The following is a 72,089-nucleotide window of genomic DNA, read 5'->3' as shown; positions in this document are numbered from 1 at the left end:
GGTGAATGTCAGATGCACATGAAGAGCAGCTAAAAACTCCTGAATGCTCAGATGGACAAAACAGTAAACTTTCTCTTGGTACAGCCCTCTCTCTTCTTTAAAGATCTGTGTGAACACTCCTGAGTACACTGAGGCTTCTCTGACATTAATGCCACACTCTGTCAGGTCTGATTCATAGAAGATCAGGTTTCCTTTCTGCAGCTCCTGAAATGCCAGTTTCCCCAGTGCTTCAATCATCTTCCTGCTCTCTGGACTCCAGAGAGGATCTGTCTCAGCTCCTCCATCATACTTGATGTTCTTCAGTTTGGTCTGAATCACCAGGAAGTGAATGTACATCTCAGTCAGTGTCTTGGGCAGCTTTCCTCCAGCCTGTTTGGTTTTTAACACACTCTCTAGAACTGTAGCAGTGATCCAGCAGAAGATTGGGATGTGACACATGATGTGGAGGCTTCGTGATGTCTTGATGTGAGAGATTATGGTGTTGGCCTCTTCCTTGTCTCTAAGTCTCTTCCTGAAGTACTCTTCCTTCTTTGGGTCAGTGAACCCTCTGATCTCTGTAACCATGTCTATATACTCAGCAGGAATCTGATTGGCTGCTGCAGGTCGTGTGGTTATCCAGATGTGAGCAGAAGGAAGCAACTGTCCCCTGATGAGGTTTGTCAGCAGCACATCCACTGATGTGGACTCTGTAACATCAGTGAGGATCTCAGTGATGTGGAAGTTCAGAGGAAGTCGACACTCATCCAGACCATCAAAGATGAACACAACTTTGAACTTTTTAAAGTTACAGATTCCTGCTTCTTTGATTTCAGTGAAGAAGTGATGAATAAGTCCCACTAAGCTGAACTTTTTATCCTTCAGTGAATTCAGCTCTCTGAATGGGAATGGAAACATGAACTGGATGTCCTGGTTGGTTTTGTCTTCAGCCCAGTCCAAAGTGAACTTTTGTGTCAGGAATGTTTTCCCGATGCCAGCCACTCCTTTGGTCAGAACTGTTCTGATTGGTTTGTCTCTTCCAGTCGAAGCTTTAAAGATGTCTTCACACCTGATTGTTGTTTCTGGTCTGTTTGGTTTCCAGGAGAACATTTCAATCTGTCTGACCTCATGTTCAGTGTTGACCACTCCGGTCCCTCCCTCTGTGATGCAGAGCTCTGTGTAGATCTCATTTAGAGTGGTTTGGTTTCCTGGTTTAGCAATCCCCTCAGAGACACACTGGAACTTCTTCTTTAGGTTACATTTAAAAGTATTCTCACCAAGTGGATCAGGATTTTCTACAGGAAAGCAACAGAAACATGAGTGTTATGATTATAGAAAATGTGACAATTTCATTCCTGTAAAGACTGAATTTATGAAGAGAAATCCTCTCACTGCTCTGCAGACAGTCAGCCAGCTCCTCCTGTTTCATTATTCTCAGGAAGTTAACTGCAAGTTTCAGAAATGCCTCTCTGCTGCTCCTTCTCTGCTTCTCTTCCTCACTGTCCAACACCTCCTCTTCATCCCTCTGACACTCTGAATAATCTGGATTCAGATCATTCTGCATCTTCATTAGCTCGTCCTTCACAAACATGATAATGTTTCCCTCCAGTATCTGGAAAATAAGCAACACAATCTGAATTCACAAAAATCAGATCTTCATAGTAAAAATAATTTTTCACAGATTTGTTTTGTGTGTGTTTTCAATTTAACAAAAATACCCTGTACTTATGTTCATTTTACAGGAAACAATAAAATAATAACATAAATTAAATTAAATAATTCTAAGTACATCTTACATCTTATGTTCCCTGTAGTTTCCTGCAAATTCCACGTAAGTAAAGGGTACTTGCACCTTATTTTCAGGTCGTGTTATAAAGTTATGCTGAAGCTTTGCTTTGAAAAGTGTTATATAAATAAAAATAAAGTAAAAAATTAATTCCCTGTTGAATTATTTCTGGAATTTTGCCATAATTTTATGACGAAGATTGTACTGTGCAACATGAAAACAATTACAAACAGAGGTTGGTGTACATGTACAAACCTTAAATATTGAGTCCAGATCAGTTTGATGCTGCAGTTTCTCCTGATCAGCTCTGTGGAGACATCATTATTTATTTTTATTTTTTTAGAAAGAGGGGCAATACATATTAATGAACATTTTAACAAATTTAAATATGCCAGATTATAGCCTTGGGCTAATTTTCATCTGCATGAAGAAATTAGAACCATTTACCACATAAATACAAGCCAACGATTTCTTCTTCTACTGTTAGATGATCATCCTGATTAAAACAAGCACAACTGTGCTGTAACAAACCTATTATGTTAATTTATAGACTTATTTATTTAACTCCACTAGTCCAAAACTAACAGGTCAGTGATGGTTCTGTACCAGTATTCTTGTAATGACCATATTATGGATATTTCCTGCACATTGCATCATCACATTAAAAAAGTCAGATTCGTGTTGATGTGTTGAAGTGTTTCATTTTAAATTTGACCGTTTTTAAAAATACAAACACCAGGGAAGAGCATCTTACAGCAGCTGAAGCTTTTTTCTGAGTAAAAAAACTTAAAATACACAAATTAAAAAATCGTAAGATGACACTTTGAATCAGCTACATCTGTGGTGTTCAGTGTCCAGATGCTGAACAACAAAATGATCATCTTACTACATGACTCATTTTGTCATGTTATTTCATGGAGGTCATATAAAAAGGAACCACTGGTGAAAAATGTAATGTAAATGGTATGGTAATGTAAAAGGCCTTCATTTGTATGGCGCTCAGTCCCTAAGGACCCCAAAGCGCTTCACACTACATTCAGTCATTCACACACTGGCAATAGCAAGCTACATTGTAGCCACAGCTGCCCTGGGGCGCACTGACAGAAGCGAGGCTGCTGGACACAGGCGCCACAGGGCCCTCTGACCAAAACCAGTAGTCAAACATGGGGTTAGTATCTTGCCCAAGGATATTTGGCATGCAGCCAGGAGGCAGCCAGGAGGCAGCCTGGGTTTGAACCACCGACCTTCTGATTAGTGGTTGCCCTGCTCTGCCACCTGAGCTACAGCCACCCCAATTGAATGTAATGTAAATATCAAGTTTAAAAAAAAAGATTTGCTGTTGTCCTTATTAGTTTTGTTGACGATTGTCATGGTGATGGTGTGTCACTATGAATTATGAGAATTATTTAATATTTAGAGAAATCCATCAGCTCATATGGTGGCATCCAGCACCACACATACAGCTGCAGATCATTTCACCTTCCTATGCAAAACTGGCAACTGCATCAGAGTCAAAAGAGTCAAACTAACTGCTGACACATTCCTGCTGATTACCACATAAATTATAATCAGTGTGATGCCCAGTGCAGGGGATGCAGGGCTGTTAAAATAGATTTATTTTTCTTTTAAGTTAGCAGCCTCACTTATGGAGCTCTTCAATCTCAGGACTGAGGCCAGGTGTACCACAGAGCTGTAAGGTAAATGTGAAATGTCTTACTCCTCAGCAGCAGCAGCAGACTTTCTTCCTTTAAAGTTGGTGATGAAATGTTTTGACCGATCACTCTTCAAAGACACACAGCTGGGTCCAGGTTCAGGTTCAAGCGCATCTGGTGTCTCAGTGATCCTGGTGAACAGAGAAATTACATTTTTAGCCTTCTGACACAAAAAGTAGGATAAACTTGGAGCTAGTCACAGTGATAATATTACAGTAAGGCTAAAAAGTTTGATGCTCTTCACAATGTTCTCTTTAGTCTGTTTGTTTATCCAACTGTCTTTTCTTCTTTTTGTGAACAAAGTTAAAAATAAATAAATAAATAAATAAATTACTAAACCAAACCTTCTCACTGTTTACTCATGGAGTTAAGATACGTTTAACATTTTGTTAAGTCTTACCTCTCATCAGGAGTCAGTTCCCTTCTTTTAAAGTCAGGGCGATCTTCCTGTGGAGATCTGGGTCTGATCTCAGGCTCAGGAGAGTCTGGTCTGAGGAGTGAGGAAAAGAATAAGGCAGGGTTATATATATACACTTTTTTAATCTCCAGGTGGAACATACGCTGGAAAAACCTTGCAGGGTTAAATTGAATTAACAAAACAGAGAGCAGTTTTTTTGTAGAGTTACTGCAGGTATGAAATCATTTCTGTATTTGTTCTTTTAGCAGTGACGATAATGTGAGGTTTTGTGTGTGATACCTTTCCATGTTGGTAAAAACCTGCAGTCACCTGATGGGAGAGAAAAGTGAGAATAAAACACAGATTTTATTTTTTTCTGTTTATTGAGATATTTGATAGCAATAAGGTATCGCTATCAAATACCTGTTTAATTATAATAATAGTTTTATATTACATTACATTACATTATATTATTTTATATTATATTATATTATATTATATTATATTATATTATATTATATTATATTATAATTAAGGTTTCATTGTTTGTCAACAAAAATCTGAAAGAGTCAACAAACAATCATTGTGATGATTAAACTTTTTAAAGAGGAGATTACATAGAAAACAAATAATAAAAAGCATAAAAAACTTACATGATATAAATCAGATCAAAGATTCACTTTTTAATCATCTTCCTGAACACTGTCTGTCTGCAGCTGTTTGCTGTCTGCACCGGGAGAAGATCTGATTCTGTTCTTTCTCTATTAAGGTTTTGTCTTACTTTCACCACTTTATGCTTCAGGAGTTTGAGTCTGTATTTAAGTAAACTATTCTGTAGCTCACTTCCTTGTTTTTCTCTTATACGTTCCTGATTTGAATACAGGTGCTCACTGTACTGATGACACGCCTACACTGTTATACTGGTTAAACTGGTTAAACTGGTTAAACACTGCCTTGTTCTGATGTTTTGCTGAATTTCCTGCCCCTGGCTACTGAATTTCATCCATCAAGTAAAGGGTTTGAACAACTAAACATAAATTATGCAGTTACTAAATGGCGTAAAACATTTTAATCGAATAATAATTATGTTAAGAACTGTAGGGCTCTGCGTCCTGACAAAGTCAGAAATGATCCAGCCACCTAAATCAGACACATGATAAACTACACAGAGAGCTCATCACCCAGAGGCATTAACAGTTTTGTCAAAGCACATAAAACCATCATCTGATTGTCTGAAAACACAAAACACCAAATTCATGGTTCATGTCTCACCTTTAGTCCTTCCAACAGAGTCTGTTCTGCCTGCAGTGGGAAACCTTCAGCCTCCTCAGTCCAGTAAAAAGGTTCTCAAAGGTTTTGTGGTCACGAGCCCCTTTCAGAGGACAACATTATCCCATATAATCAGCTGATTTGGTCTTAGCTTCACATGATGATGTGCACTGACTGAAATATTTAACCACGTTCACCAGATAGCTGACTGGCTAATAATTCATAGGTAGCAGGACAGAAGACACAGAATTACAGTAAAAATAAATGAAAGATAAAATACGTACATCTGCCGTGTGTCCTTCTGTCACTCTGTACTTTTTTCATCAGCCCTTACAGGACACTGAACAAAGTCTACTTTCATATGCAAACACAGCCGTCATGCCCTGCTGCCTGAGGTCAGGGTACATCAGCGAGTTTGTTCCTCTGTTTGTTTTCACTGCAGCTTCTGTTCAGTTTTCAGCAACTTTGAAGAAACACACAGATATTATTGGGTTTGGTTTTATGAGTAAAGTTTGAAGACAGCAGTAAAACAGGAGTAAAAAATAATAATAATTATGTGTGTGTGTTGACCTTGAAACAAAAAATATGATCCTCTGTAATAGGAACTAATATGAGCTCATGTTTATGTGTCTCTTTGGCACACTTAGAAATGTTAATGTAGGTAAACTGGAAAATTTATTAATATTAATAATAATTCAGTGTCCAATCTCAGGTCATTGGCTCAGACGCAGTTTTCTTTCACTCTACCTGAGCTCACCAGCTCGGTAACAGCCCCACTCTTTGGTGTAAATGAGTCTTTTTATTTGCTTTCTGTAACTTGATTTTTCTTAGTTATTGTGTGCTCACTGTCTGTGTGTTTGTGTGTGTTTGTTCCTGATTCTTCACTTTTGTTGTTGTTTCAGTTCCAGCCTGAACTTTGAACTACATGATCACACAGTGGATTCTCCATTTTGTGCCAAAATCTGTTTTGAGTTTTCAACAACAGGTGTTTAAATCCACTGTTTCCCCTGTTCTGTTGGGCCTGCCTGTGTTAGAGACTAAAACATGACACACATCACACTGGAGTGGGCGCTCACAACCAAACCTGGAAGATCCTGGAATTATATTTTTATCTTCTGGGGAGAGATAACTGATCAAACGGTCTCTGTCCTGTATTATGTCCATGACAATTTGTTTGGTTTCATTTAACACAACGTATTCACCTCAACACCTGTCATGTTCATGAAGGCGATGAGGTGTCAGAGTCTCAGGAAGGACGAATCAGACTTCAGCTGTTCAGACTCAGGACTGATGACTCGGGACTGGACCTGTGTCAGATGAACACTGATTATGGCTTCAGCTCTTTTGTCAAACTGAGTCTGAGAAAAAATTAACTTTTTTTTATTATTTCCTTTCTGTTTGAATCTAAAAGAGGCCTAAACACACAAGATATCAATGGAAATCCCAGGACGTCCTCTATTTAGTACATGAGGACTTAGCTAAAAAGGGGCAAAAGATATAGACTTAAAACAAATGTCCATTACAGAGGACATAAATGCTGCTTCTCAGGAGGATAAATGTGTCAGGTTTGGTGGTGAACGTCCACTCCAGTGTGATGTTGTGGTTCTCCTCTGCCTGATAGCAGGTCTGTGTCACATTGACTACAAATGATCCTGTTGAGGAGACAGAGAGGGAAAGAGAGGAGCAGACACACTGAGAACTGCAACAAATCTGTTGTTGAGCATTATTTGGAGTTCATAAAGTGAAGCTGTAAACTAACCAGAGACACATGAGGTGAGGATGATGAGTAGCAGGATCCTGCAGATCATCTTCTCCCTGTGACGATAAAATTTGATTTGAGGAAGAACCTTTTCACACACATTTATATGTTTTAATTAAAAGTATAAAAACATTAACAGACCTGAATCTTGTCTCACATGAACTTTCTCATCTTCTAAAACATTTTGGCGGCTACCCCTCAGCCTCTCAGCAGCTGCACTTCTGGTAAATGTGAAAATCACAGGTGATCACAGAAAAGTTGACTCTGAACTTGAGGTCAAGATCACAGGGATTCAAACTCATCTCAGAGCTGACAACCTGTCTCTGAATGTGGACAAAACAAAAGAGATGATTGTTGACTTCAGGAGAGCACGGAGAGATCACTGCCCACTTAACATCAATAGATCCTCTGAGGTTGTCAAGAGCACCAGATTCCTTGGTCTCTACCTGGTGGAGAACCTCTCCTGGTCCCTCAACACCAGCTCCATAACCAAAAAAGCCCAGCAGCGTGTCTACTTCCTGCAGAAGCTGAGGAAAGCCCATCTGCCATCATCCATTCTTACCACCTTCTACAGAGGGACTGTCGAGAGCATCCTGAGCAGCTGCATCACTGCCTGGTGTGGTAACTGCACCATATCGGATTGCAATACCCTACAATGGATAGTGAAAGCAGCTGAGAAGATCATTGGAGCCTCTCTTCCCTCCACCAAGGACACTTTCAGCACCCGCTCCATCTCAACGCCACCAGCACTATGGAGGACCTCACACACACTTTTCACCCTGCTGACTTCTGGAAAGAGGTACGGGAGCATTCGGGCCCTCACTGCCAGACTATGGAACAGTTTCTTCCCCCAAGCCGTCAGACCACTTAGTGACTGGACTGACACACACACACACACACACACACACACACACACACACACACACACATCCATTGCTCTGTCTTGTGTCTGTGTCGCCCTGTTCTGTCTAGTGTTGCACTGTCTTGTCTTGTTTTCTTAGCAGTTTTTTGCAGATTGCACTTTACGTAGTCCCGTGTTTTTCTATTATATGTCATATGTAGCACCAGGGCTTCGGGGAAAAGCTGTCATTTCACTCTGTACTGTACGACTGCACATGGTAATGACAATAACAGACACTTGACACTTGACAGAGTCTGCAGCCAGTTTCAGTGCAGCTCACCAGCACATGAAGACTTAATGGTCGTCTATGATCCAAATCATGATCATTGTTCTGTGCACACTTTCAGCTACAAGATGTAAAATTGTCTGTTGACATCAGAGTGAAGTGTGTTGTTTTGTTACTCCAGTAACATGTTTAGATGTTTTCAGGCTGAGTTTATCTGTACCCGTCCTTGTGTTTCTCCGTCTCTGGCAGCTGTCTCTACGAACCATGAGCTCCTCTCTACGAACGTGGAAGAACATGTGAAGTTTTTTCTGTTGATTTCACCCGGTGCATTTCACTCACTGACCTGCAAGATAAAAACAAAATATCACTGTAATGGATTTTCATTTCATCAGAGCTCACAGATAAGTTGAGCATTAGCCAACAGGGGGCGTTTCTCACCAGAAAATAAATGAGGCAAAATTAAACAGGTCATGTGATCGGTGTTCTTTAAAAGTTCCTTTCAGACTCACTGGTTTATTTGAAAGTTACAGGTTAGTGCAGGATAAACAGGTTAGTTTGCTGCACTGTGATGGATTTAACAGAATAGTGTCCCAGATAGCAAGGAAACATTGAAACTATGTTGAGTCAATATCAGGTGATGTCATTGAATCAACGTTGAAGTGTGATGTTGACCTAACGTCACTCTTGCACCTTTTTTTAATGTTGAAACAACGTCAGGTTTTGATGTTGAATCAATGTTGAAACCTGACATTGATTGAACGTTATATTTTCTAATACTGTTGACATTGAAACAATGTCAGATTTTGATATTGAAACACTGTTGAGCTATGGTGTTGATTTTCCACCTCTTTCGCACAGTTGCTTTTTATTAAAACAACAGTTAAATCATGACTGGAAATCTACCTTTCTTTATAGGTATTTTAACCAATACTAAACTACTGCATGTTTCCATCAATACTTAAACCACCTAAACACATAATTGTACTTATTCCTTAAATTGGACACCCTTTATTGTCATGGTCGGACGGTCCTTCCCGGGGCGACCTGCCTGTGTGTGTATGTGTGTGCTTCTCTCTCTCTCCTCCTCCACCCAGTGTCTGACACACCCGCACCTAATTTGCCACCCAGCTGTCACTGATCATCCTTCGTTGTGGGCTGAGGTATTTAACTGTGTGTCCGGATGGCAGTTGACGCTGGATTGTACTTGAAGCTCGGTAGTAAAGAGTGTTTTGTGACGTCCTGCTTAGCTTTAGCCGGCTAGCTTCCTCACCTGTTGTTTATAGGAGGAAGAGATATGGAGGTTGGAGAGAAGGAGCCTGTGGATTAAGCTATTGGAGGAGAACACACACTCTGAGAATCACTTTGGAAACTCACCTGCGCACTACTGGGAGTTTGGAGAAGATCACTGTTGGACTTTGCACTTCACTTTGTGTTTTGAAACTGTTTTTGGGCACTGTAAATAAACGCACTGTGTACTTTGCATCCAGAGCTCCGCGACTGAGTCCGTACTTTCCCATTACCCGTGACAGCTTCATGTCCTGAGCATTGTGTTTTCCTTTTTTCTATGTAGTGCTTAGCAACTACTCAGTAGAGTATTTAATTTAGATTGACTTGAGGCACGATTTGATGGCATAGTTCAGTTTTGAATTGTTTGGCGGTGAAAGTTTGGTTTTGTGTTCACAGTGTGGGGAAAAGGAGATCAGCTTTCCAGGAATGTGTCTTAGAATTAATCTCTCCTTTCAGGCACATCTATGATTACGGCTGTGAATTCAATCCCAGGATAACAGGAGCCTGAATTAACATAAGTCATGTTACACAGCACACATCACTTCCTGTAATTAAAGCAGCTCAGAGTCTTTTGTTGATGTGACTGATGATTCGCTCTGATCTAAAGTTGGTCCTGCACAGAGAATCCTGTCAGTCCCAGTTTGTTTTTCTGAGACACTCAACATCTCTACATCAGCATAGAGGTGTCGTTGGCTTAATTTCTTTCTCAACATGAAGCAGCAACACTGCAGTTCAAACACTGAATATAGTTTTGGTTTATGTGAGAGGTTTAAGGGCTGAACTGCTCTTGTATTTCCTCAATGTGCACTTTAAATTTCCTCAAACTCCACCGATCCAAACAAAACCGACGCAGAAGCAGAGTCAAAACACTGAAACTTTAATACGTTTAATAATAGTTGGATTAATTAATGTGCTTCCTCTCTGATCATCATTCTGTCATCTATAACCTGCTGGACCATTAAAGATCTGGATCATTAAGAAGTCCAAACAGGAAACATGAAATTTGTTAACGAATGCCTCGTCATAGGGGTCAAAGGTCATCAGCCATGCTGGTCAGACACAGATGGAGACCGTTCACATTTAACATTTGGGACCATCTTACAGCAGAGATCCAGGTCACCATCAAACTCCATAACATGTGACTCATGGATCAGAAATCACCATGACGACAAGTGGCTCATCTGAGGTGTCAAAGTCTCAGGATGAAACGTTTTCAGGATGAGTCCAGAGTGACAAAGACGCCCTCAGAGAAGGACGAATCAGACTTCAGTTGTCCAGACTCAGGACTGATGACTCGGGTCTGTACGTGTGTGAGGTGAACACGGATTATGGCTTCAGATCTGACAGATGTCGATTAAACGTCAGTGAGTTGAAGGTTTCAGTGAAAGTTATTTAATGAATGTGAGAGACTCAGATGTTTGTGTCTCTGCAGCAGTGAGGGATTGTCCTGAACCTGAGAGAAAACCTGAGACATCAAACACAGAGAGACGAGGAAGGATCGGCCTCTGCTGTGGACTGACAGCAGCTCTGCTGCTTCTCATTTATTTACTGTCTGAATAGAAAACAGAATTTCTACTCTTCTAATAATGGATGTCAGAAAACTCAGTCAGTAGAAACAGTTTGATCAACACTGTAAATGAGACGATTGGTGTTCACTTTAATAACATGGACAGAATAATGAGCTATAATCATAAACTCAATGGAGGAAACTTTCTTCAAGTTTACATTATTTTGAAGGGAAACTTTATCAACCTGTCCCTGATAACATGATGAAATAATCTCTATGATTATGGAAATGAAACAAAATTAGGTCATCAGCCTCACAGAGAACGTGAAGCTGATCTGAGATGTTTAGTTTCATTTGGTTTTCTGTCAGTGATTCAGTTTGCTTTTGAAGGACAGTTTGTAACGAAGTATTCATGCTGATTTGATGATGATGATGATGATGCATGAATTATAGATGGATTAAAATGCTGCACATCATTTATGTAACTGAATCATTAATATTTTGGAGTTCAAACTTTTCATCCATCCATCCATTCGCTTCCGCTTATCCTTTTCAGGGTCGCGGGGGGCGCTGGAGCCTATCCCAGCTGTCATCGGGCGAGAGGCGGGGTACACCCTGGACAGGTCGCCAGTCTGTCGCAGGGCCAACACACAGGGACAGACAACCATTCGCACTCACATTGATACCTAGTGACAATTTGGATTATCCAATTAACCTATCCCCACAAGCTGCATGTCTTTGGACGGTGGGAGGAAGCCGGAGTACCCGGAGAGAACCCACGCAAACACGGGGAGAACATGCAAACTCCACACAGAAAGACCCCGGCCTGATGGTGGAATTGAACTCAGGACCTTCTTGCAGTGCGGCAACAGTGCTAACCACCGTGCTGCCTTTCACTTGATAAGAAATTCAAGTGAAAGGCAGCACCTGTTAAATACAGTCGGACAGCGTAGGCGTGTCAGTGCAAGTAAAATCACAGTACAGTAAGTGCATTTAAGATAACAGAACCTTTATTAGTCCCACATGTGGGAAATTGTTGTTGTTTTTTTGCCATCAGAATTATTGTCTAAAGGCAAAGAAAGATGCCCAACGGACTAACTTTACCAAATGGACCATCCCAGCCTTGCCGTATTGGATTCACCTTTTATTGTTTATTTCATTTTATTTTCACTTTGCTAAATACGGGACAGACTTGACTGGGGGAAAGAAAGAGGGAAAGAAAAACAGCGGGGAAGAGGAACGGTGATAAAGGGCAATAAACAAAAACCAACAAAACAAACAGACAATAAATACATGTATCAATCACATGGATCACCTGTTGAGAAAGAAAGAAGAGAAAACAAGCAAAAAAAAGACAGAAATATAGCAAAACATCATCGCGACGATCTATGTGAATATAACAGTAAATACTAAATATTAAACATTATTGTGCAGCACGTAAGATCGACAGCGCACAGTGTGCTTCGAGGTAGGAGCCAAAAAGGGTGTAGTTTGTGTGTTTGAGCACCCGTGTGTACACCTGTGAGCATGAGCGCGCTTGTATTTAACAGGTTCCTTCATGTAATGATCTGCTAGAGGGTGTGGGGGGGCCACAGCCCCGTCCTCCAGGGCATGAAGCAGGTATGGAGGAGATCCAGGCTCCAGACATCCAGAGACCCTCAGAGCACAAGAGACCAAGGAAGACCAACAGAGGGGCAGCCGCGCCACTGTCCCAGAAAGAGCTGAGGAAATTGCTTTTGTTACAGCAGAAAGTGGACAGTGCAAAGTTACATAGCAAAACATTAGAAAAACTCTGGAACAGGATTAGAATAAGATACTGTACACAGTAGAATAGAATAAAATTAAATACTATAAACAATAGAATAAATAGAATGCAAACACTATATACAATAGAGTAATATACAACTTTGCCAGATATTATTCTTGATGTTAATAAATTACTAACATCAAATTATCAACATCAAGAGAAAAACCAGTAAGTGAGCTGCAGAATAAACCACACAGTGATGACAGCAGGTTTGTAAGGACTTCTCAGTCCTGGAGTCTCTACTGTCATGATGGTGTTGGTTACTATGGAGACCATGATTACATAGCACGAGCCATCCCTCTGCTCCCCTCAGCGGTGAGTGTGGCAGTGTAGCAGTGTATGTGGACTGTTCTGCAGGGATTGTGTCCTCCTACAGCGTCTCCTCTGACAAACTGATCCACCTGCACACCTTCAACACCACCTTCACTGAACCTGTATATGGCCTTCAGATCGTGTCCATTCAAGGTCTTGTTGATAACATAATGATAGAAATTGTCTTGTGTGAAGACGAGGAGAGTGCCAGGGTCACAGGTCATAGAACTAGTAAACACATTTGAAGGGAGTAAGTGAACATCCATATTCAGCCCGTTACACAATTCCTCCATAACCAGGAACACATAATTGTTTGTTTACTCTTGGTTAGCATAGTTAACTAAGAGTAAACTACGTATTAACAGCTGTTTTTGTTCCCGGTTAAACTGTTTCCTGCTGAATGAAAATATTTTTAATGTTAGGTTTAATCCAGAGTCAGCTAATCTCAGCCAAACCGATTTTCTCAGGAACAAATAAAACATTGTTAACATTAGTGGTGTGCAGATCGATACTGAAATATCGATTCTTTCGATACCAGTAATTTATGTTCTAGAATTGATTCTCATATTAAAATATCAACATTTTAGTACTTTGGGGTAAATTTGTAGTTTTTAATTAATCAGAACACAGTGGAAAGAAACTGTATCATTCGGATCGTCTAAATTGGAAGGAACTACTTCCTCTTACGCCTTTCATAATCAGATGTGAAATACAGCTGTATACATGTGTCGCAGCCCCCTGGCGTGCGCACTCACAACAATGGCTGAGTGTAAACGGAGTCACGTGTGGACGTATTTTACCTCCACAAACAGCCAAGAAACTGTTTGCGATACACGTGGCAAGACAGTGAGTTGTTGTGGCAACACCACTAACCTTGTCGTAGAAAATGATGAGCTTATGTTGAGGTGAACTGAAGAGGAGGAGAGGGACAGGTGCTGCTAGGGCGAGACAGACGTCTCTCGCGGAGTCGCTTGAGGTTTTTCTATTTCTACGTGATAATTCTGCATTATTAAGCAATAAGAACAAGTAGTCTGATGTCTTGTAATCATTATGAAGCTATATTATTATATTATTATTACAATTACATAATACAATTACATATTGGATTTTGAAATACAATGAAACATTACGTGTTTGTACAGAGTGTCAGTTATGGATCAGTATCGTCGATACCACCCTGAATTTTACTTGGTATCGTATTGGAAAGGAAATCAGTGTTTAAAACATTGTTCGAAATGTTAATGTTTGAAATAAGCCAAACATTAACACTTCAAAGTTATCTAAGAGACGTATATATCATGTTTAACTTGAGTAATGAAAGACCGCGGGGGGTTTGAATCCGCTCTTCTCGCCGGGCTCTAGTGATCCTTGACCTCTTGGTCTGCTATCAAGCTGGTGGGTAACAGACGTCTTCGACATCAGAGCACTTTTGGAAATATCCTGATAAATCGAGCAGATATTTAAAGTTTACAGAGATACATTCTTGCCTGAAAATAAAGTTCATTTTGTGACCCAGAAAGAGTAATATTTAATATTTAAAAGTGTTTAGCCGCGCTCCTCCACCATTGCCGCGTTTGAGTTTTGGACGAAATGTATTCTGGGATATTTAGCTGCACCAAAAACACAAAAAAATCCCCACCAATGCATCCTCCATAAAACAGGTGGAGCGAGAACACATCCGGGGATTCTTTTGTATTCTCAGCTTGATGCGTGCTTTGAATTGGAACAGTACTTGGTCTCCGATTGATGACGTATTACGAGTACACGAGAACACAAGTACGCATATTGAGATGGGGCCAATATTTCCAGGTTTTTCACTCACTTGATGTATCAGGATTACTCCACGTTCAAAATGACTGACAAGTGAATGTCACATGATAAGCAGTCACATGTCTACAAAACCTCAACAGAGACAGTTTAAGAATTAAATCCATCCTGCTGTGAAAGCACATTTCACTGCACCTTCACTCCTCCCAGTCCACTTGTGACAGCCTGATTGCTCTTCACCGAATATGGTACAAACACAAAACTCATCGTCATGCCCCCAAGTCCTCTGACACTGGAGCGGCCAAACACACTATTTCTGGTTTCCACTTTCAAGCAAAAATATCTTGTGTTAAGGAAGCAGATCTCAGGACTCTAATGTTAATATTCCTCTACATGCAGTGTTGATCAAAAGAACCAATAATCAGTTTTCTCAGTTTACAGGATTCTCTTTGTTCTCATTATGATGGTCAGGAAGTCCTAACAGGATATGATGTTGTTCACAGTGATGTCAGAAACAGTAAAGCTTTAAACTTGGATTCAATAGATTTATTTCACAGCCTTCATTACTAATGCAACTTAACTCATCTAATAATGGAGTCAGAAAACTTCCTCAGATCAGTCAGTGGAAACCGTTTGATCAACAATGTGAATGAGACTTTTGGAGTTCACTGTAACCCTTGTGTTGTCCTCGGGCCACAAATGGTCTCGAGGTGAATGTTAAACAAGTATATGGGAATCCCGAGGACAACACATGATGGACAAAATAATGAGACATGATCCAAGAAATCATGAACTTCATGCAAGTCTGTTCATTCATGAGCTATAATCATAAACTGGATGAAGGAAACAGTTTTTCAAGTTTACATTATTTTGAAGGTAAACAGACTGTCGCTGATAATGAAACACAATGAAACCATCGACCTCACAGCAACGTGAAGCTGATTTGAGATGTTTAGCTTTATTTCATTTCCTGTGATTCAGTTTTTTACTGAATGGCAGTTTGTAATGAAGTATTCACATTGATTTTATGATGATGATTATGTATGATAAGCTCTGATTAAGCTGTAGCGTAGAACAGGAGGTGATGCTTTTCTTTTCTTACAGAATCAGTGGTGTTTGTGTTCTTCGATCCACAGTGATCTGCTGCTTTATTGTCTGATCTCATACAAACTCTCAGAGTGTAGCTGTGAGTTCAGACCCTCAGGATTCATTTAGAGACTTAAACTTTGTACTTGAAGCTTTAATATTTTTATTGATAAGTTGAAATTGTGTTACAAACAAATGCTATTTTTCTATTTATCTATTTAAAAAAATAATTAATAATAGTACATGTAAACATATTTTATTGATTTATAAATGTACATTTTAAAAACAAAACGTGGCAATGTATGAGTCTGAAGAAGTGAAACACAACACTGACTCACACACTTGTAATCATAACTCAACGTGTCATAAATGTTTCCTGTGCGCTGCAGTTTCTTCTGTTTCATAGTTTCTACATTATTGCTGCTCCAGCTCAGCTCACACCTCTGAATGACAGGAGGCAACATGACGTTTAGAGGATACTGGTGACTTATGAAAGTAGACTGGTAATAATCACTTTCTGATATTTGATACTGACTCTGCTGACTGTTGGTCTGTGTAGATCAGCAGAAATGTTTCATATAAATGTGAATTTAGAGTAAAACAGACCAAAGAAAACAGTCGGACACTTTCTGTTTGAAAGTTTATTAGGACATTTTTAGTTTGATGTTTGAATTCAATTGGTTTTGTTCTAAAACTCAGAGACTCAGAGAGAAAATGTGAATTTAAAAGTAAAACTCTGAACATAACCTGCTCCTAACAGTTTTTTTCTCTTATTCTGATGTGTTGTTAGTGTAATTGATTTTAATGAATGTGAGAAACCCAGATGTGTTTGTGTCTCTGCAGTAGAGAGACGAGGAAGGATCGGCCTCTACTGTGGACTGACAGCAGTTCTGCTTGTAAAATTGTTTGCTGCAAACAGGAAAATCAAATCAAATAATAATAAAAATATTATTACACATGTATTATGAGTATTCATTATTAATACACTGTGATAGTTTGATATTTATTGTTATCTCAGACCTTGAAAGTTACAGGTGTTTTAGGCTGAGCCTGTGGAGCAGGATTAGAGCTGTCGCTGGTTTTGGGTTAGTGACAGTTCAACAGGTGCCTGTGAAATCGTTAAAATTAGATCTACTTTAATAATCTGCTTAAACTGGAACCCAAAGTGGGAACTCTTCCTGGGTTTAATGTTAAACTTAAATGTTTTCACTCAAAACCACAAAAACTAAAACACTGTGCTTAAAACTGTGCTTTTCCGAGATCATTTGGAGAAATAAAAAAAAAGCCAAAAAACAAAAACGAATATTTTCTGTGCTCTGTCTCGTTCCCCATGACCAGGCCATATATATAAAATAAGAAGAAGCTGAGGTGTAAACAGGAACCAACAAAGTCTGTGCTACGTTCAAGCATTTTAGCCAGTTTAACTGTGGCAGGTTGCGCTCTGTTACCATTTACGTTTACCAGCTGAGGCGCAGAAAAGATCACAGACTGGGAAACTGTCGGACCAACACAGGAAGTCTCAGATGCAGAAGTTTTACTGTGTCCAGGGCTGGCTGGGCAACACCGCAAATGTGAAAAGACAAAACAGGTTGGAACACAAACCAGTCACTAGAAGGATCATCGGCTACAGGACAAAGTCTTCGACTGTTTGTGCTCCTCAGCACGCACTGTTTTATTTACAGCTGTTGATGGTGTGTGGCTGGGCTCAGGCTGGGAAACCTCAGAATCAACAGGCTGAGGAGTAAAACAGTCCAGCGGGGATACAGTGCCAGTAACAGCGTGTAGGTGAGTCTGGGGTGCAATAACAGTCCTTTGTTCAGCTCAACAGCTGGAAAATCCTTATTGGCGAACTCAGAGAAAACACTGCGAGCATTACCAGAGTCTGACGGCTCAGGAACACAAAGATCACTAACGAGGACAACCGGTGAATAACTTGACACCAAGGGGTCACTCTGAATAATGTCTGTAGAGTTCAAACACACAGTAACAGAGTTTTCTGATTTAGGAGATACAGAGTCCACGGAAGACAAAACAGTGTTACTCACAGTGGTAGATCTGTCATGAAGTGCAGGATCAGAAAGCTCGAGCTCAGCGTGTGAAACACAGTCACTCTCTCCCACGGTTGCAGTCTGCTCAGCTGTACTGGAGCGACGGCGGCGTGAACGCCGTTTTCAGCCAATCTGACAATGTCTGACGTTTTGACAAACACCGGTTCAGGAAGCGCTCCTCTCCTGTTCAGGTGGAGTAGTTTAGTGGACCCGGTTTGTATAAACTGCAGTTTCCTGTTCTTTGAATTTAAATTGTTGTTCTGCTAAATGCAGTTTGTCAGTCTGAAGATATTGTAGCTGCTGCTGAGAGATATCCTGCTGTTTTGTTCTCAGATTGTTTTCCTGTTTTGTGCTTCTCGTTTGTTCTCGGTTGTGTTGCTGTAGTTCTTTTTGCTGCTGTGTGCATTGGTTTGTGTCCTCTACATTCAGTGTGGTTTTGTGCAGTTCTGTCACTTGAGCAGTGACCATGTTCGATGTCTTAAATGGAGCCTTAATAATTTAAAGTGAGTGTGTGTGTACCTGTTTGAGGTGGGGTTAATTGTGTATTGCTTTTCTTTGATGAAGCATTGTTTAAATTTGTGTGTCTTGAAAAGTTGTGAGGTTAATGCGTTGTTGTTGCACGATTTTGTTCATGTAAAGTTCGAGGTATTTGTGGTGGGGTGTGGTTTGTGGCTGCAGGGGAGGAGCAGCGGGTTCAGGGTTGTGGTGTCAGTGAATGCTGCTTTTGTCAGCCGGCAAACATCATCTAATAATTCTTCCCTGTTTCAGTAGCACCCCGGACTGATCCAGGACCGGATTCCCTTCACGATTGAGTGCACGTTCAAAAGCGCCTGAGTTGATCTATTTTTTTTTGTTTGTTTATTTGATGGATCCGCCTTCCCCTTGTGTTGACCATTCTCACCTGCTGGTAAGCCTCAGTCCTGAACTCCTCTTCCCTGTATGGTTGAATGTGTAGGTTTTTTTTTAAAGTTGCTTTCTCTGTCTGAATAATAAATCTTGGAAGCACATCTCCTGCCTCACTTTAGTGTAAAGAACCTTTGTTCAAAGAATTAAACTGTTGGTAGATCCACTTTTTACAACGAATCATTCATCAGCAAAAATCTAACTCAAATCAAATACAACAAATTCAACATTCATAGAAAAAAATCCAACCCTGCAGGGATCAAACATCTGATCAAACACCAGGGTTGGACACAGACTTTCTAATCTGACATCACAAAGTTATTCTGAAGCTGTAAATCTAATTAAAAACTCCCCAAAACTACTAAGAGAAAACCCTTAAAAGGTTCAATGATAGAAGAAAAATCCTTTACATATAAAATCAACAGAGGTTCCTGATAAACAGACTAATAAACAGAGAATAGCTGAACAGTTTCTGTGACACAGACGTAAAAATGCATAAATGCTCCATGATTCTCATTTCTATCCATCATCTTGAACACTGACTATAAATGTGTTCACTTCATTATTGTGTGATTTGGTTTCTTCACGTGTCTCCTTCAGTGCAAATAAAGGACTGTTAGAGTGTGTGCTGTGTGTTTTTCTGAAGCATGACAATCCTTTCCAACAAGTATTTCCAGCTGTTTGTCTCCACTCTGCACTTTAGTCTTTCTTCCTGTCATGTCTGTGTTTGTCCACCAGGTGTCTCCCTCAGCTCATTTTCTCCAAATCAGAAGCTTCAGATTTGTGGAGACGCTCTGCCTGCCAGACACAGCTCAGGGCAAAGAAACATGTCTATCCTCCACAATATACAGGCCTGTGTTATTTAGTGTCTGTATTTAAATGTATAAATAATCGAGTGTGATCAAACTTTTCATATGAAATATAAAATTAAATGTCAAACATTAAGTATTTAATTTTTGTTACATTTTAAAAGTTCAAAGCTCAAACACATTAAGTTTACAGTCATATATGATCAAGAAAATCAACAATCTTCACATTTCAGAAACTGGAACCAGCTTTAAATGTGACTAAAATAATGATAAAACAATCAATTCTCTAATCATTGACTAACTGATGAATCACTGCAGCTCCAATATATTGTTGCATTTGACAACCCACTACAGCAACTACAGAATAAAAGCACTAACCAGACTGATGACAGATTTCAAACATGCTGAATATGAAGAGTAGTATCATTTAAACTCACATGATTATCAGCCATAAGAACAAATTCAGATTTATATTGATGTAAGGTATATAAATGTAAGTACAGTTTGAATCAGTGCAATATTATTTTCACACATCAATGGACCACTGAACTTCTCAGCTTCTAAAATGTAAAGCCTCATTTAGAAACTACACAAGTATATATAATGGTCAGGGATCAACATGAACCTGTCTTCTCTATTTGACTTTAATCAACTCTGCAGTGTCTCTAACTAACCAAAGATAAAGTCCAGCATAGAGCGGCTGAGTGAATGTGGTCTGGACTCTGTGGAGGAGAGTCATGGTTTCAGAGACGCTGTAGAAAGACAGAATACCTGCTCTGTGATCCAGGTACACTCCTACTCTGGTGGACGGAGGACCTGAGAGGTCAGTTCGGACTTTGTTGTGCCAAAATTTACAACTGTTTGTGTCACAACGTAATGCCCAAGATTTGTTATTGTTTCCAAATAAACATTCATCGCCCCTCCCTGCTCTGCTGATATTCTTGTATGCGACTGCTACACGAAATGCTCCCCCTCTCCACTCCACCTCCCAGTAACAACGTCCAGTCAGACTCTCTCTACTCAGGACCTGACACCATACAGTGAATCTGTCTGGATGATCAGAATAAGACTGTTGTTGGTTCATCAATGTTACTTTTCTGTTCCCCTCAGATAATAACAGACGTCTGTTTGCTGTGTTTGGATCCAGTGTGATTTGACGTGAATATTTTAAGAATCCAGCTCTGGTCTTTGGCTCTGCTGGTGACAGTAAAACATCCACTTCAGTGACTGTCAGTGAGATGTTTGTCCATTCCTCTCTCAGAATGTCCTGTAGTTTATCTCTGGTCTCTGACACAGCTGCTGTCACATCCTCAAAGTAGCTCAGAGGATGAATATTGATGCTGGATGAGTGTGTAGACTCACTGAGTGCTGACAGTGAGGGGTAGTTGTGTAGAAACTGGTTGTGATCCTCTGTGTGTGAGAGCTGCTCCAGCTCGCCGTCTTTCCTCTTCAGCTCAGCGATCTCCTGCTCCAGCTTCTCCTGAAGCTCTTTGACTCGACTCACTTCAGTTTCCTGCTGGGATCTGACCTGCTGCTTCACATCAGAGCTTCTTTTCTGGAGGAGACGGATCAGCTCAGTGAACATCTTCTCACTGTCCTCCACTGCTTTATCAGCAGAGCCATTGATGGCCTCCACCTCCTGTTGAAGCAGCTTCACATCTTTCTCTCGCTCCTGGATTCTCTGCTGGATGTTTAGTCGTCTCACCTCGAGCTCCTTCTGCTTCTCAGTCCTTTCTGCTGCAGCTGGGACTGTTTCATGGCCTTTATGTTCATCCATTGTGCAGAGATAACAGATACTCTGCTGATCAGTACGACAGAAAATCTTCATCACCTCATCATGACGAGAGCAGATGTTCTCCTGGAGCTTCACAGAAGTTTTAACCAGCATATGCTTTTTAAAAGCTTGAGATTCATAGTGAGGTTGGAGGTGTTTCTCACAGTAAGAGGCCAGACAGACTAAACAGGACTTGATGGCTTTCAGCTTCCTCCCAGTGCAGACATCACAGGCCACATCTTCAGGTCCAGCATAGCAGTGATCAGCTGGAGCAGCTTGGAGTCCAGTCTTCTTCAGCTGCTCCACTAAAGCTGCAAACATGACGTTTTTCTCCAGGACAGGCCTCGGTGTGAAAGTCTTCCTGCACTGAGGGCAGCTGTGGATTCCCTTCCTGTCCTCTTCATCCCAGAAACTTTTAATACAGTTCATGCAGTAGCTGTGTCCACAGGTTGTAGTCACCGGATCCTTCAGTAGATCCAAACAGATGGAACAAGAGAAGGTTTCTCGGTCCAGCTGAACTCCTTTCTGTGCCATTTCTCCTCTCAGTGTCAGTGACTGTGTGAGTTTCACTTCCTTATAACTGAAACTAGTCTGAGCTCTGATCTCAACAACATGTTTCTGCAGTGAATGGAGCCTGTCAGCTCTTACACGTCACCACATGTTGGTTACACCCATCTTCAAAGTGCAGATCTGAAGGGGAGGGAACGAGGAAACACGTGGACAGAGAGGAGGTGCTGTGTTTAAGAGCAGGAAGAAGAGGGAGGGTTATCAGGCTGTGCTTCACTCCAGGAAGAGGAGCAGTTTGAGAGTGAAACTGTGTTTTTAACCCTTTTTTTACTGCTCACCTCAACCTTTAAGCTTGTTAACCCCTTCTTCTATATAAATACACTCAACTTTAGAAATAATAATAATAATCATGATAATTAGTGCTGTCAGTTATAATCTCATTAAAATGACGGATCGCCCAGTGTGTGGGGCTGGACAGCGTTAACGTGTTAGCGCAGTTAGCTTGTTAATGCGTTTACGGGCGATCCTTCCTCGTCTCTCTGTGTTTTATGTCTCAGGTTTTCTCTCAGGTTCAGGACAATCCCTCACTGCTGCAGAGACACAAACACATCTGAGTCTCTCACATTCATTTACTAAATATCACTAATAAAAAAATTATAATTTCCTTAAAGGTTTCAACTTATCCAAAATAAGTTTGTGAACTGAACATGTCATAAAACTTTCACTGAATCAACTCACCACTGACGTTTAGTCAACATCTGTCAGATCTTAAATCATAATCAGTGTTGACCTCACACAGGTACAGACCCGAGTCATCAGTCCTGAGTCTGGACAGTTGAAGTCTGATTCGTCCTTCTCTGAGGGCGTCTTTGTCACTCTGGACTCGTCCTGAAAACTTTTCATCCTGAGATTCTGACACCTCAACACCTTCATGAACCTGATACAGGACTGAATCTTTATGAGCATTTATCAGGTAATAGATGATGAAAATGTAGATCCAGGATCTGTCAGGTTTGGTGGTGAACGTCCACTCCAGTGTGATGTTGTGGTTCTCCTCTGCCTGATAGCAGGTCTGTGTCACATTGACTACAAATGATCCTGTTGAGGAGACAGAGAGGGAAAGAGAGGAGCAGACACACTGAGAACTGGAACAAATCTGTTGTTGAGCTTTATTTGGAGTTCATAAAGTGAAGCTGTAAACTAACCAGAGACACATGAGGTGAGGATGATGAGCAGCAGGATCCTGCAGATCATCTTCTCCCTGTGAGAGGAGACGGAGGTGAAGAGTCATCAACACATGAGGTCAAAGGTCAGTCAGTACAGCTAGAAGAAGGAAAATCTACAGCCTGACCTCATGTGTCACTAAACATCGAACTGTTTAGTTTGATGTTCATTTCTGGGCTCTGACTACCTGCAATATATACATGACCTGCAGAATCATATTGAATCTGACTCCTCGCAGTTAAAAATACCTCAGTCACCTCAAGCTGCAGAGGAGCAGTGTGTTGTGTTGTGTTGTGTTGTGAATGAAGTGTGCAGAGGAATCAAGCGTTGTAATAATTTTGTGATAAGAACTAGTTCTGGTGGAGTAAATCAGTGTTTTTCATTCTGCTTTTCTGCTGAAGAAGCTTCTCGTCAGAAATGCAGAGACTGATGAAAGAAACACAAGGTTCCTCCAAGCTGACAGCAAAATATAATAATTAATAAATAATAATAATAAACATTTAGACAATAACATCATCTGGTAAAATAATAACATTATTTTTAATGATAATGAGACCAGATATTTCACTTTAAACACTTTCAGAGACGTTTGACATAAAAACAGAGTTACAGATAAAATACTTCCTGCTGCTGACTGCTCTTCTTTCCACTCACATTCTGCACACACCAATATCCACGGACAGATTTCACTGACTGAGCTGGAACAGAGCTGCTTATGTAGGTAACTGGATAACTTCCAAAGGGTGGGCAGAGAAGGGAGGCCGGCGGGGTGGAGTGACTGGCTCTTTTGTCCTTATACTGCGGCTCCGGGTGGTTTGGGGAAATAAATTAGAAGTATTTAGCTGAAGTGTATTTTATTTGTGTTTAGTTCTCTATTTTTTAACTTGTAATTCTAAATTGGAAGATTATTGTGATATTGAAATATAAAAATAAAATTATATCTTATTATTTTTTTCATCGCTCAAAATAAGCGTCACACTCGCGGAAGCCGGTGTACCTGCCGACACGCCAGCATTTATCGAGACTTTCAACCCAATTATGGATCTTCAGATCCACATTATGTCAGCAGCTATTCTCCACTGTGAACTATGTTAAAAACAAACACCGCTCACGCCTCACAGATGAAAGCTTACAGTCCTGCGTATAGATGAAAGCCCCGATTTGCAGACACTGTGCGCAGAGGTTCGGGACCATAAGTCTTATTGTAAACATATCACGGCAGACCCGACGATGCATTTCTCTTGTCAAGACAACTTCTTCTGAGAGGAGAGAGTATGCAAATTAGCTGAATGTGTGGCGACAAAAACAAAAGAAGAACTGAAGCTTCTTGTCTGGCTGTGAATGAAACTTTAGAATTTAGTGATGATAGATTGGAAGACGTGCCAGGCCGGTGTCCCTCTGCAGATCTTCACTCCTTTGTTTGTTACAGTCAGCTTTATAGAAGTCACCCCATCATAAAACCCCCATGGTGTGTTGCAAACTCTGTGTTTGTGTGTTTATGCACGAGCACGTGAGTGCCTGTGTGTGCGCGTACCCATATGTCTATGTGAGTGCACGTGACTGAGTGTGCATGTAGGTGTGTGTGCGTCGTAACAGTCAAAGCAGTGTGTGTGTCTCTGTGTATGTGACTTCCTGCCGGTCATAAAAGTAATCTCCTCAAATTACTTTAGACAACATAGAAAACAGAGTTAACATATTACAAACACTGAGGCCGCCACTCTGCATCCACTGGGCCATTGGCCTCTTGTTGTCTTACATTTACAGATAAGGTGGAGAGTCTCCTGCAAACCTACTTCTAAGTTTATAACAATTAATTTGTTTTTATTAAAGGTACAAGCATCAGCATCAGCAACCCCAACTGTAGCTTCCTGTCTCCTGTTATGACAGCAGACCTCCAGTGTCAATAAATTCCTTTCCCTCTAAACAATTACACACTCTCAGGCCTACAGCTAAGCCAAAATGAAACACACAGACAAATCCTTCCTTATTCCTCTGATCTAAACAAATTTAACACATAATATTATAATAATTATTTTCTTGTACTCACAAGAGACAGAATGATCGCGGCAGTTAGTTTTTCCACAGACAAACTCATAGTTTGAATTCTGTTCAAATGTTCCAGTATTATGACAATGATCGTGATAACCATTTTCTCGGTAAAGAGCTATTTATTTTTTCCAACAGCGGTTTAATTTTGCTTTCTTATTTTAATCTTATTACAGACGCAATAACATAAAAACCTTTAAGATTATCCGACTAGTAACGGATTGCATTTATATAGTGCGGGGTGGAGGCAAGCTACACCAGCGCTTGTAATGAAAAGAAGAAGTTTGTATCTGCTTGTAACCTACTGGCTGGTCACCTCGTATGTGTAAAAATAACCCTTAGTGAAAAAAGTGCCGCGCCCGTATTCAGAAATCAGGCCTAAATAATTTTATTAAAACACCCTCGGAAGAGGTATTGTGTGGGAAAGAGTTTTCTTCTTTTAGGGTCTCTTTTACAACAGGGGAGCATTAGCAGAAACGCTCAATAGACAGAAAAACAGAAACCCTAAAAGAAAACGGCCTCGTTTTACGCACATCAAGAAGGAGTCAACAAGCCCTCTAATCGTTATTAGGGTTTTCGTGGATGTACATTGTCTCATCCTGGACTGTGGTGCTGACACTCACCAGTCCTTGGCCTCCTTCCTTCTGCTTAGCGTACAGCCTCAGGGTGCTGGACTTGGGTTGAAACCCTCCATGCATGGTCAGGAGCTTTCTTGTCTTTATGTCAGTGGCTTCTATCTCCTGCTTTGGCCAGCTTACTATCCCAGCCGGGTACCTGATCACGGGCAGGGCGTAGGTGTTGATAGCCTGGATCTGGTTCTTGACTCCTCAGGACTTGTCTGACCCTCTGCAGGTAATTGGTGGTTGCTGCTTGCCTAGCAGTGTCTTTATTGTTTCCATTTGCCTGTGGGATGCCCAGGTACTTGTAGCTGTCCTCTTTGTCTGCAATGTTGCCTTCTGGTAGTTCAATCCCCTCAGTTCTAGGCATTCCAGGATCCATATGTGGGGCATTGAGTCATACGCCTTCCTGTAATCAATTCAGGCAGTGCACAGGCTGGTCAGTCTTGTCAGTATTTTATTTTTTAAAAAGGACTTGCTGGTTTGAAAGTCAGAATATTACAAATCCAATCATATGAAATCCACTCTGGAAAAATAAGTAAATACATACACAAATCAATGTAATTCTGGACTAACTGTCATGTGACTTCTAAATTTGCTATCACTGTCTTGGGTTTTCTCAGCACTTTCCTCACCTTGAAAGATTTTTTTCTGCTTTAAAAAGTTAGAAATACTTGAAGTATATACATTTTTGTCAATTTGTCTCTTTCATTTAAATTGACCAAAACAGTATTACCTATCACAGAAAAGATTCTTGTGGTGACAAAGTCCTTGTGATGTGCACTGGTTTGACCCTCAATGTCAACATTAAAGTTTACAGAAACTGCCGGATTTCTGGTAAATTACTGCTTTGGGGGAGTATTTTGTGTGGGTGGAAGGTGAAAGAGGAGGGAGAGAAAGTGAAGTTTGCCCTTTAAAAAAAATATATGTACACAATAATGTTGTCCATGTTTGACTTAAAAAGACAGTTTCAGCTGTGTTTGTGCTCTGCTAGGAGGCATCATGGGGAGAACTGTGGTGCAGCTCACCCTCATTGGGCTGCAGCTGGCTTTGACTTCCACACTGCTAAACAAGGTAGGGTCAAAATACATAAACGGCCATACATTTAAAATTAAATATGCACGGTTAAATAAATAGTTTAAAAGCCAAAAGCTAAAGAAAACAAACTTTTTTGTACCTCTGCAATTAATATTTCACAAATAATGAGATATCTGAGGTGTGCGATTGAATATTTTGTGTCTCAGCATCTTTCTGTCAGTTCAACAACAAACTCTGTGGGTTGAAGGTTCATGTGACAATCCTCAGGATTATTTCATTTTGTTCATGTGCTGTGTGTGTGTACAAGTCAGCTGACACATTAACACTGGCAGTTGCGCATTACTTTGGAGACAAAAAGAAGGATTGGGGTAAGATGAAGTGTTCTGCTAAGCGATATAACATCATGTAATGTCCCATGAAGTGAAAGAATTCTAACTGTATGTGTTTGTATGTCTACCTTATCCTTTCTGTGCATCCACAATCACAGATCTCATTTTAATTGTTTGAGCTTGTTATTTGATGAGGGTGTTGATTGGTTAAGGTAAATTTGGCTTGTTTAGTTGTTTGAACTATGGAAACGTGTTGGATATTTCTAACAACTCCCATTCTGATGCATAAAAAGTAAAAGTATAAATGTAAGTGAGTGTCATCCTCTTTTGAGTGTGTGCCCTGAACACTAGATGAAAACTAATTTTAGGGTTTTTGCAGGGAGACCAATAAAATTCCACTGAAACCAGCCAATGAGATCGGTTAACCCTGTCGTTTTTTCTCAGGATGACTGGGACGTCTACAGCTTTCACATCAACTCCACAGTGACCAGTCGTTATGCCACCACTGTCATCACAAGCCGTGTGGCCAATCGTATGGACGAGTCAAAGGAAATTGAATTCCATGTTCGGATTCCCAAGAATGCCTTCATCAGTAAATTCCAAATGTATGTGAAGTTAAAGTGATCTGTAACCATCCCGAGACATTTGTAAATTCTACACTGAAGAACAAATTGCCTGATATTTAGTAGTGTGTACACAAGGGCTTTCTTGGTCCTCTTCAGGTTTATCGATGGCCAAGTTTATGATGGTGTTGTGAAAGCTAAGGAGCAAGCTCAGCAGCAGTACACTGAAGCTGTGTCCCGTGGTGAAAGTGCTGGGCTTGTCAGGTATTTAAATTCATTAATTAACTTACAGGTTTATGTGAAAAAATTCTCACTAACATTTTTTTTAATGTCTTTTTCTGTATCTTCAGTTCTCTAAAATTAATTTTGTTTAACTGTGTGAGGAGGAAAAAACCTTTTAGCAGGGATTAAAGTGAAACAATGACATCCCAGGTTGCACAGCTCAGTAGGTTAGATTAAAAAGTTAAATCTTACATGTCATATCCTCATTTATTGTAGATATTTTAAATCAGATATTGAACCAATTCATGATTCGCTGAATTCTGTTTTTCTGAAGGAGTGTACAAAACAATTTAAGTCTACTAAATTAGCCACAGGCTATATGTCATGGCTACTGAACGGACTCATGCGCAGACAGTTCTTTTCAAGGAAACAAAAGGGGATTTATTTACAATACGGATCACCTTAGTGCAAAATAAATGTACAGTGAGTTGGGAGGGGGTCCAGGGCTCCAGGGAGAGACGGGGGGGGGGGAATCCACACACACGCTTCCTCTTCAGCCGCATTCGCTCCAACACTCCACACACTGCCCCACTTGGACAGGTCCGGTGATTCGGTCCAGAACAGGGATATCTACAGACAAGAAGTGCACGGTTAGTTCCACAACAAAATACATGTAAGAGATTCTTCTTTGAATATGCCGCGAGCACGAACTCAGGAGGTTCAGCGTTCCAGCGGTGAGCTGCTCTGTGCCACTGCCTTAAATAGCAGCTGGGGAAATCAGCCAGATCAGCAGCAGGTGGACACCATCACACGGGTGCGTGGGCCAAGAGCGAGAGCCCGTAACGAGCTCCACCCAGGCAGAGAGGAGGAGGAGAGACAAAGAAAACAAAAACAAACAACAACAAAACCTGTAGCCAGCGTGGGCCAGCCAGAGAGACACGGGGACCGTGACACTATAGCTTACATAAGTTTGTACACTTTTGAATGCAGTTGTCCAAATCCACAAAGAGCAGTGAAAACTGGAATAGTAGCGCAGGTTAGCTGAGCACACTCTTTACACAAAGAAAAAAAAAAAAAAAAAAGCTCACAAAAGGGATTAGTATGTGACTTATTACAAAGTAATTCTTTTCCCCACACTACACTGCATACTACCTGATCTTAGGGGTCCCCCCACATGCCAAATATCACTTTAATCCTTGCTTTTTAGTCAGTTTACTCAAAAATCAAGTTTGTTCTTCAGGAATAACTGATTTTTAAATGCATTTATATGAAATAATTATTGTTTCTGCTACAGTTCTGTAGGGAGGACTCTGGAGGAATTTAAGACCTCTGTAACTGTGGCTGCTCACAAAAAGGTCACTTTTGAACTCACATATGAGGAACTGATGAAACGCACACATGGCAAGTATGAGCTGCAAATTCATGCTCGACCCATGCAGCCTGTCAGAGACTTCAAGGTGACTTCCATCTTGGTATCTGTTCAGTGATTGTTTAGGAAAACAATGCTGAGATAAGACCACACATGATCAGATCTTCTGTTTTATTTTATTATACCTGTTCCCAGGTGGATGTGTACATTCACGAGGAAGCCGGCATCAATTTCATCGATGTGAAAGGAGGCCTGAGCACCAAAGCCCTCGCTAATGCCATCACCAAAACACATGTTAATAAACAGGTACAGTTATAACACAAATGTCAGTTTTATAAACACTAAGAGTCACAGCAATAAGAGGAAGCCTAGAAAAAAATCTATGCATACAGCAAAGAGATGTGGCAAAGGAAAAGGCTCTTAGTGGGTTGTATGTGAGGCTGGACACTAAGAAAGGAGAAAAGGACTTTGAGATTGAGAGATCAAACTGGAGAGAATGTGCAGCAGGTTAGCGTAATACGTAATGGTAATGTATTAACAAATGAAGAGAGTTTGTTGAAAAATTGAATAAATAATTTGAGGAACTGAAGAAAATAAGACAGAAAGGAGTACAGATGGAGGAATGACAGTGAATCATGAAGTGCAGAGGATTATGAAGGAGGAAGTTAGGGCAGCTACGAAGAGGATAAAGAGTAAAAAGCCAGTTGATTCACATGACGTATGATAGATTGCCAAGTAGAACTGTGGGACTGCATGAGAAACAGTGATGTGTGTCGCTGAAGTGACAGATTTGTAGTGAGGAAAGGTGGAGGTATGCTCTAGAGAGAAGAGGAATGAACGTCGGTAGAAACAAGAACCATGACAGAATGCATGTGTGTGAATGAGAGATAGAAGAAGATAGTGATTACAACTACAAATTTTGTTAATGCAGTACCAACCGAATGCTCAATGATCACATCTGTTAAATACTGATTTCAACTGTCCCTGTGTGCTGTATCATATCTCTGGTATTAAGTGACATAATGTAATCGAATCCTACAGTATTTGCATTGTTGTTTTTGGTCATGTTAGTCTTGAACTATTGAAGTCTTCCTGTGCTATATATGTCAGAATGTTGAGCAATTCCCCACTTTTACTCATAATAATGAATTCTGATTTTCTTTTAATATTTTATGCATTAAACGCATTACAAGACTTTTATTGAACCTCAGACAAAAAACTCGGATCCTGAGTTGTTGTTTTTTTTTCAATGGGGAGTTTAAATTGTTTAAAAATCATTGCATTTTCTCTTTATTTCTAATCTACAGTGTCCAAACCTTTTGGTAACAATGACTTGTATATGCACCTTTTAGATTTATCAAGCCAAAGCAATGAGAAGTACAGGACAGTGTTTTGACAGAAATTAAAATCACTGACCTCTCACTCGATGAAGAGTCTAAAGAATGCAATTCTTTCTGTTTCTAGGCATGGGTGTATTTCTATCCAACAGTGGCTCAACAGACAACGTGTGACAACTGTGGAGAGCAGGGTATGAATGGAGATCTGGTTATTGTTTATGATGTCAACAGGAACAATGGATTGGGAGACATCAAGGTAAACCCTGATCAATTAGCAATTTACACACAACATAAAACTGCATGGGCCAGAAAAGGTTTTGCAAATCAGTACCATATCCTTTGTCTGGCTATTAAATAAAAATTTGACTAAAGCAATCTTTTTTCCTGCTCTTTAGAAATCTGCTGGGTACTTTGTTCATCACTTTGCTCCATCCAATCTTCCCCGAATTTCCAAAAATGTCGTCTTTGTTATTGACAAAAGTGGCTCAATGCAAGGCAGAAAAATAGAGCAGGTAAATGGTTTAAAGGGTCTGCTATGTCTATCATTTACGAAAACACTATTTCTTTTAATGTCTTTTTTAAATCTTCTATAAAAGTCTGTAATGTGTAAATGCTGTTTTTGCCCAGACTAGGATCGCGTTAATCCATATTTTGAATGACCTGGCAGAAGATGACCATTTTGGTTTGATCACTTTTGATGGCAACATTTTTCCCTGGAAATTGGAACTTGTTCAGAGCAACAGTAAAAACGTGGAAAGCGCCAAAAACTTTGCACGCAACATTCAAGCTGGAGGATGTGAGGAGTTGCAGAAATCAGTATATATCTTTTAATATCAAACAGTTAACAGAAGAATTATAGTACTGAAACTTTGTTGTTGACTATCAGACACAGACATCAATCAAGCACTGCTGCAAGGAGCAAATATGCTGAACAGGCATGACAGAGAAGGTTCAGCATCAATCCTTATACTCCTCACAGATGGACAGCCAACCAAAGGTTATAACAAATGACACCTGTACAAAAATGTGCACAAATACTTCTGGACTTAATGATTTTAGTCAATGATTTTATTGTGATTTCAATAAGGAGAGATCATTTGAAAGACCTGAACATGGTTTAATGAAGAACAGTTTGAGATTTGGCAATAAGACTTTGACCAATCAACATGGCAGAGTGGAGTCCAGTAACGGTAGGACAGGACTTCTCAGAGTCTAGATGCAGAGGTAGATGTAGGATCTCCAACTAGGTACAAATGAGGAGGTACTACAAATGAGTCTGAAAGGCAGGCTGATAGAAGAGCACTGAGAGCTTTAGCACTTGTAGAAGGCAGGCAAGGCTGGAGTGATGATGACAACATGGAGTTTGGACAGTATGCGTGATGTAAAGAATACATTTGCAGCACAACACTCAAGAATGCAGGGAGATTAATGAGCACAGATCAGCTATTCAATATTTTCCGTTTTAGCTTTTTGTTTTATCAAGTGTGGGATTCCATTGTTTTTGAGCTGAACTGACTGTGTCTTATGTATTTTCAGGGGTGACAAATCTGGAGAAAATACAGTCAAATGTAAGAGAGGCTGTTGCAGGCAAATTCCCAGTTTACTGTCTGGGTTTTGGTTTTGATGTTGATTTTGAGTTCCTTAAGAAAATGTCGCTGCAAAATAATGGTGTGGCACGACGGATTTATGTAGACTCAGATGCTGATTTACAGCTGAAGGTATTTTGTATTCTTCCAACCACATGATTTGAAATCACTACAGATTTAGGAAGAAATTAGCATGATTTGCATCATGTCCACACTGTATGTAAACAGGGTTTCTATGAAGAGGTGGCAACTCCTTTGCTGACAGATGTGACAATGATCTATGTGGGTGGGACCAATCTAACCCAGACTAACTTCAGTCAGTATTATAATGGTTCTGAGATTGTGGTGGCCGGACAGATCACAGACAATGACACTGAAACCTTCACACCTCAAGTTGTGGCTATTTCGGTAATGTTTGATCTAAGATATTTATCAGCTGTAATCTTGTGAAAGTTTTTTTTTCCCTGCATACTGACATTACAATATATTTTAATTATGACAGAGTAATAGAAGGTTAGTATTTTCTGACCCAAATGGCATTGTGGAATCTGGTGGAAGTGTGTCTGATGACCTTATCCAGAGAGTTTGGGCCTACCTCACAGTTAAACAGCTTCTGGACAAAGAGTAAGTACCATATATGCCATCTTTTGTCATGGTCCTGAGTCCGTGACTCAGTGATTTTGTGTTTAGTGTATTTATTGATGTTATTATTATTATTATTTGTGGGCTGTTTTGGGATGGTTTGTGTTTTGGATACTGGGTTTCTGGGTTTGTGCTCCCTCTGTTGGTCCCTGGTGTTAGTGTTCCCCTGTCTCGTCAGGTTAATCAGGTCCAGCTGTGTCTCCCACCTGTGTGTGATTTCCCAGTGTCCCTCTGTGTATTTATAGGCTGTGTCCCAATTAAGAGACTGCACGCTTGAAGTACGCGCACTACGCACTACTACGTACGGTGCGTACTATAAGTACGAGAAGTGCGGAAGTGAGAGGCTTGTGAAATGGGACGGTATACGCTTTGTTGCGCTGTTCAGGTTGCCTAGCAACCATGATACTAACCTAACGAGAAACGTTACATACAGCTTTGTTTGACAGAAATGAAGGAGAAAAATGTTTTGTTAGTCATTCATTTTTGTCATGACATCACTTTGATTAGTTGAGTATCTGAGGCTGAGACCACGGGACTGTAAAACATGATTGTTGGGCTTCATTTCTGTGCTGAACAGTCATTTAAGATTAGTTAGTAAGTAACAATTAGTTAATGTTGTTCATGAGACTAAAGTCATCTCACTGTGGCAATGTAAATATAATATGGCCAATATTATAGTATTGTCAGATTATTATGAGATATATATATATATATATATATATATATATATATATACATATATATACACACACATATATCACTGACTTTCAGCTTGTTGTGTTTGTGGATATATGACTGACTAAATTAACCTCCAATAAAAAAGGTTTATCATTGATTGAAATTCATTCAGAAATGTTTAACGAATGAGCTGTCACAACTTTCAAATAAAAAGTTGTTATGAAGTCTGTCACATTCCCCCCTTTTTTCTTTTTTTATCCTTTATTTATTTATCCTTCTTATTTCATTGTACTGTATATTGTTACTCCTATTTGCCTTGTATGTCTACTGTACAAACTGAACTGGAATGACTGACTGTTCGCTTTATAAGTTCAATAAAGTTTGGGAAAAAAAAAAACAACCTCTTCGGCCGCTCCCTTCTGCCGTATTTTGCGGCAAAATTATCCACACCCACCGCCGCGCTATGAATTGTGGGATATATGGGACCACGAAGCGTGCACCGGACCACGCTTGATATTTGGGGAAATCGACGGCGCATTTGGAGAATTGGGACAGCCGTCGTCGCGTGGCGGTGACGTAACCACACTTAAAATGCGTACTTCAAACGTGCAGTCTCTTAATTGGGACACAGCCATAGTGTGTGCCTGCCTGTGTTCCTTGTCGCGTCGTCTGTATTCATCCTCTGTGTTACCCTGCGTACTCTGCATTAACCTCTCCGTGACTCCTCTATGTGCTCTCCCTGCAGTCCTCCTCTCGTGTTTCAGGTTTGCCGTTCTATAGTTTAGTTTTCCCCAGTTTAGTTTATCCTTAGTTCTGTTTTGCCATCCCCACTTTGTGTTCTGTTTTCTGTAAATAAATCACCCTGCATCTCAAGTAAGTGCTGCATTCGAGTCCTCCGTTTCCACACATCACACGGCTGATGTCCCAGTTGTGACATCTTTCTTCTTGTGTTATTTCCTAATCAGCTACTTTTTAAAGGGCAGCAACACAAATTTTTCTCTTCATTAACTGTTGAGTGCATAACTAATGTGGGATATTGGATAAGGCCCATCATATATTTCCCTGAAACCCAAGGTAACGTCTTTAGATCATTTGATGTGACTTGCAGTCCAAAAGGCAAAAGTTTGTTTGGTCAAAAGTAACATTAATAGTTACAATGTAGCATGAATTTATGGGCAAAGAGAAGGATAGTTGTAGTTTCCTTTCTTTCCATCCAAGATTGATCATGTTTGAAGAACTCAGCGACCATTTTAAAATGTTTTCCCTGGCAAGAAACAATTTGTCCACTATAGAGTTTTGAATCTGCTTTCGAAGTTGTGTACTTATTCATGACATAGATGGCATCCCACGGTCTCAACAACTAAGCTGCAATTTACAAAACAAGTTAAAAATCTAAAGCTACAACAAAGACAGGAAATTATGTTTACTACAGCAGCAGAATACAGTTAAAATTCGGCATCTTGGCTCTAAAGTCAACTCTCCCACAAATATGTTCTCATAAAAAGAAGGCAGGATGTTTACATAACAATGAGTTTATCTATTTTTTCCCATGTTTCTATGTCCATATTAGATTCCACTAAAATGTTCTTTAATTTTCCAAAGTTGGGACTCAAACTGTATTTTTAAATTGCCAGGGAATACCTGGGGACATGGAAGAATTAAAGATACATAAATATGTGTAAATTACTTTATCATATATTACTACTAAATCAATCATTATATTTACTTAATGCTTTATGACACAGGCTCCAGTTATCTGGACCTGAGAAAGAGCAAGTGAAGAAGGAGGCTTTGAGTCTCTCACTGAAGTACAGCTTTGTGACGCCGCTCACATCTATGGTTGTCACAAAGCCTCTGGGAGAGACCATACATGTGCTTCATAAACCCAAGGAAAGTGAAGCACCACAGAGAGGGAAGCCCCCTGGACGTCAGTCCATTTCAAGACACCGTGGTACTTCTACTCGTCACAGGAGCGATAATGTTGGTGAGCAGCACAAACAAAGACAATGCAAAACGAGTAGTATTCATCATGACGTTTTCTTTTAATTGTTAAAAATTATTTTCATTATTATTTCATTATTTTCTCTTCCTAAATGCAGATATTTACATTTCTCACTGAAAAAATTAAATACTTAAAAAAACTCTACACCAAAATGACATTAAATATAGCATGAGTTTGCTTTTTTGGTATTTAGGACTCTGTACACCACCGAAAGTTTTAGCTTTAATTCTAGAGATTTAACAAAAACACTTTAACTGTTTAAGACTTTTTTTTTCTATATTTCATATTTTTGTTTATGCACAGAAATATGTCTCAAAGTGTTACAAATGTGTATAATATGATCCACAAGCGTAAACACAATGACATTTTTTTTGTCTATATTATGTGTGACACATTAACACACACAAACAAAAAAAATTTCTCCTTATAGTCTCAGAAAACTATAAACATTTTCCTGTATAAAATGAGTCCATACTGCACAGGGACAGCTTTACTACATCAAGATAAAGAAACAGTGAGGGTGACTACACTTTGATGACACAAATTTGGATGTCAGAAATTATTACGACCACTCTGAGCAATTGCATTAGATACAGAGCAGCTGCTATCTCAGATACAGTACCGTGGCCTATTAAAGAAGATGCCCATTTGTTTATGAGCCATCTCACTTCAACTTTGTCAGCCAGCCTCTTTTCCTTCAACTTTTTAGCTGCACAAGAGGCAAGCTACAGACCAAGTCCACCAGTAGCAAGAAGTCAAGTTATTCTGATTATTCAATTTTTTATAATTATAAAAGCATAATTTTATTGCACTTAAATTATTAAGTTTTTTTTGTCAGTCTAAGCACTTTTGACCATCTCAAGGGTTATCTAATGTGATATTAGCTGAGAGCAGAAATATTCAGGATTGTTCTGTAAGCTAACAATAATGTCAGGCTGCTGTTAAGGTTTGAGTGAGTAAAAGCGATTATACGTGTACTTTTAGACATTTTGTGCACAGGAAGGTTTTTCTAATAAGAGAAAATGATCAGAATAGTTAAAAAGTTAACAGTTAAAAAGCTACGTTAAAAAAAATATATGTAAATGATCAATATTTATTCAGGTTTGGTATTTAGGTTAGTGCACATTTGTAAAATTGTTTTACATTTGATTGAAATACTGGCATGTTTTTTTCCACATCAATTAATTCTTTTTTTTTCTTTTCAGCAACAACTGCTGCTGAGAGAGCCTTTGAGCACTGGTTCTCCTCACTTGATCCAGGTACTCTGTTAGGATAGAATTAAATAAAATGCATTTTTCTTTTTATAGAGATAAAAATGTCAAAAAAAACCCCACATTACCATAGTTAAGTATTCATTTTGACAGAATACAACAGTTTAACAACTGACTCTTACATACTGTACCTACATGCACATTTTCAACCTCTACTTTTTAATATGGTGTTTTCTACTTTAAATATTAAGACATTTTATTTCCCTAAAAATGTAGTTTAGTATAATATGAGAACCCTTAGTTTTAAGTACATTTTTTAAGGCAATGGGAAAAAATGAATACATAGCTACCATCTTGTACTACTGAATATATTATACAATTTGATGGTATAGCATTAAACAGCAATACCCTACAGTTAATACTTAATGATTAATTAATTCAAATAGGATTAAACACATTTTCATTATCTGACTCATCAGTTAAATTTCAAACATTTCCCATAAATGTATCTGAACCTTCTCAATAAATATTACAAAAATGTTTCGTAGTTTTCAGCATTACTCCTCCTTAGTATGCCATTTATAAATACAGATATAATATTATGACTATGATTATTACTTGTACTAGCAGTGACCATGTATATGTAACATGATTTCTGTAGGGTTTTGTAAGCCTTACAATTTTTTGTGTTCAAACCTTCCATGCAAACCCTCTCTTATGCCTGGCTTTGTTGAAAGTATTTCTTGGTGCTACATTAGTTTAATTTTTAATTTTCATTTATTTTAAATTTTCTAATCCAAATTTCTTCAAATAATAATAATAATAATAACAATAATGATAATGATAATGATAGCTTCTATCATCATCGTCAGTTTGCTCCATATGCAATTCCTGCTTTAATTTGTTTTTCAAAAAAATTGTTTGGATTTACAAGAGGAAGGCACTTAGTTTATAACTTGATTCATTCATGAAACCTTTAGGCCATTTGAGTAGTTCATTATTATATACATAGCTGGTTATCTGATTGTTCAGGTTTTCTCTGAATTATTGCAGTGTCTTCACCTTACAATACAAAGTGCCCTGATGTTGATGTGATTTGGTGTTAAATTAAATTAATTAATTAAATTGATTTGACTATAAATGTAAATGTGATGCTTATTTCTTGCTTTCACGTGATCTTTTTGCTGTTCTTCTTACAGGAGAAATTATAGATATGTTACAATTTGTTGATGGAGGTATGATATGACACATGCTGCATACTATATTCTGATGTAACTACTGAAAAGATTTATACTGAATATTAAACTAACTGAAGTACAAATAAACCTTTGAACTAAAGCTACACTGAAATGAGCAAGTACAGCTAGGAAAGTAACTTAATGAATTGAAAAATTTTTTTTTAATGGAGCTGGTAGTGTGTGTGTGTGTGTGTGTGTGTGTGTGTGTGTGTGTGTGTGTGTGTGTGTGTCTCACAATATTTCAGTGCAGCAGTATGATGAATTCGTGGAGATAGGAGTTAACACTGGTAATTCTACAGTTTGATTCTATAGTGGGAAGCAGATAAAGTACTACATGAATGTGGCCAGTAAGACCAGAAAAAAACACTGTAAATGTCAGTTCATTTTTTTATACATCACAGAAATGCTAAACATTTTTGCAGAATTTTAGTATTAGTCTAATGTGTTTGTTTTTTTTGTTTTGTTTTTTTTATTACTACGACTAATTTGAAATTGCAAAGTAAATTAATCGCTGTTTGTTTAATCTTTTTTTCAGACAGAGGATTTTACTTTTGTGAGTATTTGGGATTTATATGCTTTTCAGTCTTTTGTGATTTTAAAAAAAAAAAACCTTATGAGAAAACTCTCATACCTGTGCAATCTACTGTTGACAGTATGGAGTTACATATTTTTTTTCAATTTAAAATTTATCTGACTTTATTTTCTTTTTTAATCCAGATTTACATTATGTATTTTGTGTCACTTAAACATTGTGCTGCATGTTTTTGCTACATTTCGTTTTGATTTGTTTTTACTTTGCTTTTCTGAGTAAAACATGTTTCTATCATTTGAAAATGCATAAAAAGTAAGTTTAGTTTTTTTGTGGCAAGATGATATAAATCCTTATTTGACAAAACATTTAAAGGATTGTTGTGGTTTATTTTAGAGAGTAAGTTTTTTTGTGAGTATAGTAATAATAGGGAATAGTGATCCTAGTAATTCAAATACTACACTACCATTAAGAGATTTCCCACTTAAATTTATTACACCGCTAAAATATCAAATGCTTAGACTAAAAAAACCCCAGAATATTCCAAAGTAACATGAAAAAAAAATCATATGAATTCAAAAGTAGTATGTAGTGACAATAGGGAAAGGAGGAAGAGAACCCAGAGCAGTGGAGGTATGCTCTGGAGAAAATTCAGTAAACAACAGAATACATTTGTATAAATGAGAGGTAAAGACGTGTAACAGTGAAGCTGCCAGGAACAGATGTAGTGAAGGTGGATAAGTTTAAATTACATAACTGAAAAATTGCTTATTAATTGTTCTTCTACCTCACCTGTTTTCATAATACTATTTGGTTTTCCATTGAAATCAGGTTTATGAAATTGTGTGGATGTGTCTCTGCTTCAGTTTTTTGCTGGAAAAAAGAGTATTATATGCTATATTTTAGAGTTGTTTCTTTAAAGATTTTCTAAATTTAAAATGGTAATTTTTTAAAGAAATTAATGTATTTAATTCTAACATTCAGCCTCGCCCACTGGATCTCGATCCCACAAAAAACGACCTACTTTAAGAGGTAAATGTCTTTTTTTGTAGTGTACTGTAGTTCACAGCTGTTATTTTCTATTTCTATATATGTAACACCAACCAGTGTTCAACTAATAAGGAACTGGATAAGCCTCTTCAGTCATTCTAATAATTGAATTATCTACATTTACATCGTAGGTTGGGTAACAGTTAAAACTTAACATATCTGTTGAGTGTTTTGCTGTAATGCATCAGAAAATGTTGATGTTTATTACACAAATATATTCCACAGCCATACAATAAACTTTAACTTTTTTTCTTTTGGCTTTGCAATATTAATGTATGTAACTAGCATTGTGTGAATCTGTTTACAGAAACTTTCCTTGATATATTCATACATCATTATTCACCTCATGGCAATCCTCTGCAACCAAATTATGGTACTGTATTAAATACATATAGTTGGAGTTAAATATATATATATATATATATATATATATATATATATATATATAATTATTTTTAATAATAATTTTCTGAAATTTTTAAACATCCACATTAGGCATTACCCACTTTAACAGAAATTTGAACCTACAATAACATCTAATGTGCCAGGCTCAAAACTCTTATTTAATTCATTTATTTTGTTTTCTTTGACAAATTAGAGTAAAAAAATATTTTCAATTACATTGTTGTTTTTTGTTTTGTTTTAACAATCACATAATACATGAGAAAAATAGCTAGGAAAAAACAAACACATTTTTAGGAATGAAATACTCCATAAGTCAGGCTCTATATTTTATATGTAATAACAAATCCCTCTTTCAAAAACCTTCAAGATTGTACATGTTATTGAAACTGAAAACGAGTATGCAAGTGCTTGATTTTTGGCTAAGAGAAAAGTCAAATTTATATCTCCATTCTAACTCTGTATCTATGTATCTCTAGCTCCTCTTCTCCACAGGTTTTTGTTAAAAGCTGAGAATCAGACTGTTCCGCTGTGCTTTGATGTCAGTGGTGCTCTCAGCCTTAAACTTCTTCATCATCCCAGCAGGGGTCAGTAGTCTTCAGTTTCGCTGAGCTAATGAACTCTTGTTTTTGTATTTCCTGTGAAATAAAATTTCATTATTGGTTCTACCTCATCTCCATTGTTATAACAATCCTCCAACTTGTGGTGTGGTTTTGAGTTGCACTTCTCTTTTGTGCTAGAGCTGTTTGTGAATGGTGAGCTTGATTCAGTTGCAAATGGAGGTTTCAAGAGAATTTTCATGCACTTCAAAACTAACCAGCATTTCGAGATTGACACCAAAGGGGTCACTGTACGAGATGGACAGACAGAAACACATCACACTGGACAGGATCTGGTCACTGCTGGAAGGTGATTTTACACTATAATGATCAAGGCTACTCAATACTACAATACTCTCAGCATTGTGTACAGATGTGTGCCCGTATTCACATGTGGTTAAATGAGACTTGAAACCTTAACGACACATATATATATATATATATGTATATATATATGTATATGTATATATATATGTATATATATATGTATATGTATATATATATGTATATGTATATGTATATGTATATATATATATATGCATATATATATACATATATATATATACATACATATATATATATATACATATATATATATATGTATATATATATATATATATATATATATACATACATATATATATATATATGTATATATATATATATATATATATGTATATATATATGCATATATATATATATACATATACATATACATATACATATACATATATATATACATATACATATATATATACATATACATACATATATATATATATATATATATATATATATATATATATATATATATATATATATACATATATATATATATATATATATGTCGTTAAGGTTTCAAGTCTCATTTAACCACATGTGAATACGGGCACACATCTGTACACAATGCTGAGAGTATTGTAGTATTGAGTAGCCTTGATCATTATAGTGTAAAATCACCTTCCAGCAGTGACCAGATCCTGTCCATATATGTACATATACATATATGTATGTCAAATATTTATATATTTTTCCAGTGTAACAATGATTATGCGCAACAATGAAATAGACATTGCAGCAGGAGACATGCGCCTGGTTATTTTAGTTCATAAGAAGAGCAGCATTAAATTTCTTTGGCCAGTTTTAAGACAGCATCCTTCAGCCAACAACACTGATGGACTTTTAGGTGAGTGAAAAGTTCTTTTTTTTTTCAAATGTTGTATACCATTACTTGTGAAGTGTGTGCAGCATTTGCTTGCATCATATTATTATTACAAAAGTTTGCACCCAAAGGTGGTGCTTTCTGTAAAAAGAGCTTGTTGTGTGGATATTCAATGTTTGTTTGTTCTCACGTTCTTTTTCCAGCTCTAAAGTCAGCAGTTTATGAGGAGGTACAACAAGTTGCGACTACAAAACTAAAGATTAAAAACCAGGAAATCAATGTTACTAGGTACATATCGTTTTTTGTTGTTGTTTATGGTATTTACCATATTTTATTATGTAAACATAAATGAAATTTTCCCCTCCCTTTCTTTTGTAGCGGCAATGCCAATGACTATAGCATTGCCTCTCCTCTCATGATGAACTGCTGGCTCACATCTGCTGACTCTGCCTTGCAGAGACCACTGGCCGATTTCATTGTTCCACAACTTTAAGTGGAAACAGTGAAAAAATATTTCATTTAAGAAGAGAAATTGAAAATACTTGCAACACCTGCTTCCAGCATGAACAAATAAAAATATCTTGGATTGTTTAATGACTCACAATTTTCATTTTATTGAAAAAATGTGTATGAAGTCAAACTAATACATCCAACTGTGTGAATTTCATTAAAAATAAAGATGAATGTCACGGCGGCGATGACGTGTGTGGCGTTTATTTACATAGTGGCAGTGGCAAAAACAGGAAGCTCTTATTTTTCTCTTCTCTCCGCGGAGCATCGGCCGCATCGCATCTGTTACTGTAGACAGTGATGGGGGTGTCACTGATCACCGATGAGGACCAGTCGCCGCTGCCTCCCATGCTTGTGGCGTCGGGAGAGCAGATCTCTTCCCCGTCCAAGTACAGAGGAACGCAGGGTTGCAGAGTGAAAGGTTCCATCTTGTCTGTGCATAGAAAAGTGTGTGCTGGCCCCTCTGTTTTTATTCTTCTCCCTCCACAGACCCCCCTCCCTCTAAGGGAGAAAACATAATTTTTTTTCCCACCGGATGCGATTAGTCACACATATGAGTAGTAATACGATGGCACTAGTTCAATATGGCGGCCAACCAAACCGGTGTTGTGCCAAAAAGTGATTGTCTGCCAAAAACTGATTTCCAAAGTTTCTGTGTATTTTTCATGTGTAATATCTTTACGTATGTTCGTAAATAGACTTCAGTGAACAGGGTTTACAAAGGGGTTATATAGAGAATTAAAAAATTATCCGTTTTTAAAGTATCTTTACAACTCTGTGTTATTGTACTTACATTATAACCAATCCGGTCCTTTATCCCCACTTAAAATATTTTTACAGAACTATTGTAATATTTGCTGCTATTTCTGCTGTCCTCTTGGCCAACTTACTCTTACAAAAGACATTTTTCATATTAATGAGATTTTTTTAAGTGCATAAATAAAGGTTATATAAAAGTCACTGCCAAAAACTGATTGCGCCTTCTACCTTGTTACACGAATGTTGTTTGTGGTTCAAGATGACTTTATGTCATCCATAAGGGATGCATTTGACATATGTTTCATATATTATAGCCCAACAAGTTATAGCAGTTTAAATACGAGCAATCAATTTTTGGCAAATACCGGAAATCAGTTTTTGGCAGACAATCACTTTTTGGCACAACACCAGATTGACAACCTGTTTGACCGGTTTCATGCATGTGCGCATGCACGTTCAGGTGTGCTCGGGGTATGCGAGTTCACGTGTGGAAACACACAGGGCGTCAGAGAGGTTATATGAGTTTATGTGTTTTTAACTGGGTTTTAATTTAAACAAACCATAGGGTTTTTAATTAAACTATTTTATCGCTTTGGCATGCCTCCACATTCAGTTATGCAGACATAGGTGTTCTTAAGAGCAAATCTTTGTTTTTGCGTGGAGGGGTGGAAGCCGTTTTGCTTCACAGTGCGCATCAACAAAGCTGGAATGCTTTTTATTTACATCTAGTCAAAAGTGTTGGTAACAGTGTTTTAATCACACTAATTTTGTGATTCTGACAATATCTCAGCATGCAGCGATGCAAGCATTTTATTTTAAAAATGGCACAAATGGGAATTTCTTCTGAATGGGTAATGTCAGCCTGTTCACAAGCGTTTCATTTAATCAAACCCCTAGTTTTTTACGCATCTACTGGGGTTTCTTTCACGAGTTGATGTGATCATTTTATTTAAAAATCGGGATTTCGGAATGTTGAACTAAGAGGGAGACAGAGGCTGCTAGTTTTTTAACACAGTAAATGGTCACAAATAACATTCAGCCCTTTTGAAAATAAGCGCTATTGGGCTACTTCTAAAACACGTTGCACATGATGTCACCTTTTCCCCCAAAGCAGCCAGTATCGCTCTTTCAAACTAATTGTCTTTTAATCACACTCATTTTGTGATTCTGATGTCACAGCATGCAATGATGCAAGCATTTTATTTATTTAAAAACGGATCAAACGGGAATTTCTTCCGTAAGGGGTTTCATGGTTTTAGAGTAGTTTTTAACACAACAGATGGTTGCAAATAACATTCAGCTCTTTAGAAAATAAATGCTGCAGTGATACTTCTAAAACCAGTCGCACAGACCTGCTCTGTCTTTTCAACAGCCGGTTATTGTTTGAAATTGTTCAGAATTGCAAAAGCCCACCGCGGGTATCATTTAACTGTTGTGATTCCATAGGAAGACAAAAGATAGGTGGATCACTTAGTTGTTGAGAGTACCATGCGAACAAGGGCCCAACTATTGTTTAAAGTGGCCAGTATCAGCTCTTTTTGTAATTCCTCGAGAAGGTAAAAGCCCCGCAGATGTACCAGTCGAGCAGGGTCTCGCCTATTTTCTGAAGTAGCCAGCAACATGCCCAGCAGGTGTATTGCCCCCAGACTTATCGGCCCCCCATCTATTGTTTTTGGAAGCACCCGGTCCTATATAAAGCGTTCCTCAGAGCGTGAGACCCTCGCCATTTCGCGTCAGGACCAGCGCCGGTGCAGACCATTTTCTACCCACACAGAGCGTTTCTGACAGGCTGGCGTTGCTTATGCATAAGAGAAAAGCAACAATACAACGCGGTTCTCTGCTCCAAGACATCGCGGGTCCTTTCACACAGTAAGCATGTGTGTTATAGCCGGCGCTTCATAAATGTCTGTTTTTAAAACGTGACTCATTTGTTGTCCAAAAACATTTCCTCTAAATTTGCAAAGTTACTGATTTAAAAATATACATTTTCAAATTTTTAGCTGGATGTCAAACATATGATAGACTCTTGAGCATGTTTATATAGCAAAATTCACAGTGGTATAACCATAAAAGATGCCCAACTGTGCACCAATGCACTCTATTGCAAGCTTTTAAACTGTATGCTGATAAGTGCATGAAGTATACCTTTAGAAAAAGATCCTGGTGTAGAAAGTAATATTAAATAAATTCTAACAAACGATTATCAAGCTTAAACGTGCTGCTGTTGTTCAGCCGCTGGTTTCCTCTTTCTGGTGCAACGTGGGCCAAAAACAAACGAGAGACGGACTCACGACAGAAAAGCAGATCAGCTGATCATTAATCAGTTTCATGATTGAAGTAGCAGCAAGAAGAGGGAGAGAGAGAGAGGCAGTCACTCCATATGTCGGTTGTTAAGCTTAACGTGGGAATGCTTTACAAACATTAAGAGATGAACTTACACACTTGCTTTACTTCTCTCTGGGATAACTTCCTCGGAGATGAAATGCCGGATTGGTAGCGAGGCTACAAATACACACAGCCGCTCTATCACGTGATGCACACTGCTCCGACATGCTACGGTTATGAGCTGAGTTACGCCGTGTCGCAAGTTTTGTGAGGTGCTTTTTTGATATTTAATGGATCGGATTACATTTTTTATTTTTCTCCGATATCCGATCCAGTAATTTACGTCAGTATCGGACTGGATACCGATACGTAATATCGGATCGGTCCATCTCTAATTTAAACCCTGTTATATTGTGTAGTATAATTAGTATACTTTATTTATCATCTTTATATATGTATATTTGAAGTGATCAGTTTTAAAAAATACAGCCACAGCAAAGGTATACAAACAATCAGTTCCAAGAAAGATTTGCATAGGTAAAAAGCCACCGGCATACCTTAAGGTAAAATCATAAGGTATGGTTGTACAACCATAAAAAGTCACTTTACCAGCTGGAGTTTGATCTTCATGAAGTGACGTGAAAACCAGGGTCAGTAGAGTGTCTGCATCACTGGAGAGGATACACAAATAACTGACTAACTGTCTCCTCAGATCTTCCCTAGCAAGATCCAGAGATACTTGAACTCTTCATTTGGCACTGAAAGTGTGTAAATAATTTGCAGCTTAGAGCCATGGCCTCAGACTTGAAGGTTCACATATCCTCACTTCAGTCATCTTCACACTTGACTACAAACTGGTCCTCTACAAATTGGAAATAACCACATGACCATATCATGCACTAAATGAGACATAATCCACAAACCTTTTTGTATTTTGTCGACTCTATTTTCATAGATTTCATGAAAAGGAAAGCCCTGGTGGAGTGTAATGTGGACTGCTTAGGAAAACCAACCACTCCATTAGGGACTTGTCATTTTACAGGCATAGCTCTGTGCTCCAGCCTCAATAATTGAGATGCATCTATCTGGGACATTTCATACTCAATATTGTGTTGACATTCTGATGCAACTGGGAGTTGAGGATCTCTTAGACCTCTGCTCAACACTCCAAGTGTACCCTAACTCAATAGAGTGGGAGTTCTTAAGTAGTAGAGTTTTTCAAAACACCCCAAGGGGAATTAAAGCAGTGTGATTTAAAATACAAAGTTCAGATGTGAATTGAAAAAGTGGATTGTTGGATGAGAACTTGACTTAAAAGATTGCTAAAGGTGATATTCATCATCAACTATAAGACAAACAACACAATCTCATGACGAACCATCCTGTGAAGTGGTAAGTAATTTTTGTAGTGGACCCTGAGCTGTGAATGCAGAAGATTTCAGGCTTGGAGTTGAATAATCACTGCATGCTGCAGTTAGGTACTGTATGTCTTAATTTTCCTGGTAATCTGTATTTATGATTCCTTTAATTCCAGAATATCTTCAGACTATATAGCACAGTAACTCTTGTAGTTTGAATGATTAGAGTTCTACAAACTGATTGCATATCTTCTCCCCATATTCTTTCCATTAGATTTCTGTGAACTAAATCTGGATCTAAACACAATACACAGAAAACTCAAACTGTCTGACAACAACAGGAAGGTGGTGCATGTAGAAGAGGACCAGCAGTATGTTGATAATGATGAAAGATTTGATCATTGGCCTCAGCTGCTGTGTACCAACACTCTGACGGGTCGCTGTTACTGGGAGTTTGAGTGGAGTGGAGAGGTTCATATTGCAGTGGCTTACAAAGGAAGAAAACGGAAAGGAAACGGTGATGACAGCAGGTTTGGCAAAACTGATCATTCCTGGTGTTTGTACTGTGATGAGGGCGAATACTTTGCAACTCACAATTACAAATCAAGAGCCATCCCTGTCTCCTCCTCTGCCTGTTACAAAGTAGCAGTGTATGTGGACTGTCCTATGGGTACCGTGTCCTTCTATAACATAATCTCTGGCACACTGGTCCACCTCCACACCTTCAACACCACATTCACTGAACCTGTATACCCTGGGTTTAGAGTTGGGTTACGTGACTCTCATATCTACATCTGTGCTGACTCAGAAAACTGAACCTGAGCTCATAAAGTAGCAATATAGCAAAGTTACTGAGCTACAGTAATATAACTGTGATCCATATATTATAAAATGCACAACATTATACATTTGAATGTGGTAAATGTTTCAAATGTGATTCAAATTACACCAACAGTCCACCAAAAGTCCTAGTGTCATCTTCTTAACTTCTAGATCATGCAGTAGTAGTGGAAATAAAAAACTGAGGAAAAAAATTTAAAAGCAGGCAAAACATTTGATTAAGTGAACCGGTGGTTATAATATGTTTGCAATTCAAGTGCATAGTTCAGAGGCTTTTGGATAGGAATCCTGTAGCACCACCATCTGGCCAAAAATTACTGAAAAGCATCAGACAGAGCAGGAGTAGTTCAAAGTTCAGACTGGATTCAAAACAGTACCAAAAGTGAGGCTTCGGGATCACTTTGGATCAGACTGTACTGGACCTGTGAAGAATGAGATGAGAAGAGCATTAACAAACACTGATACAAGTTCATCACGTTGCTGTGTGATGATTTGACAGAGAACTCAAATGAAAGCAGCAATAAGGGAATATCAACACATTCTCTTATCAGCTCTGGTTTGAAGCTGCTATCAAAACATTAGATTGAGTTTGCAGAAGTCTACAGTCAGATTTTTGGAGCAAACACATCCAAGACTCAAAGCTGGAAGTCTTCTTTCCTTCCTTTAATTTGCTGAAGAATTTGAATATTCTACCAACAACTTCTGCTTCTTAAATTCTTTTTAAATCCATAAATATTTTATTCCAAATTGCAGTGGTTAGCGAGGCCTCCATGTCTGAACCTCCTGGTCAGCTGAGATCTTTACCTGTGCCTGTATAATCTGCTTTCATGTATAATAGAAAGATATAAATGAAGAATGAAAACTTTCCTCAATGCTGGAAATGTTTTAGTGTAATGTTACAGCTGTGAATGCTGATCAGAGAAAACTCTGTTTGTTCTGAGTTTATAGACTGCAGTGTTTCATTCATTTTAAATGATGATTAAACTCTCATCCTTCCTTTGGAGTCATGGTATCAATACTGTTTATTGATGATCCTGTTTTTGAAGCAGAATAAAGTCCAGCAGGTAACAAGACAGCAGCTCATCTTTGTGTCCTTCACACTCGACAGACATTCAGGAGAAAGAGTTCATGTGAGACGCTGCTCAGGACCAGTGTCAGTGTGTTTGAGATGACACTCACTCACCGCAGGATCTGAAGCAGGTTCCTGCTTTTAAAAACTACATTTCTAAAACCAAAACATATTTTTACATTTACAGTTAATTTACAGTTAAAACCGTTTCCGTCAGGAGGCAAAGCATCACTTAATGTATATGAAACCACAGATCGTTATCGTTATAACATTAACCTGACGACTTCATAATAAACTGCTGTTCAACAGAGAGCGATAATTACAATAAACGCTCTGTGAGGTCGATGTTCACATTTTTTTTTTTTTTTTTTTTTATTTCCATAAAATAATCACAGTTTATATTCATCGTGTTAGTTTTGACACTTTGATCAAGATTCCCTTCAAAATAATGTAAACATGATGAACAGTTTCCTCCATTAAGTTTATGATTATTATTCTCGGTCATCGTGTTGTTGAACTAAACTCCAACAGCCTCGTTTACATGGTTGATCAAACACTGAGCTGATGAGCTGGAAGTTGATCAGTATTCATCACTGGACTGAATATAAATACTGTTTTCTATTTAGAGAGTATATTGATGAAAGGTATTCGTGTACTTCATGTACTTTGAGTCTTTCAAGCTGCAGAAGTGTTTTTCTGACACACGGTGGCGCCATGTTTTAGCTGATGAAAAAAAAATGGAAACTTCTCACGTTTCCTCCACAGTCAGTGCAGAGAAACTGGAGTCGTCAGTTTATTGTTGTGTTTGAGCCAAATGGATTTTAAAGACTAAGAGTGTGAAAGAAACAGCAGCACAGAAAAGAAAAAGATTTAGAAAAAGACGTGAAAAGGAGTTCAGTGTGTATAACACTAAAGTAGAAACACACAGCAGTTAACAGGCTCAGTGAGGAGCTGGACTCATTTTTCACACAGACATTTTCAGGGTGCTGAGTGGAAAAGTCACAGGTACACGGCAGCTCGCTACCTGCTGCAAGTGGGGACAGGTAAGCTGTGCACGTGTAGCCGCTAAACTGGTGGACCTAAATCTTCACCACCACGTCTGTATACCAGAGGTGTGGACTCGAGTCACATGACTTGGACTCGAGTCAGACTCGAGTCATTAATTTTATGACTTTAGACTTGACTTGAAAAAATGTTCTAAGACTTGTGACTTGACTTGGACTTTTACACCAATGACTTGGGACTTGAATTGGACTTGAACCGGTTTACTTGAAAAGACTTGATATTTTACCCCAAATATAAAATTTAACATGCATATTATATAGAGATTGAAAATGTGACGTCATTCACGGGTAGAACCGCAAAGGATTCTGGGAACTCGTGGCAAGCGGTACTAGCGCACGCAGGCTTTCAATTAAAATCAGTTATACAGCGATAAAAAGAAACACAAAAGTGTCAAGAAGCTGTTGTATTATTAACTGCAATAGCCGGTCACATGACAGCCACGGGAAGCCGACGGGTAAAGAGATCGGTTGTTATCGGATTACGTCGTTGAAGAGAAATTGTTCATGTTTCCGAAGTAACAAAGACGCGACGGATGGCCTGGATTGCAGCCATTCAAAGACCAAATATAACGTCCCAGAACACTCCAGCTCACAGGTTAGTCTGCTCCAAGCATTTACACGAAGGTCAGTGTTTTTTAGTAGTTAATACGTCATTTTTCATAACATAACTGGTGATATAGGTTACAAGCAAGAACAGAAATGGTCGCGCTATGCTCCTTTATTTATTGTGCATAAATAGTGAATTGTCCTGACACAATATTGCGTTTCGCTTCTGTTATTATGGTACACTAACAAAAACATATACTTTTATTCACAGGATAAAACAGGTTTGTATCACTAATTGCCCAGTACGATTACAGCATACAATATTATTGTCACTGCTACATTTCTGTGATGCTACCAGAAATTATTTCCACTACTAATTAATTACCGTTGAGCTCAAAGGTCCTATTAATAAACGATTAAGGAATGTGTATTTATGACGACAATTAGTGAGACTGGTAAACTTATGATACGTACGATGGTCTTTCGTTCTACACGGTGCATTTCAAGGTCCTGCACCCATCCGTCGGTAAACTGTACCTGGGCTTGTTGCAGTGACCTGAAGTTACTAAACTTCATGAGTGTATGCACTCACTCCAAGAAGCGTATAATTATAAATATGCATATAAATATGCTACAATGAGATAGCTGACTTCATCTAACTAGCAAATGTTGTCCAGGCTACGTTGGTGATGCAGTTTTTTTTTTAATGTGTATGATATTTTTGTCATGCGATTTTAAAGCTGGTCCTACAACCGCATCCAAGAATAACATGCAGCGTATCTCAGAACTGTCGGTGAAAATTATTCTTGGAGCTAGGTTTAATTGAGCTGCATTTTAAAGAGGTGCAATTTCACAATTTGTGTATATTTTCTAAGTTCACTATTTTGTCATGTGTTGAGAAAAACACAGATTTAAAAATTACATGGTCTAATATTTACATTTAGCATATAACTGCAACATTATTTTTTCATTTGTTTTTTTTAAAGACTCGAAAGGACTTGAAATTCAAAGTTTCAGACTTGTGACTTGACTCGGACTTTTACACCAGTGACTTGAGACTCGACTCTGACTTGCCTGACATTACTTGAGACTTGACTTGAGACTTGAGGATAAAGACTTGAGACTTACTTGAGACTTGCAAAACAATGACTTGGTCCCACCTCTGCTGTATACATACAAGCGGAAAGGGAGTGAGTGGGTCAGCGCTCTGAGCACAGAAGCTAAGCCGGCTTTAAACACACCATTTATTTTCAGGATAAAACACAGTCAGATCCCCAAATAAAAGCTAAAATCCCCGCTATACAATAAAAATAATGTTCACAACCCGCTAAAAGCCCTGCCGGCAGGAATAATTACACACTTTAAAAAAAAAAAAAAAAAAAACAACACACACACACACACACACACACACACACACACACACACACACACACACACACACACACACACACACACACACACACACACGTTTTTCATATGCTAAAAACTCTCCCCCCCCCCCCCAGAGTCCTATATTCCCAGAGTCCAGCCACACGCGGGCAAATGTTCCTTAGCTGAAAAAGACAGGAGAGGAACGCCTCTTCCGGGATGGGGAATCTCGCCAGCAGAAGACCAGGGAGGAGGCTCCCATCTCCACCTGACGGTGCGCGATCGTGCAGTCCAGCCACTCTCCCCACCCGCGCACGGCCTCCCTCGTAGCTCCGCCCTGAAACAACAGACACGGGCCAGCAACGTTGTCGGCGCAGCCGCTGTTATCCTCCCCTGGCAAAGCTACGCCTAGCGCCCAACAGTGGGAAAGCGATACTCACAGATGCAGGCAGAGGCGTACCCCTGCCCTACTGTGGATTTCACGCGTCGCCTCCCACGGTCGCTATTCTGTCCGTCGGGACTGGATCGCCGGGTTATGCTGGCCGATCGCCGAATGTCTCGTGTCGCCCCACAGTCAGGCCGGAGGTCCTTCTGTTCATATGCTGGCTTGCACACGTTTTGTTTCCAGCTCTTCACTTTTCGTGTGTCTCTCTTTCAGTCTTTGCGCTCACCATCTCCCTTAAGTCAGTTTGGCGGCTGATAGGCCACCTCGGGGAACGCCCCCACCTCACAGGTGCCTACAATTGTCCGCTTAATCCACAGTGGAATAAAAAGAATACTGTACAACAACACCAAACACACACTAAAAATATGGGGATAAAATCATGCAATAGGAATATCAATAAACAATAAGCAATATCACTATTACAATAAAATCATGCAAATAACATCGACACTATGTACACAGTCTGATACAAAACAAAATATAAAAACACAATTTTCCACTGTGTGACACACGCGGAGTATTTTCTTCTGGGAAACGGCTCCGCATCGTGGCCGTTGTGCCGAGCAGTGATCGTCTGTGACACCGATCATATGAAGTTTGTTAGTTGGTAGACGTGAGCGAGTGCAGCTTTGGTGTCTCGTTATGCTCAAGGAAATACACAGAGATCTGCGCAGTTGGTGCACGTTTCCCCTGAAAGAAACCCAGACGTCTCACCCTGGAGAACATAAACGATCAATAGGAAGTTTGTCCATCGATCTCCTCGAGCTTCATACACGAGCGAGTGGCACCAAGAAACCAGTCCCTTTGCGACCAAAGTGATGACGTCAGGCAGAGAAACAGTGAAAGCAAGTCGCGGTTCTGTCCTCTACTCAGATCCTATTTTCTGTTTTTAATACAGTTTTTCCTGGATTTGATTGAATCTTCTTTTTGTTCTTTTTTACAGCTTGGTTATGACACATGCATATGAAGTGCTCATCAACTTGGATTGTCTCATTCAACGTTAGCTCATGATATCTCCACTTTTTTTCAAAACCAATTAGCATCCAATCTAACTTTACCTTTGGTAAATTTGATGAACTGGTCCTTTACATACACCAGAGTGAGATGTAGCCCTTTATATTTGACAGAACATCTGTAGTCAGTGTGTAAAGAGGTCACTGTTTTCTGGTAAACATGCACACTGCACTGAGGAACAGGAAATAATGATGACCAAAATATATTTTTAATTTTAGGTCAGCATTTAAAAAGCGGCAGCTATTACTCATACTCATACTCAGTCGCAAAGACAGAGACGTGCTCGCATATATACACTTAAGCTGATCCACACAACTGCAGCAGGACGGAGTCATTGTGCACTTCAGAGATAAATCAAGTGGTTAAAGGTAAGAAACAGAGTCCAGCTGAAAGAAGAGGAGACAACATTAGCATGTACTTTATCTTTGTTAAACTTTACCGTGTTTCTGGGCATCATTTATTTTTATTTTGTCTGTTAAATATTGATTTTTTTTAAACATTTTAGCCTTTATTTCATTGAACAGTGCACAAATAAGACAGGAAAGCAGGGACAGAGTGAAGAGGAATGAGCAGGCCTGAGATGGACCCAGACTCAGGCCTCTGCAGCACACTTTGACCTGTGGTTCACCAGCTCAACCAGCAGCTTGCTGTCTGTTAACTTTCGGTGCATTTAAAAGCACTGGGCTCATCCATACATGCACTTGACTACTTGTGCTTTGATTAACAGTTAACAATATGAGCATTAGACTGCACTCTCACACAGAGACACAAATCTCTATGAGGATGACAGCACCAGTAAGATCTGTGTTTATTGTAACAATATAACTACATCATAAAGGTAATATAATGACTGAATTTAATATGGAAACGTTTCTGTGTTAGAGTAAAATAATATGTGATTACAACTGTTCATGAGTGATAACCTGTTGCACACTTTCACTTTATTTTAACTGTGTGAGTTTGTGCTTTTCTTATAGACACTCTGTGTGGGTGAAATATATGCTGCGCTGAAGGCTGTTAATGTAATAATGTTCTATTGTTATTATTAGCATCCGAGTCAGGTGTGAGGTCATCTTTGTGGTAAAATAGTGGTGTTGATACAGTTTATTTATATGTCACTAGGTTGCATTTGGTTTTAGAAGAGCTCAAACACCAAACACTGACACCAACCATTAAACTGCAGTTAAAGTTTTATTTTCTCGTAACAGGAAGCTGTCTTATTTGATGTCTGTTTGTTTTAAGTATTTAAATAAAACATTATTTTATTATTTTATGGACACTTTGTTTGTATCAATCGTAGAAAAGTTAAGACTAAACTGGAGGTATAAACAGAAACATTCTGCGTAAATAGTAAATTAAATGCTTTTGTATCAGTGATACTCATGAATCATTTATTATATTTATTCTGGGTGAGCTGGAAGATTTGAGAGAACTTCTGAGAAAATGAGTTTAATCTAATTTATTAATGTATTTATTTCAGTTATAGCATGGCGCCACCTTCTGACAGAAAACAAATTCTGCAGCTCTGAAAACCTTAATATGAAATCAAAGTGCAGGTTTTTCTTCTGGTTGCTTCCATTGCAGTGTTTGTAGTTCTAGTTGTTTTGGTCAGATGTTGTGATGAGTGAATGAAGTCAGACTGTAGATTTTCATTCTTCTAGCTGTACTGACTGACCTTTGACCTCATGTGTTGAGGACTCTTCACCTCTGTCTCCTCTCACAGGGAGAAGATGATCTGCAGGATCCTGCTGCTCATCATCATCACCTCATGTGTCTCTGGTTAGTTTACAGCTTCACTTTATGAACTCCAAATAAAGCTCAACAACAGATTTGTTCCAGTTCTCAGTGTGTCTGCTCCTCTCTTTCCCTCTCTGTCTCCTCAACAGGATCATTTGTAGTCAATGTGACACAGACCTGCTATCAGGCAGAGGAGAACCACAACATCACACTGGAGTGGACGTTCACCACCAAACCTGACAGATCCACCAAAACTCTCAACATCCTCTGTGAACTTTTTATCAGTCGTATATCCTCAGTCCTGTATCAGGTTCATGAAGGTGTTGAGGTGTCAGAGTCTCAGGATGAAGAGTTTTCAGGACGAGTCCAGAGTGACAAAGACGCCCTCAGAGAAGGACAAATCAGACTTCAACTGTCCAGACTCAGGACTGATGACTCGGGTCTGTACCTGTGTGAGGTCAACACTGATTATGGCTTCAGTGTTGGAAGATGTCGACTCAATGTCACTGGTAAGATATTTTTTTAACACTTTGCAAACATTATTCAATTCAAGTTAAAACAAAACCTGTTATTTTGGGCTTGGTCTGTTTGTTTTTAGCAGTTTTTCATTCGTCCAACCTTTAGACTGTGAGTCCACAACCAGAGAGCAGAGAAAGCCAGCGTGGTGTTGGACTGTCACTGGTATTACCACTACTAGCTCTAGTGGTCATCTGCGCTCTGCTCTGTTTAGTTGGCATAAAAAAAAGGAAACAAACATTGACGAGAGTTTCAGAAATTAAACCAATCACCACTTAGAGGACTTTTTTTGGAGGATCAGTTTGAGCCCAAATTATTTGAGCTTTAAATAAAGACCCGAGTCACAAATTTAACCAACGAACTCTTCAACATGTGTTTAAGTTCCAGAAAGCAAATTATGAAAAAAATATAATCTATTAATTAAGTTCCTATTTATTGAAGCTTTTACAGGAGTGATAAATAACATTAGTGTAAACAATGATTTTTGTTTTACTAAAAAATGAGAAATCTTTGAACAGACTTTTTCTTCTGTGTCCCATCCTGTTGCTGCATTACAAGTTTCAGCTTCATCTCTCACCTCCATGAATACTAAAGACTGTAACAGCTGATTGAGAGGGTTACCGTTTAACGTTTTATCATTAAAATAAGTAAGATATATGATGCGTACAAGGAAAATGTTTATGCAGACATATCACTGCTGTAATAATGTTTACATTGTAAATAAAATCATTTGTATTAGAGAAGTTCTTATTTTTGTGTTTTCATTTATTTATTTTTAAACAAGTGGAAAAACAAAAAAGAGTTTACAATCAACACACAAAACAACTTCATTAACACCAGGGCTCCGTCCCGTCTGGGTTTATTCCACCTTTATTAAAAAGACAAACATGTTTTTACTTTCTGTAGTCAGACTTTATTTTCAGCATCAGTTACTGAGTGTGTGGTTTCAGCCCCTCATTGCTTCATCAACATAGTTACTGTTTATTTGTCCTGCCATCCTGTAGAAGCCCAGAGAGCTTTGAAGAACGATGAGCAGCTCAGGTTAAACAGTCCTGTTACATCATGGAGATCTAGACTGTAAACTTTCCTTCAGAGTTTCAGAGCAGCATGAAAATAAAGCTGCAGAGACTGAATCTGGTGTTGACATTTATTAAACACGGTAAACAATAAGTCCTCTTTACTGTGGTTGGACTATTTCTGTGAGCTGATGGAGCTGAAGTTGGGATTATGCTGAGTGGATACAATGAGGCGTCTCTGAGGACACACAGCAGTCGATCAGATGAGTCCAGTCATTGCTTTACTTACTGGAGGTATTCACACAGCACAGGAATAAACTGTAGCCTGAGGTTTTACACACTTTGTATGCTGTGTGTGAAAAATTAAACAACAATAAACAACTTTTACATTAATGTTAAAGATTATGTGGGTTTATAAAACAATCTGTTGAAACTAGTTCATTCATTTCTGTGTTAAACCAACTCCTAACTCTACAGCTGCTACATCACCACATGGATGAATGTAATCCAACACTGTCATCTGGTGATAATTAGTTTACAGTAGAGTAACTGTAAACTCATTAACTCAGAGTAACAGAGTAACAGGGTTTTGTCTCCTGGCTTTATTTCTGAAAACAATTAAAAATATTACAAGCAGTCCCAGCAGAGCTGCCAACACTCCCATTAAACTATAGAAACCGGCCATGCCTCCACTTTCTGCTGTTGTCGGTCTCTGAGGGTGGAGCTGATCAGCTGCTGTAAATGACATGAAAATATGTATCATTGATTGATTGATTGATTGAAGTAAAATGTCGGTTACACAGAGTTACTCAAGTCATAATTTTACGTATAGATCAACATGACTCTGAGCAGGTAAGCTACATCAGGGCTACTTCATAGACTGTATATAAAAGATGGAGTCAGTCACCATAACGTCCTACATTGTTTAATGAAGCCATGATTAGTATTGTTTTCTTATGGTCATCTTGATGTTTCCACGTGATGAGCAGGAGGTGAATCTGAGTGAGAAACTGAGGAAACCTGAACATGAATGAAATGAACCTCTTGTTTTATTCGGTTTGAGTTCAGCAGCAGATCTACTCTGCTGTGTTTAGACTAACAGATAAAAAAAATGTGTTTAACTGGTGAAACAGTCTGAGGTTAGAGCAGCCGACTGATGTCTGCAGGTTGAAGATATTTGAACTCTGAGAGAAACAGCCGTCTGTTTCTTCCTTTTAGTGATTGCACCTCTGATCACATGAAGACTGTGGGCAGTGGGACACTGTGGAGGTGGGCTGTAGGCTGTCCACTCAATCACACTTTAGTCATTGGAATTGTGTTTTCTGTGCTGCCTTTTATACTAATGTTCTTCTTTGCTTTTAGTTTGTGTAAGCTGAGCCTAAAGCTAGAGCAGAGATGTTTCCAATCCAATTTTATTTATAAAGCACATTTAAAACTACAGGACTGACCAAAGTGTTGTATAATAAAAAGCAAAGATGCCTCACATCAATAAATATAACTAAATGGTTGACAAATAGGACACTGAGGAGTAACTGGTGAGCAGATGTCAGAGAGCTTGAAGGAACATGTGATGTTAGGAGATTAAGGTATTTTTAAAAAGAGAAAACATTTTAAAATCAGTCCTAAAAGTCACAGGAAGCCAGTGAATGGAGGCCAGGAGACAGGAGGCTCCAGTTTCTGAGTTCTAGTAAGAAGGCCAGGTTTCAAATTTTGGACCAACTGATGGCATGAAAGGGAAACATGATTCACACCAAAATATACAGCAGTGTAACAGTCAAGTCATAATGTAATAAAAACATGTAGAACTGTAGAAAATGAGTAAAAGATAAGAAGGGATTGACCTTAGAAAGAAGTATTGGTCAGTAAAAACCCAATTTTATAACAAAATTAATCTTTTTATTCAATTTTAAGTTAAAGTCCATCGTATCATGTTGAGGTTTTTGAAACAAGGAACGGTCACAGGTCCCATTTTGGAAAACCATTAGAACTACTGGGTTTAAGTATCATGGCCTCAGTTGTGGTCTCATTTCAGTTAAAAAGGGGAAAAAAAGAAAAATGAAAGGGGAGAGTGGTTACTGAGATCACAGATTAATGGAGGTGCTTTGCAACCACACCCTGCTATTCACTAAAAAAAGAATTGAAGTCTTTTGACGTTGACTTCATTGTTCAGGCCCAGAAGCTATGGACATCTTTCATACACAGTCTATGGTCTGTTTTAACAATTCAGTGGATCGAACAGTGAACACCTTTGTAATAAAAGAAACTAGATTAACTTCAGCTAAATCAACATACCAGTGACGTTGAGTCGAGAGCTGGCAGAGCCGAAGCCATAATCAGTGTTGACCTCACACAGGTACAGACCCGAGTCATCAGTCCTGAGTCTGGACAGCTGCAGTCTGATTCGTCCTTCTCTGAGGGCGTCTTTGTCACTCTGGACTCGTCCTGAAAACTTTTCACCCTGAGATTCTGACACCTCAACACCTTCATGAACGTGATACAGGACTGAGGATATACGACTGATAAAAAGTTCACAGAGGATGTTGAGAGTTTTGGTGGATCTGTCGGGTTTGGTGGTGAACGTCCACTCCAGTGTGATGTTGTGGTTCTCCTCTGCCTGATAGGAGGTCTGTGTCACATTGACTACAAATGATCCTGTTGAGGAGACAGAGAGGGAAAGAGAGGAGCAGACACACTGAGAACTGGAACAAATCTGTTGTTGAGCTTTATTTGGAGTTCATAAAGTGAAGCTGTAAACGAACCAGAGACACATGAGGTGAGGATGATGAGCAGCAGGATCCTGCAGATCATCTTCTCCATGTGAGAGGAGACAGAGGTGAAGAGTCCTCAACACATGAGGTCAAAGGTCAGTCAGTACAGCTAGAAGAAGGAAAATCTACAGTGTTCAATATATCCTCTACTGTAGAGCAGCATGTTCTATTATGGATGAAGTGTGCAGAGGTTTATCCAAGCTGACAGCAAAATATAGTGAAATCAGAAATGATGAGAGCCAAAGGAGGAGCACTGGTGAGGCAGCCTCACCACCCTCCTAGAAAAGAGCTGAGGAGAGCCCCTGACAGCGTGGGGAGTGGGGGGCCACCCAGCAGCCATGGTGCAGAATCCACAGGGGGCTGGGGAGACATGCCCACAGGCTCCACCAGCAGCTGGCCAGAACAGACTGAGTCCCCGGATTCAGAGACCTGAGAGCCGGGGACCCTCCACTCTCTGCAAGGGGCCTGGCCGTGCCATGGGTGCCAGGCCCCACCGAGCAGCCACTGGGAGTGTGCCAGTACATACCTGAGCACCCAGCCTCGCACACCGAGAACCACCTACGCACTGACGTCAGAGGGCATCAGCCAATGGCAGGGAGTGTGGTGGTGGGGAGATAAGCCCCCACATTTGGGGATCACAATCGTTTTTTGTTTTTTGCTATAACTGAGTTATCTCTCTATAATCTCACTGGCATCTTCACCATCAGTAGACAGACAAAAAAATCAGGTTTTGGATGTGCTCTCAGCTTTAAGCTGATCAAACAGCTCTTTAAAAGAAAGTATAAAAACAATTGTGCTCTGTGTTTTAGAATATATCAAATATTATCCAACACATGTTTGTTGGTAGCTACAGTAGTGTGCAAAAGTCTTGAGCCAGCTCTTACTTCTTTAAATTTATCTTCGACGGAAGCAGAATTTTTTCAATAATTCAAACAAACGCACCTGACTGAAACTTGTCAAGGAACCAGTTTTAAAATCTATCTTTAGGTACTTTGTTTTTAGAACCTTGTCAACCCGTCTTATTTCTGTAGTTTCATTTGCCAAAAGCTTAAATAGTCTGACAGACATGAGGCGCCAGCATGAAGGTTTCCCAAAGAGCTATTGGCTAGAAAGTTGGTGTGTAGTGTGTCCTTAAAAGAAGAAACTGGATACACGGAGGACAAAAGAAGTAAAAGTCCTTAAAAAGAAAACAAATCAGGAAAAAATGCATAAAGAGCTGACATGGGGTGTGAGATGTTCATCTGGACTCTGGGAACTTGAGAAAACAAATGGAATTTGAGAATACAGACAAACCTGATTTTAGAGGGTTTCCTCTTAAATCCCTCGAGGCAGGAAAAAAAAATCAGAAATGACATCAGACAGGGACAGCGTCTGTATTTCACTGTAACATCAGCTGGTAAAATAATAACATTATTTTTAATGATAATGAGAGCAGAGATTTCACTTTAAACACTTTCAGAGACATTTGACATAAAAACAGAGTTACAGATAAAATACTTACTGTTGCTGTCTGCTCTTCTTCCCACTCACATTCTGCACACACCAACATCCACGGACAGATTTCACTCACTGAGCTGGAGAGTAGAGTGCTGTTAGGTTATATAAGACACACCCAACACTCACCTTCCCAGGTGTTGTTTCGCTATGACCCTGCTGAGGGAGCGCTTTCGCTGTGCGCTGAATTTAAAAGTAAAACTGAGTGTGGAAAATCTTCAGTGCAGTCACTTTTGTGCTTTACATGCTGCATCCTCTAGTTCCACATTTTTGAAAGATGTCGTTTTTAAAGTTTGCGTGATGGTGCATAAAAACACAGTTGCAGCTGATTTGATTTTGGTGGCAATCGGGACAAAATTAGAACAAATGTTGTCGTCAGTGCTGGAGAAGTAAAGGCACAAAGCAGAAAGATGTCCTGGGTATCTTCATAGTACAGATCCCAGGAACACGTGGTGAGACAGGATGATCCAAGTCAAGGTTTAGTGTCTAAATATGGGTGAAGTGAGGTGGATGGTCTGTAAGACAGTCTGCAGCTCATCAGTGTTGTTTTGGGTCTTTAACTTTATTGTTCATCTTTCATAATCAGTAAAAACAGTCTGACTTATAGATCAAACTGTCAGTGTGACCAAAAGCAGCAGGTTTATAAATGTTAAACTGGACTGTTAGCCTGTTGCTGTGTGGGTGTTGATCATTAAATGATGATTATTACACTGACTACACAAAACTACATGAACTACCAGCTTCAACTGATGATTGAAACAAAAAGTTTATTAAGTGTATCCTGGCATTTTAATTTTTACTTTTAAATACTTTTTGTTATTTGTTATTTTTTATAGTTTTTTTTGCGTCCTCTGTAAATGTGATTCTGGAGTTTTGTATTTTAGGTCATCTGTTGTTGTGGTTCTTTGTAAAGATGTTCTCAGTTAGTTCTTGGTTTACTGGTTGTGGTGTTGTTTTACATCCTCGCTTTGTTAGCTCAGTGTGCTCTTTTATGTGTTCTTTGTTGTGTTATACTGTTTACCTGCCTGTATGCTTGGCTTCCTTGACTTCCTGGATTTGTGTTAATTTTTATAATTTGCACTCTGATTTAGATTTATATCAATGGCTCGTGCTTTCTTTGTGAACTCTGCAGCTTTGCATTTGGCTCCTAACCTGCTACCATCCACAGTATGACAGTTTTATAGCTGCAGTGTAACAGACCATAACAGCCTGAGAGCCTCGCTGCTTTTAAATGCTTTAAACAGACAAAAGTGTCAAATAAGTTGTGCACAAATAAAGAGCGGAAGTGGACACAATGATACAGTAAAATATAAAATTCTTATTCCTGCCGTCTCCTCTTGTTTCAGCTGGTAAATGTTTATTCTTTTCAAACATTCGCTGCATCCTTGTTGTCCATGACTCTGTCCTGCAGCTGATGGAAACACCACTCTGTGGTTTCAAGTTTAAATGTTGTGAGTGATCAGGTAACCAGCACAACAAAGTCCAGTGTTCCCACTTTGTTCAGATTTCCCTGCTCTGACTTGGCCTCAGGATGTCTAGGGAAAAGAATCATTTTGCATCAGCGGCCAGTCCTAGTGGATTTCCCCAAAGGAACAGTTTCATAGGACTGAGTTGATTTTATGTCTCAGTACTTTGATGCTATGTTGGTAAGATTATTTAGCACTAATTACATCCAGCTATATTAGGACTTAAGTTAAACGACGTTTCTATTGTTTTTACTATTAGCAAACTTTGTGATGCGCTATGAAGTAAATTGTTGGTTGACAGTGACCCCTTGTGGATATTTTGAGATATTATTTGTGTCAAGTAAATAATGTTATTATGATTGTGTTTCTAGTTATCTATGACCATAATCATAGTCACACGTATATTGTAAAGCAATAAGTTCATGTACCGTTCCTGGCCTGCTGCCATCTTTCTGACAGAAGACTTTATTCAGACCTGTAACCCCAACATCCCAAAATATCTTCTATAACTTCTCTTTTGTTATTGTCATGTTTGTGTTTTCTGCACAGACAAATGTTTGCAGCCACAGCAGCTAAACTGTTTCTGATCACCTGAGAAACAAAAAATAGATTTCATGTATAAATCAGATTGTTTTTATTGATTATGACTTGAAAAAGGAAATTTGCAAAAATCCGATATTGATGAGCTGTAGTTTAGTTTGTACCAGATTCAGAGTCTCCATCAGTCATTCAGTTTTAATCACACTCAGTGATGGACTGCTCAGTGAGCTCAGGAACATTATCTGATGTCCTGATCGTTGAACTTGATCAGCGATGTTAAAGCAAACAGGTGTGATCAGGTGCAGCTGTCAGGATATCTGGAGTCAGAATCATTTTCAGTTATTTCTCACGTTTCTTTCCTTAAATCAGGAGTCATTGCCTTCACCAGTGATCATGGACTCATTATTAGGTAAACTGATGCTCACCATGAAAAAAGTGACTTCTATAAACATCTGGAACTACCAAAACATATCATTAGGTATTCTTGTGAACAATTATTTGGGGGAATATTATTGTGTCGTTGGACTTTTGACTTCACTAAAGTCACAGTTCCTCCCAAATCCACAGGGCTGCATCTCTTTCTGAACTATTTAAATATCCAGCTCATCAAATTTACCAACACTGACTGTATACAGGCCTGTAGTGACAAATGGAGATTTTAGTATTTTCAAACAACATAAACACTTGAAAAAAATTCCAAGCACAGTTATGAACACAGACTTCCTTCACCTCTCTTCACTCATTTTTGGAAATGTCTTCCAAAAAAACAAATCAAAACTGAAAACACGGGGATCTCTCAAAGACTACTTCTGGTTTTCTGTGCTTGGGCTTCTGCATTTAATGAAGCAAAAACGTGTTGAACACAGTAGATTTGTTAAATGCAGCTCAACATGACTTCAGAGTGAATACTGCGAGGACTCCTGAATCTCTCTATCACACAGGAACAGTTTCAGGCTGCACTTTAATAAAGATTTAAGTCGACATGGTGGTTACCTTTGCATGATGTCTGTTTTCTTGTTCTCTGCTCTACAGCAGGTTTGATGTGACTCAGAGGATCAGTTTGATCAGCAGGTGTTTGATCTTTTTCCAGTGGAAGCTTTTAATAGCTAAAGAGGTGAAGTTGGAAGAGGCGATTCATTCTGATAAATGGCTTGAAATGGTGCCGGATCATCACCATCTATGGACCCGGTGTTAAGTGGCACAGTGGTTCAGAGGTAAGTACTGTGTCCTGATTCTATACTGCTCAAAAAAAGAAAAGAAATAAAATACAGAAACTGTGAGGTTGACGAGTAGAGACAGAAATACATTGTACAGAAGGTTGACAGTCCAATATATATCTCCAGCTTACAGATAATCCTGAACTAAACAGAAACATCTGTGAGATGTTCACTATTGCTCAAAGTGAGAATAGGGGACAAAGCAGTGTAAACACGTAAGAACAGAAGGGAACTACAGCAATATCTATTTGACTCTGAGCTGCTCTCCATTTTAAGTAATGCTCTGTGCTTGGTCCATCTTCCAACTTTTCTGGGATCTCCAGAAAAATAGAACATTGTGTTCTGGTTGTATTTGTGTTGTTAGTTGTGTTAATGACTCACAGTGTTCCCTGCAGAGCTCACAGACAGAGGAGAGATTTTCACGGAGTAAATACAGAAATGTATTCACAAACAAAGAAACATTTCTTGTCATTTTTCCAGACTTGTTTGAAAATGTTTGATTCCAGATGAATCGACTCTTGTGTTTCCTCCTTTTACTGATCATGACTCAAAGCTGCTCATCTTTTCTGTTCTTTTGTTTCTGATCAGAATATAAGATCATGTCTGTAAGACAGAGCAGGAAAAGTGAGCTTACAGCGCCACCATCTGGACAGACAGGCTCATATAAGCTCTAACTGTAGCTGAGTGTTGATGTTCAAACTGCAGCATTTCTGTGAGAGTCTTTGAATGTTACTTTGTACATTAGGTGAAGCTGTTGCTGCTGTGATGCTCCTCCTCTATAACACTCATAAGTCAGCATATTACTGTGATATATACACTGTTTGTACCTGTTCTATTTATTTCCTGTATTTAACTTATTTAAATCTGTTCTGAGGTCAGCTAACCGGTGGAAAACAGATGTGACGACAGAGCTCATATAAGATGCTAAAATACAACAGAAACATTCATGCCACTGTTTTACATCTCAGATGAGTAGACTAGGACATAGATGAGTCAGTAAAAATATAAAATACAAATAAAAGGTTCAGTTCTCTTACAAAGAAATGAACTGGAAGTGATTTTCAAAACTGATAAAGAAGTGCTGCCATGTTTCGCAACAATAACTAACGTTACCTGTCATAATGTTTTTAACCAGCTGTTGTTGTTGACTCAGCTGTCTGGAGACACCAGGGTCACATGTTTAATCTGCTTATTGCCACAATAAATAATTGTGATAATACTGAAACCTTTGTTAGAGAACTTACACTCACACATTTCTGATCATGAACAACTATCAGTAAATAAAGATGTCCAGTATTGGTGTTATTGAAGCTCCTCTCAGCTACAGCCTGATCCAAAGTGTAGATTTCTACAGCAGAGTTCTTGAACTGGATGAATCTCACGTTTGTTCATGATGCTTCACTTTTATTCTTGTTTTAAATCCAGCCTGAACTTTGAACTACATGATGACACAACTCTGAGACCTGCTGCCTGCAGGACACAAATCATCGGTGGAGATTCTGAGGTCAACGAAATAAAAATGGAGGCTGGGGGATGTTCCTGAGTAAAGATAAAACATCCACAGTTTCATATGTATTATGGGAGAGGATGACCACAGCAGCAACAGCTTCACCAAATGGAGAAAATTACAGTATTTATTGGAACTTCAATAGACATGAAAACATTTTTTCCTTGTTCCTTTGAGGCATCACTGCTCACAACATGCTGCTCCTTTTCTCTGTTACTGATGTATAATGTAGGTGTTTGTAGGTAACTGTTGAAAACCTCACATCACATTTATATCACTTCAAATTTATACTGACATGTTTTAAATTTTTTCATGAGTTCAAGTTGCTGAGCTGAGCTTTTCAACATCTGAACATGAAGTAAAAATATTCTGATCATTTCCAGCTCTGAGTTTGTATTCTGTGAGTCTACAAGAGTAACTCTGAATGATTCACATGCTTCTTTATATTTATCTGTGTCTTTGTGAGGAAATGAAAAGACAAACAGCCTGAATGGAGGACGTGAGCCGAGGAGCAGAGATGTAAAAATGGTTTGAGATCACGTCTGAGGAAGTCATGTGGAAGAAAGTCCTGTGATGTGATGTGTTCGCAAAGTATGACAAACATGTGTGTCCTACAGGTCCAGCTGACCCAAACACTACACCACCCTGTGTGGGGAAACATTTTATCACTATGTGGAAATTATCCAAAGTGATTTAAGAAACTTTTTTATGAACAATTATTACAATAGAAATGTTATTTATAAGATTGCAGATTATTTCAGCTGCATTAACTTAAATTCAGCACCAGGAAATTTAACATTTTATTCTACAACTTATTTTCCGCCATTAGTCAAAGGAAGAGAGTCGTGTAGTCTTTAGGTTGAGGGTAACTTGTTGTTTTTTGATTTTGCTCTTTTATTTCCTTCCTACAATAAACCAAATGAAAGCAGCCAGCATGGCAGACAGAGGAGCTGTTAGCGCTGTTAGACCCTGTATAGTGCTCAGCATGGTTTTTCCGCAACTCTTTACTTCTCCACTCAAAGTTGATCTCTGAGGTTGGACCTGATCAGCAGCTGTTAAAGACCAGAATGAAAATGTCAGCCATCTGGACTTTCATAATATTAAATATTACAGTTATAAATGAATCATACAGTTAAAGCTTCATACAATCTGTTGTTCAACAGCTCAGTCACTACAGCAGTGATACAGATGTACAAAACATTACTATTATTTTTCTATTTAATCATCTCACCAGTGACGTTGAGTCGACATCTTCCAACACTGAAGCCATAATCAGTGTTGACCTCACACAGGTACAGACCCGAGTCATCAGTCCTGAGTCTGGACAGCTGAAGTCTGATTCGTCCTTCTCTGAGGGCGTCTTTGTCACTCTGGACTCGTCCTGAAAACTTTGCATCCTGAGACTCTGACACCTCAACACCTTCATGAACATGATACAGGACTGAGACTTTATCACTGATGAAGAGTTCACAGAGGATGTTGAGAGTTTTGGTGGATCTGTCAGGTTTGGTGGTGAACGTCCACTCCAGTGTGATGTTGTGGTTCTCCTCTGCCTGATAGCAGGTCTGTGTCACATTGACTACAAATGATCCTGTTGAGGAGACAGAGAGGGAAAGAGAGGAGCAGACACACTGAGAACTGGAACAAATCTGTTGTTGAGCTTTATTTGGAGTTCATAAAGTGAAGCTGTAAACGAACCAGAGACACATGAGGTGAGGATGATGAGCAGCAGGATCCTGCAGATCATCTTCTCCCTGTGAGAGGAGACAGAGGTGAAGAGCCATCAACACATGAGGTCAAAGGTCAGTCAATACAGCTAGAAGAAGGAAAATCTGTTAAATTAGATTTAAACGAATTTTTGAAACAGTTTTGTAGTTACAGAGGTTTTTTATTCTCTAGAGGGAAAAACAAGATTTGTTTCATGTGAATGTTCAGAAAATAATCAAGGAAAAGATAATGAAATTAAAGCAGCACAATTTTCAATATAGTTTCAAAGATAAAAGCGACATTATGAAAATTTGACCTTGAAGAAGAGGTCAGAGGTCCAAAGTAACATGATATTTAGAATATATATGCTGTCTATACAAACAATTGAAATAAGAAACAGTTGTACACACACGAAGTTTGAGACCGGCTGTGAAAGCGGTTGAGATCACTCTCTGAACTCCCCCCTGAGTCCTGTCCTATGATAATATTTTAATTCAAAAAGAAAAAAAAGTTTTGATTGAAAAAGTCAGATTTTTCCCCACTTGAACTTTTTAGATGAAGCAGTTTTCTCAGATTGTCATAATTACCAACAGAGACACTGACACAAAGTTTCTCCTGACAGTAAAACTTAAACTCTTCTTCTTTTTGAACTCAGTCTGAGTAAATGTGCCAAAGATAGTTTGAGTTTGCTTACAAACACAGAGCATCAGGAAGGACACAGAGATAAAGATGAAATACTTACTGTTGTTGGTTCATTCTCGTTAGGATGATGTTTGGTGGGGCTGCTTTCCTCATAGTGTGGACACAAACGTCAGATACGACGCAGACCTGTCAGTGGGTTTAACGTTTCATGCATTTCTTCCTCTTTCCATTACAGAGACATTTACAGCCAGAACAACATGGCAGAAGCTGTTTCAGTGCAAACCACAGAACAAAAACAGTGACGGCATGTTTTACACCTCTGCAACACTTTGCATTTCACTTTGTGATGACTTTGACAAAGTTATAATTTGTTCCTTTAAAATGATTTACAGATTAAACTTTACTGACTTTTCATTCTTTAACAAAAACGATCTGTTATTAAAACAAATACTGTTCTACAGGAGGTTTCAAAATCTGCTGTGATGCAACAGGACTGAAGCAATAATCATCCTTCTCTCTTTGTATAAGCAGCTTTGAACTGGTTTTGTCTGCTGAGCTGATCGTGAATGATCAACTCTTCCAAACTATTTTATTATTAAAACAAAACAAAAATGCTGATGTCACGTCAAAGGAGAGAGAGAGAGACCTGATGAAACAGCTGGCTGAAGAAAACAAACCACCAACTAAAGAAGAGGAGACAACAGCAGCATGTATGTGCTTTGTCATATATTTGACTCTATTTCTACTTCCTGCTGCTTTATTTATGTCGAGGGCGTAGATTTGGTTTTGGCATTGGTGGGGACGAATGATTCAACCACCGAACCCTGCCCTGTTTCTTTTTTTTTCCTTTTTGTCTTTGTTTCTTGATAAAAAAGGAGAAATATACTTCCCTGCATATGCTATTATAAACCATATTTTAAACCATTTAAACTTAAAAGACATAGTTTTGTTAAATTTGTTAAATTACCATTAAACAAATGACTGACTAAGTATTTTAGGCTTTAGTTTACTTCAGCCATATTCCATATAAATCAGGTATCATACAAAAATAAAAATAGCTTCAAATACAGTCATGATAATAAAAGAATATGACTTTAAGGACTTAACAACATTAGTTCAGTTATAGTGCACCAACATCTCTTATATGCATTTGCACTAAGGGAACACTGAATGACCTGGTGGTTTTTGTCCATCTAAGATGACCACAAAGTAAAAGATCTCTCGGCAAAATTATGCAACATTTTAGGCACTATTGCCCCGATCAAGTTAGTGAGCTGGGATGTTTTATTCTAAACATGAACTACTGTTACAGCAACAGACATGGACTACATGCCCCACACAACAACTCAATGTCCACTATGTGAAGGGGCCACACACATGCAGAGGAGAAAGAACACAGCCTCAGGGCTGTGTTCTTTCTCCTCTGCTCTTCTCCCTGTACACCAACTGCTGCACCTCCACCCACCAGTCTGTCAAGCTAATCAAGTTCGCAGATGACACCACCGTTATTGGGCTCATCTCGGACGGGGATGAGTCTGCCTACAGGAGGGAGGTTGAACGTCTGGTGTCCTGGTGCAGCCACAACAACCTGGTGCTGAATGCCCAGAAGACAGTGGAGATTATTGTGGACTTCAGGAAGCACACAGCCCCACTCCCCCCCATCATCCTGACTGACACCCCCATCACCTCTGTGGACTCATTCCGCTTCCTGGGTACCACCATCACCCAGGACCTGAAGTGGGAGCCCACCATCACCTCCGTCATCAAGAAAGCCCAGCAGAGGATGTACTTCCTGAGGCAGCTGAAGAAATTCAACCTGCCAACACGGACGATGATGCAATTCTACACTGCAATCATCGAGTCCATCCTCACCTCCTCCATCACCGTGTGGTACGCTGGAGCCACTATCAGGGACAAACAGAGACTGCAGCGTGTTGTGCGCTCTGCTGAGAAGGTGATTGGCTGCAGACTCCCATCTCTGCAGGACCTGTACACCTCCAGGACACTGCGGCGTGCAGCTCGGATCTCAGCTGACCCATCTCACCCTGGACACAGTCTGTTTGACCTGCTCCCCTCAGGCAGGAGGCTCCGGTCCATTCGCACCAGAACCTCTCGCCATAAGAACAGTTTCTCCCCCTCTGCTGTTGGACACATGAACAATAACCACATGACTGTCCCCGCCACTAACACATGACCCTACGCTGTGTCACTGCATCATTTCATGTTTGGCACTGATCACCACCTGCACTCATGTATATATCATGTATATATCTATCTACTTAGCACTTTTAATTCTTATTCTCATGTATATATCTCATGCACATATCTTTCTTTCTACATAGCACTTTAATTCTTATTGTTTGCACTGAAGCACCGCAGCAATTTCCTAATGTTGTAAACCTCAACATCTGGCAATAAACCCCATTCTGATTCTGATTCTGATTCTCCTCTCGTTAACTGAGATAAACTGCTGGCATGTTTGTTTTACATCTTACATTTTACATTTGGTTTTACATCTATACTGTCCAGTCTCTCCTGGTGGACATGGCATAGAGCAGCATTGTTTAATCTCATTTGAGTCATTGTTAACCTTAGCCATGTTTTTAGTCTTGTGAGAGCACTGAAGCTTCTTTTAGCCTCAGCCGAGGATACTGGGATGATGATAATAAATACTAGTTAATCTATAGCACCAAATCATCAGTCAGTCACCCGTGACCTCGCCTCTTCACCTCTGTCCGAGCTACAACATGGCAGAGCTGCCTCTGTCACCTGATGAATAACAGTGAGCCATTCCACATACATGCAGTCACACATGTGCTTCAACTACAGTCATGAACCACCAAGTCATCATCCAACTTCACCTGTGATCTTGTGTCACCATTACTCTCTGAGCTTTGTGTTGGTTCTTCTGTCACCTGACAAATAGGACGTACATGACAATAAGAATAAAATGTGAAGCTGCTTCAGTGTTTCTGTCAGTTTGTGCAGATCTTGACTGCATTTTTACAACAATTTGTGCAAACTGCACTACAAGGTGGAATATTTGCGCAATCATGACTACCTCATGATATTTTGTCTCAAAAATTAACCCTATGAATATGTCAGTAACAGCCTCTGTAAACTAATATCCTGGCTTGCTCGAGGCTGCCGTTTTCTCTGACAGTTTCAATCAAGATTAGAAATGCTGCTCTGAGACTGAGAGAACTAATAGTGCTGCCTGTTGTGCAGTTAGTTTCCAAAACACGTTATTCATGGTTACATACAATTTTAGACTGATGTGGGCCAAAGCCTAGCATAGCCTGTAACGTTATTATGACGGACACATTTTATGAGTGAACTTGGCTTTAAGTGACTAACAGGTTTCTTTGAAAAACACTTTGTTATATCCAGATTCTTCCTCTTTGCTGCCGTCCTCCTCTCCTCCTCGCAGCGCAGGCTTGCCGCTGCTAAAACTAAACAGAGCTCCCTGAAAGGCACAGCCAATCACATTGGCCATATTTGTCACATGAGTAGGACTCCAGTAGAGAACGTAATTTAACTCTTTCTGCACCGCTGGGTGAATGAGACGCTGACATGTTTTTTTTTTCTCTTTCTGTCGGGTTTGTTTTTCTTTACTCGAAGAGATCAAATTATTGGTGGGGACAATTCAATAATCGCTGAATATTGGTGGGGACATGTCCCTTCCTTCCATGCCAAATCTACGCCCTTGATTTATGTCTTCTTTATTTTTATGTCACGTTTGTTAAAAACATCTTTGATAAAAGCAGGTTCATCCATATTACTGCTGTTTTTATAATCACAATACTTTATTAATGCCTGAGGAATTTTATTATAGTTTTGATCTGTTTGTCTCCTGATGTCCCTTTTGTTTTATCTAGCCTCAAGTTTTCTCTTCTCTTTGCCTGTCCTCTTGTTTCTAGTTTCCTGTGGTAGGACCTGTCTTTGACCTCAGTCTTGTCTCCGTGTTAATTAGTCCGTATCTTCGGTCATGTTGTTTTTTCGCCTATTTCCTTTTCAGGTCTGTGTTTCTCTCATTCCCTCTGTTCTCTGTATTTAGTCAATCTGCGTCTCTGTGTGCGTTTTGTGTACTTCCTGTTTTACTTTGATAGTCACTTGTCTCGTGTGCAGCATGTTGTGTTTTGTTTGCTCGTCTCATTAATTAGATCCTGCTCTGCTGCGTTCCCACCTGAGGTCTGTTCCCTCGTTTGCTCTTGGGTGTATTTACAGTTTTTTCTGAATGCTTAAACCCTAACTGTGATTCCTGTAGCACAATCTCTAAAACTATTCAGACTTATAGCAAAACCACTCACTGAGTTTGCAAAACTAAAAGCACAAAAACTGCTTTGCACTCAGTTTGCAATTTTGTAACACACACTTTGCAAAACTGTAGGCACAATTCACTGCACAACACTCAATTACCAAATTTCCAACACACTCCTAGCAAAAGTATACACATGTATGGCTATCATTAACACTAATTTGCCAACTGTCTGGCACACTTTCA

General features: G+C 39.1%; 3 protein-coding genes across 4 annotated transcripts in view; 1 reads left to right on the top strand and 2 right to left on the bottom strand.

Annotated features, from left to right (window-relative positions):
* Positions 1-5,513, bottom strand: part of LOC113018234 (protein NLRC3-like) — a 15,574-nt gene extending 10,061 nt beyond the window's left edge. The window contains exons 1-8 of the mRNA XM_026161301.1: positions 5,425-5,513; positions 5,144-5,243; positions 4,172-4,201; positions 3,875-3,964; positions 3,480-3,605; positions 2,018-2,069; positions 1,369-1,588; positions 1-1,271 (exon numbers count right to left, since the gene is read on the bottom strand). The exon at positions 1-1,271 is cut by the window's left edge and continues 524 nt beyond it. Coding sequence (XP_026017086.1) covers positions 1-1,271; positions 1,369-1,588; positions 2,018-2,069; positions 3,480-3,605; positions 3,875-3,964; positions 4,172-4,179 — 1,767 coding nt within the window. The 5' untranslated portion in view covers positions 4,180-4,201; positions 5,144-5,243; positions 5,425-5,513. The remainder of the gene's footprint in view (positions 1,272-1,368; positions 1,589-2,017; positions 2,070-3,479; positions 3,606-3,874; positions 3,965-4,171; positions 4,202-5,143; positions 5,244-5,424) is intronic.
* A 14,224-nt stretch (positions 5,514-19,737) lies between these two features.
* Positions 19,738-22,128, bottom strand: LOC113018191 (tripartite motif-containing protein 16-like). Its single transcript, XM_026161254.1, has one exon. The coding sequence runs from the start codon at positions 21,858-21,860 to the stop codon at positions 20,187-20,189; it is 1,674 nt and encodes a 557-aa protein (XP_026017039.1). The 5' UTR covers positions 21,861-22,128; the 3' UTR covers positions 19,738-20,186.
* Positions 22,129-26,699: 4,571 nt separating this feature from the next.
* On the top strand, positions 26,700-42,403 carry LOC113018185 (inter-alpha-trypsin inhibitor heavy chain H3-like). 2 transcript variants are annotated; one of them, XM_026161244.1, is made up of 23 exons: positions 26,700-26,794; positions 27,532-27,692; positions 27,810-27,914; positions 29,167-29,329; positions 29,437-29,547; positions 30,706-30,834; positions 30,974-31,090; positions 31,206-31,374; positions 31,465-31,575; positions 32,115-32,296; positions 32,393-32,572; positions 32,667-32,788; positions 35,230-35,468; positions 36,692-36,745; positions 37,897-37,932; positions 38,471-38,488; positions 39,449-39,496; positions 39,822-39,887; positions 40,396-40,503; positions 40,657-40,825; positions 41,553-41,701; positions 41,881-41,965; positions 42,056-42,403. In XM_026161244.1, the coding sequence occupies exons 1-23, from the start codon at positions 26,723-26,725 to the stop codon at positions 42,168-42,170; spliced, it is 2,709 nt and encodes a 902-aa protein (XP_026017029.1). In that variant the 5' UTR covers positions 26,700-26,722; the 3' UTR covers positions 42,171-42,403. The 2 variants fall into 2 exon arrangements, with proteins under 2 accessions (XP_026017029.1, XP_026017030.1); XM_026161245.1 differs by lacking the exon at positions 39,822-39,887.
* Positions 42,404-72,089: the final 29,686 nt, after the last annotated feature.

Source organism: Astatotilapia calliptera, unplaced genomic scaffold (assembly GCF_900246225.1).
Source record: "Astatotilapia calliptera unplaced genomic scaffold, fAstCal1.2 U_scaffold_5, whole genome shotgun sequence".
In the NCBI taxonomy this organism is placed as follows: Eukaryota; Metazoa; Chordata; class Actinopteri; order Cichliformes; family Cichlidae; genus Astatotilapia; species Astatotilapia calliptera.
The sequence above is the reverse complement of the archived record's forward strand: the minus strand, read 5'-3'. Positions and strand labels throughout refer to the sequence as shown.

What these genes read in the sequence shown, in the direction of transcription:
- LOC113018185 (XM_026161244.1), top strand. Translation starts at nt 26,723, where the DNA reads ATGGGGAGAACTGTGGTGCAGCTCACCCTCATTGGGCTGCAGCTGGCT. An exon ending in TTCATCAGTAAATTCCAAAT is followed by an intron (nt 27,693 to 27,809) that starts GTATGTGAAGTT and finishes GGTCCTCTTCAG; the next exon opens with GTTTATCGATGGCCAAGTTT. An exon ending in TCTTCATCATCCCAGCAGGG is followed by an intron (nt 40,504 to 40,656) that starts GTCAGTAGTCTT and finishes CTTTTGTGCTAG; the next exon opens with AGCTGTTTGTGAATGGTGAG.
- LOC113018191 (XM_026161254.1), bottom strand. Translation starts at nt 21,860, where the DNA reads ATGGCACAGAAAGGAGTTCAGCTGGACCGAGAAACCTTCTCTTGTTCC.